Below are 72,089 nucleotides of genomic sequence, written 5' to 3' on the forward strand. Positions count from 1 at the left end.
TCAAAACAACCCCTCCCAAATAGATGCATCCACGAGCGCTTCGCCTACAGTTTCTGCAGATGCTGATGGAATTGAGCCCTGTTTGAAACATGCTAAAATGTCGCAAGATGAAGTGTCATTCCTGCTCGGGCCTTATTTTAACACAGAAGAGTGTGAGATCATTGTTCCCACGTCTAGTAGTGAGGAGTTGGCTTTTTACATGACCGTGAAGCCAATCAGCACAAACGAGAATCCGTTTGATTGGTGGAGACTGAATAAAACGGTGTATCCAACACTAGCTGTACTTGCGAGACGTGTTCTGTCTGTGCCCGCCACGTCCGTCCCCTCAGAACGTGTTTTCTCAGTTGCAGGCGGAACTGTTACAAAACTGCGTGCTTCTCTCGATTCAGATTCGGTCGACAAGCTTATATTTCTGAATAAGAGAATCCGCGATCAAAATGTCCAACAAGAAAAAGCTGTTCAAGAGTCTGCCGCCACCACCCTTGTGAAACAGGAGCCAGAGTCAAATGAAACTGTTGATGTCGCCGAGACTCGGCCTGCTCTACCCCAGTTTGTTTGACTTAACTGAAACGTTTCGCGTTGAAAACATTGTGTAATGAAAACAGTTTTTGATATTTAATATTGCTGAAACTATTAATGTCCAAGATTTGCGGCTTCTTGTTTCATTATTTTTTCATAGAAACCTTTTTTTTTTTTAAACTTGAAAACATTGAGTAAATTGAAAAAATAATTTTATGTTGTGCTGACTTGTGCTTTTGATATTTAATATGGCTGAAACTAGTTCTTAGCAAGGAAAAATATAATATTAACGTCGCAGATTCGCAACCTACTCTTGCACTGTTACATTATTTTAGTTGACACCTTTTTATTTGAAAAATTGAGAACATTGCATAATGGAAGAATTCTGTTGTTGTGTTATGCATATGTTGATATTATGGCTGAAAATAGTTATATTCTGTTCATTGCTTCATACTAATTCCAATAAATTATGGAAAATGGGTCCAATGCGTTGATTTCTCTAACAATAATGGATTGAATAAAACAACTCCTTGACTCCTGTAGATAATCGGAACTCGGAAGCGGGTCATAGCTCAGTGGTACAGCGCAAGCCTGATGCGCGATCGATCTAGGATCGATTCCCGTTGGTGTAACAAAGACCGCGGCATGTATCATTCTATGTACTATCCTGTCTGTGGCATGGTGCATATAAAATATCCCTTGCTGCTAATCGAAAAGGGTAGCCCATAAAGTGGCGAAAGCGGGTTTCCTCTCTCAGTATCTTCAAATTATTTGCTGGCAGAAAGCCTTACGCACTCTCGAAGGTAACCGAAATTGGCCGAAGTGATAAGCGATAACTGGTCTCCATTTCCAAGCGACGCCTTCACTTGTGTTACTGCATACAGTGGAGAACCAGTTGAAACTGGACACGCTACGAAGAGCGGTTAAACAGGACCGTTTCGTTTAAAGGGACACACCTTAGTTACGGCTAGTTGTTAACCATTACGGCGTTGTTTTTCGCTATTAAACCCATTTTTTTCACAAATAAAATTGCACTTTACTTACCATTTATTATTTAGAATATACATTTCCATTCACCTGAAGTGTTTTTTGGTAATCCTGGTTTTTGTAATACCACAAAATGCATTTTTCGTATTTCATAAATCGCACGCACGTCTGAGAAAAAACCGTTGAGCAGACAAGGTCTAATCTATTTTTAGAGGGGATATTTCCATTTCAATGTCACAGACGTTGGTATATCACGTGACCGTTATCATTTTGGTTCGGTTTGTTTTCTCGTGCACGGTTCGCGCAATCAACATCCGATTTGTTGTTGTTCATTTGTGAGATTTTTCTTCACAGTTCGTGAACATTTTCAGTAACAATAAAGTTCAGACAAGTAAGTATCGCAATAGAAAACGTTACAAACTCTTAAAACCAATAATTTTGCTACGTTCTACGATATCTGGAGAGGGGATACAACCAGGACAGAACAGTTGGAACATGTCCAGGAGAGGTGAAAAGAACGCACCCCAAGTCTGTGTAATTTGTCGTGACGTAGGCATTGTTGTGCTTCGAGCGACATCTACCGGTGACATCAGAATACAAACTTTCAAAATTATTTCAAGCAATTGGGACATGGGGATTCCCATGGTATTTATCGATATAAAACCTGCTTTTTCACTCCATTTGATAAAAACGTGATATAAGTGTGTTACAGGTTTGTAGATTAACCAAATTATAATTTATTTTGGCTGGATGGAACTAGGGTGTGCGGCTTTAATAGGTATCGTGTAAACGTTTACTAAATTTTTTAAACGTGACAGCCCTTCTTTTTAAAACTGTTTTGACACCTCAATATATCACGGTGTTGTTGTCTATGCATAGGTTGAGGGGGGGGGGGGGGGGGAGTTGTTTTAACGGCTGCATGGCGCCAGTCAGTCGAGGCAGTAGACGGGAACTAAAGGGGCAGCAGAGCGTCGCGGTAAGGACCTAAAGGGGCAGACATGATTAAACAAGGTGATTATTTCCTAACGCGCAAAATAGAACATATTCGCAATAGGTTTTGGAGAGAAACACTGTCCAGCTGGATAGATATACAACAAGTTCAAAACCCACAAATTGTGGATGATATATTAAGTATTAATATCTGGAATAACAGCAAAATATGTATAGGTAACAAACCATTTATATACAAACATTATATCAATAATGGTTATCACATTTATTAATGATTTATTAAACGAACAAGGTGATGTTTTAACATACGAACAGTTTATAACAAAATATCATATAAATACAAATTTCTTGGAATATGCGTCAATAACAAATGCTGTTAAATCATTTATAAACAAATTAGAAAACATAAACGATGACACTTTCACAAATCTTAAAAATCCTGTTTTCCCGTTTAAGATAAAACATTTATTAAAAGACAAAAGCGGTTGTAAACATATGTATGATATGTTAAATTCACAAACTGTCATTCCAAAAGCACAATTGAAATATGCAAATGAAGGATACATGTATGATACAAAGAAATGGGAAAAGTATTATGTTATTCCTTTTCGATGTGTAAAGACACAACATTATCATGGTTTCAGTATAGAATAGTACACAGAATCTTAACTACTAATACATTTTTGTATATGATACATTACGTGGATTCTAATGCTTGCGACTTCTGCAAAGCTTCATGTGAAACGTTACGACATCTTTTCTTTGACTGTAACAAGGTTAACCACATTTGGGAATCAATACGAGAATGGATATTGACTGAAACAGGAATTGACATTATTTTTAGTCAAGATATTGTTATGTTTGGTATGATCAATAACGAAAATAGTGACTTTGTAAATTGGTTGATTATCAACATTAAATATTATATCTACTGTATGAAAGTACAAAAACAAACATTAAATATCAATGGAGTTAAAAACATTTTGCGAAACAAGTTTGAAATAGAAAGATTTATTTTATATAAGAATTGCAATTACGAAATTTTTAATCAACAATGGACACCATGGCTTAATCTTTTTGACTGAAACGTATTTCCTAACAATAGCTTGTTTCGAATTCCAGGTCTTTTTCGTTTCGCGCTAGTATAGATTTACACCCCCTCCCCCCCATGTATTTATTTATTTATTTATTTTATTTTATTTGTTTATTTATTTATTTGTTTTGTTTTGTTTTGTTTGTTTGTTTGTTTGTTTGCTTATTTATTTATTTATCAATTTATTATTATGTGTTTTAACCATTTATATCTTCTTTCTTCTTCTATATTTCCCAGTCCTTTCCATTATATGCGTCATAGCAATTTGTTATGTTTTTTAACCAATCTTTAATTTATACAAAAACATTACAAATGCATTTATGTATCAAATTGTTATATATGACTATATAACATTATTATACAACAAATTATATATATGTACTTGTATATAAATTATATTACTTTGATGTAAGGCCATGAATTCAAGGCTCCCCAACTTTGACATGGTCAGAATGGACTGGGGAAAATAAATATTTAAAAAAAACCCAAAAACCCAAAAAACCCAAAAAAAACAACAACCCGCACCTACATATATCTAAACACAAATAAATAGGTAAAAAGAACCAACAAGAAAACTAACAATAATAAAATAATAATAATAATAAATAAATAAACAAAATACAATAAAAAAATAAATAAAAAATAAATTAATTAATAATAAAAACAAAAATGAAAATAATAAAAATTAATAACAAAAATAGATATAATCTATATAACACGTTATGTGGGTATACAAGTTTTTTAATTTTATTTTTATATAACACGTTATGAAAATATACAAAATAAATATACATATACATTTAAGAAACCGACAAGTGTTAGTTTATAATGTTATTGTAATAGTTGATCTCTGATTTTATTTTCTCTTAATAAAATTTGTCCACGATTATTGAGTTCTTTATTATTTTCTGTGGATAGAAGCTGAATAAGTTTAAAAACACTAGGATGTCTATAATGGTAAACTTTTATGAACTATTTCTTAAAACATTGTATATTGGCCTCTGAATAATAAAATGATATTCATCTTGTACCTCATTATTATTGCAAAATGTGCATACTCTTTCTTGTCTATCAATACCAAATTCTACATTTAATTTATGAGCAGATATTTTTTTTTTTTACTATTTCCTTTAAATGCTGATTGTCTATGGGTTTTCGGGTTTTCAACGGTACATTTGTCATTTAAAATCAATTAACAGATATTGGTAGAGATTCCCATTTGGTGTAGCTGTTATTCGGCTGTAACAAAGCTGTTTAAATGTGTTGCGCATCCTTTCCTTAATTATATTGTAATTAGTAGTATTAACATGTGTTAAATCCCATATATACTTTGAACCAAGTTCATTTAGTTCCTGTTTAATATTCATTAATCAATTATCTCCATACATATTCATTACCACATACAGAGTTCTTAAAATACAACTATTCGAATTTCACATCTTAATCCAATATTTGAAGATTTTTAATTTTCTTGTAATCTGCAAAGGGAACCGTCCTAATTCACTATATACAAACTCATTACAAGTTCCTTTATATACCCCAATGGCCAGAATGAAAACCCCAGATTTTAGCCCCATATCTAAGAAGACTATTAAAGGGACATTCCTGGGTTTGCTGCAATTTTAAAGATATTATCGACTAACAGGGACTTTTTAACGATTGTAATTACATATCAAATATATCTTTCTGCATAAAATATTAGTGGCTATATATTAAACGTGTTTCTAATCGTTCTAATATTTGTACTAGGTTAAAGTTCCTTTATTTCCTAAAATATAGTTTTTTCGTACGTACGAAATTATTTGAAGACAAAATCCAGTTTGGGCTTCTTACAAATATTAAGACGACCAGAAACACATTGAATATACAGACACTGATATTCTAAACAAGAAAATATATTTAATATGTAAGTTTGATCGTAGAAATATCTTATTAGTCGGAAACATCTTACAATGCAGCAAACTCAGGAATGTCCCTTTAACATTCGTGTCAAAAATTTATAACTTTGTTTCAATATTAAAGGGACATAGGTAAAAAAAAAAAAAAAGAAAACTAACAATAATAAAATAATAATAATAAATAAATAAACAAAATACAATAATAAAAAAAAAAAAAAAACCAAAAAAAAACCCAAAAAAAACCCCCATAAAATAAATTTAAAAAAAAAAAAAAAATTAATAATAAAAAAAAAAAATGAAAATAATAAAATTTTAATAACAAAAATAGATATAAACTATATAACACGTTATGTGGGTATACTAGTTTTTTAATTTTATTTTTATATAACACGTTATGAAAATATACAAAATAAATATACATATACATTTAAGATACATTTACATAAGCACCGATAGAGACAGACAAACCGACAAGTGTTAGTTTATAATGTTATTGTAATAGTTGATCTCTGATTTTATTTTCTCTTAATAAAATTTGTCCACGATTATTGAGTTCTTTGTTATTTTCTATGGATAGAAGCTGAATAAGTTTAAAAACACTAGGATGTCTATAATGGTAAACTTTTATGAACTATTTCTTAAAACATTGTATATTGGCCTCTGAATAATAAAATGATATTCATCTTGTACCTCATTATTATTGCAAAATGTCCCTTTAACATTCGTGTCAAAAATGTATAACTTTGTTTCAATATTAAGGGGACATTCCCCGAATTTGCTGCATTGTAAGATGTTTCCGACTAATAAAATATTTCTACGATTAAACTTACATATTAAATATATTTTCTTGTTTAGAATATCAGTGTCTGTATATTCAATGTGTTTCTGGTCGTCTTAATATTTATAAGAAGCCCAAACTGGATTTTGTCTTCAGATAATTTCGTACGTACGAAAAAATATATTTTAGGAAATAAAATTAAAATTAACCTTGTACAAATATTGGAACGATCAGAAGCACGTTTAATATACAGCCACTAATATTATATGCAAAAAAGATATATTTGATATGTAATTACAATCGTTAAAAAGTCTCTGTTAGTCGATGATATCTTAAAAATTGCAGCAAACTCAGGAATGTCCCTTTAAAACAATTCTTATTACGCACATTTTACATTGAAAACCGGGCTTTACGTCCTTGTTTAGCAGCTCGTTTCTGTTTACGAGTAAATTTACCATTATAGAAAAACAAGAATCCTAAATAAACAAATTCATTTACTACCTTTAATTCATAATCATTATAAAACCGCTTTTCATTATTTCGAATTCTTCCTCCATTTCTAAAAACAATTTTTTTAGTCTTATTGGTATTTACAATTTATTTATCCCATTTGTCAGTACACGTTGAGAGAGTATTAATACTTTTCTGTAATCCTTCTGCGCTTTCAGCTAATAGTAAAGTTTGTTTTTATTTCACTACTCCACTAGAGCACAGTGATTTTATATCTTATCATCGGCTATTGGACGTCAAACATATTGTCATTCTGACACTGTTTTTTTTTAAAGAGGAAACCCGCTTTCGCCACATATGCTACTCTTTTACGACAGGCAGCAAGGGATATTTTATTTGCGCTTTCCACATGCAGGATAGTACAAACCATGGTCTTTGTTGAACCAGTTATGGATCACTTCTCGGTGCAAGTGGTTTACACCTACCCATTGAGCCTTGCGGAGAACTCACTCAGGGTTTGGAGTCGGTATCTGGATTAAAAATCCCATGCCTCGATGGCGCAGGATAGCCATCGGACTACAGGCTGGTAGGTACAGGGTTCGCAGCCCGGTACAGGCTCCAACCTAGAGCGAGTTCTTATCGGTTCAGTGGGTAAGGTGCACCCTCTTCTCTCTCACTAACCACTAACAACTAACACACTGTCCTGGACAGACAGCCCAAATAGCTGAGGTGTGTGTCCAGGACAGCGTGCTTGAACCTTAATTGAATATAAACACGAAAATAAGTTGAAATGAAATAACGTTGATGCTGCTTTCATTCTGCAATTATTGATAAATAGGACATTGAAGAATAGAAAGCGCTTATATTGTTGTTTTGTAGATTTTATCAATAAACAGAACTTATTGTATGAAATGATCCCTTGCTGCCTGTCGTAAAATAGCCTATGTGGCGACAGTGTCAGAATGACCATATGTTTGACGTCCAATAGCCGATGATCAGATAAAAAAATCAACGTGCTCTAGTGGCGTTGTTAAATAAAACAAACATTTTTTCTCTAGTTATTTTCATCACTATGGTAGCAGAATACAGTTTAGAGTTCACTTTTTGGTTTTGCACAGATCCATGTTTGAAGGCTAATTATTTGGAATACGAAGTAAATTCGTAAGTTTAATGATAGCCAAGGAATTATTTAAAAACAAATGACAATTGGATTGTCACCAGCAGTGCAAACAGTTTAGCTGTAATGAGGCTGGTATTCATACACTGAGTTTTCCTTGTGACAAAACTGTGGCGCGATAATTTTGGGTCATTTTCAAACAAGCTGGTTTTGTGAAAAATTTAATAGCTAAACCTTTATTCAAATGAAGTTTTTTCTAAGGTTTGATAAGCAAAGTTTCTACAGATATATGTGTGATATCCGCCAACTCCCTCTTGTGTGTGGTTTGTATGTTTTTGAACATTGTCAAAAATGCACCCAAAATCATGCAGTTTGGACACATTATGATGAAAGTAACCGAAACATTTAACTAAAAGTATTTAAAATAAGTAATCTTTATAAATATGACCCTTTTTGTAATTACCTTGAGACTAAAAATACCTGTATCTTTCTTTATTTTTAAACCATAGGTGGGCATTTAGTATGTCATGGGCTGGTATGCATAAATCCCAGCAAAAGATTCACAAATAACTGTGGTCTGCTACCTATTATACTTGAGGTTGTACTTCCGACACTAGCACTGGAGACAACTCTGACAGCAGTAGAGTTATTCCATATGAGGGTTATTCCCCCTCTTTTTTTCCTCAGCAACAAAGTTAAAGTTTGTTACCCAATCTGATTAAAATAAGCTCTACTGGGTCTACCACATGCAATAGTGGAGCTAATTTGAATTAGATTGTTTGTTACCGGCCTTAGTGGCGTCGTGGTTAAGCCACCGGACATAAGGCTAGTAGGTACAAGGTTCGCAGCCCGGTACCAGCTCCCACCCAGAGCAAGTTTTAACGACTCAATTAGTAGGTGTAAGGCCACTACACCTCCTCTCTCTCTCTCTCTCTCTCTCTCTCTCTCTCTCTCTCTCTCTCTCTCTCTCTCTCTCTCTCTCTCTCTCTCTCTCTCTCTCTCTCTCAAACCACACACAATTAACAACTAACCCACTTTCCTGGACAGACAGTCCAGATAGCCGAGGTGTGTGCCCAGGACTGCGTGCTTAAACCTTAATTGAATATAATCACGAAAATAAGTTGAAATGAAATGAAATGACATGACAGTTTGTTTTGTTTAACGACATCAATATAGGACATTGCTTAATTAATCATCGGCTATTGGGTGTCAAACGTTTGGTAATTTTGACACGTAGTCATCAGAGGAGACACGCTACATTTTTCCTAAGGTCTGGTCAGGTCATAGGCTTTCACATGCACATTCAGAACAAGCTGTTGTAGCGCACGCCTGTCCTGGGCACAGGTGCCGGCCTCAACCGGCTCCTCCGTCCAGAACAGGATACGGGTTGGCGTGGGTGGGAAGGATCTTTTATATACACTTTCCCACAGACAGGAAAGTACATACCACGGCCTTTGACCAGTTGTGACACACTGGTTGGAACGAAAATCCAATCAGTTGAATGGATCCACCGAGGTGGTTCGATCCTGCAACGCAAGCACCTCAAGCGACCACTCATTTGACTGAGCTAAATCGGAATTCCGGAATTGATGACAAATATCCGGAATTTTTTTTAATGCACTCGAATTATTTTTTTAAGCAAATAATTCTTATTACATTCTACATTCTTAGAATTAAATATCTTTATCACTCATTTCAGCCTGAGCTCCGTTTTGTCTAGTTTTGTGCCATTATCAAGGCCGCGGGCGTGTCTGTTGTCAACAGCCGACCAATGAAAATGTCGAGTAAACTGAAGCCATATATGAACATTTTCTTTCTTATTTTTTACACTAGAATCGTTTATGTATTCATTTTAAAGATATTTTAAATACATAGATGTATGTTCCTGCGGGGCTGGCATCGGTTCTATGGCGATGTATGCAGTTTTGCCACCGTGGATGAAAACATGAATATACAACAGAAAAATGCTATGATCGTACAAAAAAAACAACCCCGAACCGACAATTGTCTTCTTTCCATTGACTTTCACATGCAACATTTGACTAAATATTATTTGGCCATCACTATATGACGCATCCATGACATTTATACACCTACCAATATTATTTTATTCAAGTAAGTTAAATAATAACGCGATTTTTTTTCTGTACACTGGCTCCCCAAAAGTGTTACTGTAATAGTAATGTAAGCGTAATGCAAAACGGCAGCCAGTCTTAATGTGGGTAGCAGACGTTTCGTCCCCGAACCAGTTATCTACAAATCAGACCGACCCCATTACATGTATATGATGAAATAGTGCAGATGTGGCAATGTACCTACATTAAAATAACGTTTGTTTGTCACTTTATTGCTAATCTGTAGTTAGGAGTTTTAAACTGTAATAGAATATTTGCTAATCAAGTGGGGTTTTTTTGGGTGATTTTTGGTGTAGGTGTGTGTGTGTGTGTGGGGGGGGGGGGGGGGCTGTGTCTTTTTATGAGGAAGTTCCAATTCACATATAAATAATGATATACTCATTCGTATTATCATTTGCAAATATTTTTCGGACTGTTTAAAATTACTTTTATGGAAATGACATTTTTGCGCACTTTAGATTATTGTTTTGAAAAGGGCGTTCGTGCGTATAAAAATTAAAATATCAGAAAATTCCGGAAAGATATTTCCATTAGGTTGGTCACCCCGACGTGCTAGTTCATGAGCGATGGCATTTTGGCTGCAAACGCGGTTTTACGTAATAGCAAGAAAAGCCCGGTAAAAATCGGCATCATACCGCAGGAAACCTCCCCAAAATGTTGATGCGCGAGGGTCAAAATCGACGCTCGCGCTGACCAGAGACCAGTAATTTATTTTGTTTAGCCTAATGTTTAAAATTTCAAGAAATACTGAATATATTCTGTATTCGCCACTGTCAAGGAAACCAATAAGAATGTTGCCACCCCTTCACCACGGTGAGGAACAGCACACGCTTTGGGTGGTGTGGATACGGCTTGTGGGTACCGGGTTCGCATTGCAGCAGCGACTCCATGCGGAGGTGTAAGTCCACAACACTAAAAACTAAACCATTAACCAAAGTCCTAGACAAACAACCCAGTTAGCTCATGTGTGTGTGTGTGTGTGTGTGTGTGTGTGTGTGTGTGTGTGTGAAAGAGAGAGAGAGAGAGAGAGTGTTTGTGTGTATGTGTGTGTGAGAGAGAGAGGGGAGAGAGAGAGAGAGAGAGAGAGAGAGAGTTTGTGTGTATGTGTGTTTGCGAGTGTTTGTGTGTGTGTTTGTGTGTGCATGTGCGTATGTGTGTTGTGTGTGTGTGCGTTCGTGTTGTGTCTGTGTGTGTGTGTATGTCTGTGTGTATGTATGTGTGTGTGTGTATGTGTATGTATGTGTGTGTTTGTGTGTATGTCTGTGTGTATGTATGTGTGTATGTGTATGTATGTGTGTGTGTGTGTGTGTGGGTGTGTATGTGTATGTATGTGTGTGTGTGTGGGTGTGTGTGTGTGTGTGTGTGTGGGTGTACCCAGGACAGCGTGCACTGCTTGAACCTTAATTGGATATAAGCACAACCCTGAAGATACAAATTGAATGAAAGTGAAGAATAGTTAGTGAGTGTCTATAAGATTTAGGCGAAGTGCGCCTAGTTCAGATGCTTTTTCCATTTGCTTATTCTTGGGGCGGGACGTAACACAGTGGTACAGCTCTCGCTCAATGCGCGGTCGGCTATTTCTCGTTCCAGTCAGTGCACCACGACTGGTATATCAAAGACCGTGGTATGTACTACCCTGTCTGTGGGATGGTGCATATAAAAGATCCATTGCTGCTAATCGAAGATGACCTTTGCCGCTCAGCAGCTTGAAGTCGCGCCCTGGACCCATATTCACAAAATATCGTAATCCTAGTTTTACACGTAAACGTAAATCTACGACTGAAGAGCTATTCACGAAACCACGAAAACGTAACTTAAGTTACGTGTAAATTTGGACGTAAATATAAGAGTGCCTCAGGTTGCAACTAACGCTGCACGTAAGTTGTGTACATAAAATAAATCAAGCACGATCGCCGTTATTTACTATTATTTACGGAAACTAGCAGCATTTCCAATAAATGAAGCAGTTTGCTATGGCGAACGCCCACGGATTGAACATATTTTTGTTCGTGATCGAACGGATGTTTTCGACTTGGCCAATTTCTCCTGAGTTATCTTTTTCTTTTTAAGAAATGTCCTCAAGTTCGTACCAAAACGCGGATCCCCACCAATACCAAAATGCCATGGTTCACTGTTCGCAATGTTATTGTTAGCAGACGACAAACAAAATTGCGTTTTGCACATTTGTTATTTACCCGGTAGCCATCGTTTCTAATGTGTTTTTATTAATTACTCCAGTGAGAATGTTAAATCGTAGATTTACGTCCAACTAAGTTACGTTTACATTTACGACCATCTTTGAGAATAAGGTGCTTCTTGCACGTAAAGGTAAATCGCTAGTCGTAGACGTAAATTTACACTTTTTTGTGAATATGGGTCCTGCTCTGTCGATCTGCCCCCACCGCTGGGGTCGATGATCCAGAGTTTGGGCGTGCTGACAGAATACAAACTGTCACAGAAGGGAGAGAGGGCCTACGTAACACTAGTTTACGTAGGCCACGCACAACAACCGACCCGGAGGAAGAAAAGACAGAGGAGGAGGAGGACAGGAACGACAGAAACGGCACGGGGGGGGGGGGGGATGCCGTCCCCACCCCAACGCAGACCAGCCATCCCGCATCGTATAGAAGTGGACCCGCCATCCAGCCCTGATACTCTCGAGACCGAGGTTCAAAACCCCCACCCGCCGGCCCTTTTAAGGGCCAATCTTACGGCGCCGTTGACTGGGTTTGAACCCGCGGTCACTCCGAAAAAGCCGGCCACACTCTCTCTCTCCCCCCCCCCCCCCCCCCCCCCCCCCGGAGGAGAGGAGACCAGCTAAAATCGCCAGGACCACAGCCCCGCTAGACATCAGCACCTCGACCGAGAAATACCTGATGTTCGCAAACCACGTCCAATACGACCAGTTACCAGGTACGGCCCTCACTGACCCGCCATTCGGGCTGCCATACGACGAGGAAAGGGGAACATGCGACATCCGCGGGTTCAAGAACGGAGAGCATGGTGACTATCGCCACATGATCACCTCTCTTCACAGCGGACAATTCAAACAAGTGCTCATCCACCGAAAAGCATCCAACCGGATTGTCCACAAGGCACTGCGCAGGGTCTTCGACAGTCACTACCCGAGCGTCCTCGAGCCATACGGCATCGTCTTCAAAGCGTTTCCAAACTTCGACGCCAAACCGCTACCCTGACAGCCCTTTTCAGGGCTACCTCAACAACCTAGGTTCGTTTAAGTCGGTACATTTAGGCTAAAATAACAAATCCGACACCCTTTAAGTTTTGGCCGAACCGTCTAAATTTGCGTTCAATCACCATAATTCTTTTGGCTATAACGCACATAAATTACCTCAACATTTTAGCTTCTTTGTCACGTTTTCAAACGGAATGTTCTAACAAATACAGGGAAGACAGATAGAAAGACAGACAGCTTCAAACAGCCAGGAAAGCAAACAGGAATAAACATAGAATGGCAGAAAAAGAGACAGCGGAAGGAACGAAGGAAATGTTTTATTTAACGACGAACTCAACACATTTTATGTAAGGTTATAATATGGCGTCGGGCATATTGTTAAGGACCACACAGATATTGAAAAAGGAAACCCGCTGTCGCCACTTCATGGGCTACTAAAAAGGAGACAGACAGAGAGACAGAATACAAACATACAAAGACAGACTGACATGCAGACAGGATGACCCCCCAAAAAACAACAACAAAAAACCCAAAACAACAACACCCCAAACAAACAAAAAACAACCAACAACAAAAAACCCCAACAAACAAACAAACAAAAAACAAACAAAACCCCCAGGTAGAACTGCAGATCCACAGATAGGCGGAAAGTCAGACGGATAGAGAGACAGACAGGCTGACGAACAGACAGACAGATACTTATTTTAGTTTTAATCCATAACAGGTATGTCCACTACTTGTATTATGAGTTGGTCGTAACAGTCTGTAAATAGAATTTTCTATAGAATCATCAGCTTCATAAGAAGCTGGTTATTGAACAGCGTATCATGTTATCTACGATCGTGCACGCTGAACACCCCGGTTGAAGGTAAGCTAAGTGCGAAATGTTTCTTAAAAAGGTGAGAAATGTCTACTGTTAACAGTTATCGAATGAAAAATGGCAAACAAGAAAGAAAGAAAAAAAACAAGAAAAGAAAAAACAAAACAATGTTGGAATATGGAAGGAAATGTTTTATTTAACGACGCACTCATCACATTTTATCAGCAAACAGATAAAAAAACAACCCATACAACATCTAAAACAACAACAACAATTAATAATAATAACATATGGTTAAGGATCACACAGATACTGAGAGAGGAAACCCGCTGTCGCCACTTCATGGGCTACTCTTTTCGATTAGCAGCAAGGGATCTTTTATATGCACTATCCCACAGACAAGATAGTACATACCACGGCCTTTGTTACACCAATTGTTAAGCATTGCTGGAACGCGAAATAGCCCAGTGGGTCCACCGACGGGATCGATCCCAGATCGACCGCGCATCAAGCGAGCGCTTTACCACTGGGCTACATCCCGCCCCTAGACACAAACGAGGTCATGCGGTTATAGTTACTCGAAACACTTGGGCTATGACATCGAAACAGTCAATCAATCACACACATCAGATGAATTTATCTACAATGGTGTGACGGTACATGCTCTTAATTTCTTTTCGCCTGTGGCGATATTAATTGTTTTAGAGGACCGTGTGCAGTTCCAAATGCACTTAGCCCAGATGGGCAACTTGTTACGTAATACCTTCGCGCGACCGTGCATTCCAATATGCACTTAGTCCAACTGTGGAGGCCAGGTGGCCAGTAGTTACGTAATACCTCCGCGAGTGCGGTTTTTACGTGAGGTGCCGCGATGTACCCCCAGGCGATATTCGCTGTCTCTGAGAGTTTTGAATAAATAGCTAGGATTTTAAATATATCAGGGAGAAACATAGGAAGGCTCCAGGGGATCGCTGTCCGTCCGGACTGGTAATATTATATTTTCTGCTCTGTGTATAACCTTGATGTGACTGATGTGACTTTAAATATTTTAATACTGTATTATACCAATATTATTTAGACGGTGCTGCCGGTCATCTGACGCAGTAATACTGTAGGCTCACTGTTCTATATATATTATTAAAGCTTAGCCAGTCATCCTAGAGGACCTAGGTAAACTGTAGGTTATTGTCTTTATTGTGATAGGTACCAGTATTAATTCTGTGTTACAAGGTTATTGAACGAGTAGTAAGGGATAATTAAAAATTAACCAGTTAGGAATAGAGTTGTAATTCCTTTATTAATTAAGTTCTCCTGGAAGCGTTTCTCAATTATCACACGTTACTGAACGAGTAGTAAGGGTTAATTAAAAATTAACCAGTTAGGAATAGAGTTGTAATTCCTTTATTAATTAAGTTCTCCTGGAAGCGTTTCTCAATTATCACACGTGTGGGTGTTGTGTCACGGTGAAGTGATTAGCATATTGTGTAAACTAGACACCTAGAGATTAACTAATTAAGTGATCAGTTCTGGGTTGTTATTATTTGTTGTTGTTAATTAACTACTGCGGCAGTACATTTGTCAGCGTAGGTTAATACAGATTCCAAAGTGTATTGTGTTTTTGTTGTGTTTTCTAGTGAACTAAACGTGCTATAATAATATATACTTTATATAAGATCGTATCTCTGATCATACCTAGACGAGCCACTCGGGTAAATACTGCTCGATACAGAGAGATCTAATAGATAGTTACGGGTATTATAGGATCCCCGTGACAAATGGGTTATGTCTTACACGGGTATGTCTTAAATATCACGACGGAGATGAACCCGGTCTGGGTCAATCTAACCTGTGCATACCTTATCTATGTCAGTATGACATATCTTACAACCCAGGAGCCTATTTCACTAAACATCGTAAATTTACGTTTACGTGTAAAACTTACACCTGTCGTGCGTCTACGTCTACATGTACGTTTACTCCATTTCACGAAGGCGGTCGTAGAAATACTACTAACTTACTTTGCACGTAAATTATTAATAAATCAATGTGCTCTAGTACTGTCGTTAAACAAAACAAAACTTATACATTTTAAAAGAAAGAACGAATAAACTTGATAAAGTTTGGAAACCACCGTTTCCGGTATACCAACACACGGTTGTACTGTAATTCGTGTTTTCCAACAAAGTAGTAGATATACTGCAAAAAGGGTCTGCATAAAAAAATGTCATGTCCACCCCTTGGATCTGCAATTAAAATTTTCACACGTCATAAACGTTTATTGTTTGTGTAGGCAAAATGCAAGATGACGTTTGGATGCAGTGGCATAGCGTGGGTTACCAGCGCCTGGTTTGTTGCTGCATACATTTGCATATATCAGCAAATATGCAGACTCGTCTTATTGGACGCTATCAGCCTATTTGAAAAATAAAAATACAACATCGAGTGGATCAAAACAAATATTTGTTTTTGTTTAACGACACCACTAGAACACATTGATTTATCGGCTATTGGATGTCAAACATTTGGTAATTTTGACAGAGGAAACCCGCTACATTGTTTTCCTAATGCAGCAAGGGATCTTTTATATGCACTTTCGCACAAACAGGAAAGCACAAACCATGGCCGTTAACCAGTTGTGATGCACGATTGGAACTAGAAAAAAGCCCAAGTAGTTGAATGGATCCACCGAGGTGGTTCGATCTTGCGACGCAGGCACCTCAAGGATCACTCAAATGACTGAGCTGAATCCCGCCTGAGTCGATCAAATGACACAGGTAACAAAACTGGGTATCACTGGATTAATAAAGGGAGTTAATTTGTTAAACACTTTACAAAAACCAAAAGTCTCACCATTTTATGAATTATCGAATTGGATATAACAATTTACGTCTAACTTTACTCGTAACTTACGTTTACACTTCTTGGTGAAATAGTCTTCAGTCGTAGATTTACGTTTACGTGCAAAACGTAACTTACGATGTTTAGTGAAATAGGCCCCTGTGGTCAGTATGACCTATGTATACATGTTTGCAATCAAGATACGTATGACGTGCATAGATTAGCATGACCTATGTATACATTTTACAAGCTAGGTCAGTATGTCGTATATTCATTTTACAATTTAGCGCAACATCCCTTTGTGTAACGTATGTCATGTGTTTCTATATTTTACAACCTATGCACCAAGACCTTCGTATGTATAGTATAATACTACAACCTAACTCGACCTGACTTATGCATATAGTTTATAGTATAGTTTAATCTAACTTATATTATATTTAGACTATTTAGGTCACAATGACCGAGCTATTTTCAGGCTGATATGTGGATTTTCAAACTACTTCAGTCTGATTTGTGAAAACACATTTACAGTCTAGGTCAGAATGACGTGTGAAATCATATTTACAGTCTAGGATAGGATGACTTGTAAAAACACATTTACAGTCTAGGTCTGGATGACTTGTAAAAAAAACCCATTTACAATCTAGGTCACTCTGACCTGTAAAACACCATTTACAGTCTAGGTCAGGATGATTTGTGAAAACACATTTACAGTGTAGGTCAGGATGACGTGGGAATACACATTTACAGTTTAGGTCAGAATGACTTGTAAAAACACATTTACAGTCTAGGTCAGGATGAATTGTGAAAACAACATTCACAGTCTAGGTCAGGATGACTTGTGAAAACACATTTACAGTCTAGGTTAGGATGACTTGTGAAAACACATTTACAGTTTAGGTCAGGATGACTTGTGAAAACACATTTACAGTCTAGGCCAAGATGACTTGTGAAAACACATTTACAGTCTAGGTTAGGATGACTTGTGAAAACACATTTACAGTTTAGGTCAGGATGACTTGTGAAAACACATTTACAGTCTAGGCCAGGATGACTTGTGAAAACACATTTACAGTCTAGATTAGAATGACATGTGAAAACACATTTACAGTCTAGGTCAGGATGACTTGTGAAAACACATTTACAGTCTAGATTAGAATGACTTGTGAAAACACATTTACAGTCTAGGCCAGGATGACTTGTGAAAACACATTTACAGTCTAGATTAGAATGACTTGTGAAAACACATTTACAGTCTAGGCCAGGATGACTTGTGAAAACACATTTACAGTCTTAGTTAGGAGGACTAGTCAAACAACATTTACAATCTAGGTCAGTCTGACCTGTTAAAACATAATTATAGTCTAGGTCAGCCTGACATATGAAAACACATTTTACAGTCTAGGTAAACTTTGAAAAAACCCACACACCTAAAAGTGAATGTCTCAACCTGTATTGAAAACACTAACTACACACAAAAACTCATGAGATGTGCGTCATGGTGTAATGTTCGAGTTTGGCATGAAACAATTGCTTGCATATTTCTATTAACATAAGCACGGTTGTTTTCCATTGTGACATCAAACACTGTAACAACGCATGCAGGCAAACTGCATAAGATACCTCACGCGTCCGGGGTATTTTTGATCTGAAAGGTATGACAATACCCACGCAATCGATGAACAAAGTTACCTGTTCTCTTTAAGAAATGTTAACACAATTGACATTTTACTGCTTTTACGTAGATAGTTTATGCCCAGTGAGAGACGGTGAATATAATTACATGTTTAATCTTGGATGTTAAAACTTGAATTTGATTCAACATATGCACATCTTGTGGAGGGTTCTTCTCCTAGATAATGCCTAAGGTAAGATGAATCATTTAAAAAAAAAAAAACCCAATAACTTAAAAATAGTGTGTAAAACGGAAAATATATAATTAATATGTAACGGTCATTATGAACCAGGGATCCACGAAGCGTTGGATTCTAAATAATATTAAATATAATGTATAGACATATATGTATATAATGTATAGCATTTATTTTATAGCAATAAAACTCCTGCTTGATTGTATTTTAGATCGTTGAGTATACCATCCTGATGGTCCTGTGTTTCTGTATCATGGTATTTAAAGGTAAGTTATATATATATATATATATATATATATATATATATATATATATATATATATAGCGACAATAATAAAATAGTTATTCAGTAGAGAAGAAACCATATTCCGCTACATAGGATACTCTTTCCGTGTACACATACCAGTGATTAATTTCATATCAACTTATTTTCGCGCTTATATCCAATTAAAGTTCAAGCACACTGTCCTGGACATGCACATCAGCTATCTCGGCTATGTGTCCAGGATAATTGGTTAGTTGTTAGAGGTTAGTGAGAGAGAAGAGGGTGTAGTGGTCTTACACCTACCCACTGAGTCGTTAAAACTCGCTCTGGGTGTGAGCCTGTACTGGGCTGCAAACCCAGTACCTACCAGCCGTATGTCCGATGACTTGACCTCGACACCGCCGAGGCCGGTCATACCAGTGATAAGGCAGTCGTGGAACAATAGTTGTAAAGGGAAATAACTCAAATGGTCCACCAATAAGTAGTAGTCATAGTTATATATGGGTGGGATATAGTCCAACGGTAAAGTATTTGACTGATGCGCGGTCGATCGAGGATCGATCCCCGTCGGTGTGCTCATTGACTGTTTTTCACCCCAGCCAGTGCTCCACAACTGATGTAGCAAAAGTCGTGGTATGTACTATCCTATCTGTAAGGTGGTGCATATAAAGAGATACTTTGCTGCTAATCGAAAAGAGTAGCCCATGGAGTGGCTGCAACGGGTGTCCTCTCCTTAATCATAAGTTTGTCCGACCGTAAATAAAAACAGAAATGTGTTGAGTACGTCTTTAAAAGTCATATGCTTTAAATATATGCATCTCGCTAAAACATAACTTACACTAATTTGTGATGCTATGGCATCATGGCTAATTTTACGTTTCACTTTAAGAATTGCAAGGTCTAGAAGGAAGGATATGTTTTATTTAACGACGCACCCAACACATTTTATTTACGGTTATATGGCGCCGAGCCAAGGTTTAGAATGCAGTGTTTGTCACAGTCTAATTGAAAAAGAGTAGCCCATGAAGTGGCGGCAGCGGGTGTCCTCTGTCAATATCTTGTGTGGTTCTTAACCATACGTCTGACGCCATATAACCGTAAGTAAAATGTGTTGAATGCGTCGTTAAATAAAACATTTCTTTCTTTCAGTCTTACTGAAGAGTTGCACAATTTAATAACATCTTTGCTGTGATACCGTTGACTGATTTCTCACGTCATTTAATGTTATCATAAGTAAGATAAAACAATACGAAACTGTCGGATCAAGATATGTAGAGGCTATCTGTAACTAAATGGCATCTGGTATTTTATGCTATGCGTCACAACACTGACAAACTATATCCTGTACCAGCAAACAATTTAAGTGATTTTTATCAATGATTTCAATTGAGGTTGATGTAAGAAAAAACCACCCTAATAAAAACTGTTTTTGGAATAACAACAATGTCCCATCTTTGTGTGCAATAATAATTTTAAAAACCCAATACTGGTCATAATACATTGTATACCCCTCCCATCACAACTCGCCCACAGTGAAGAATGTCGTCTGAATTATGTTTTCGTGATTCGTTTTGATACCACATAGACGGCAACTGAACGTTGTCCACCCATTTCAGCCAATCGCAGATTTTTAATTTGTCTGTTTTAATCATGATGGACGACCGAAAAGCCGTCTTAATTCGTAGTGCTGCATGCTCCGCCCATTTGAGAGAATGAACCAATGAAATGCCGTCTAAATAGATTAGAAGGCATTAAGACGTTTCCGTCCATTCTTATTTCTGAAGATACGTCTTAATGCCATCTGACCTATACATTCATAGAAAACGGATCTCCATCTAGTAAAAATAGATTAACATAATAATAATTAGTTTTAGTAGGATAAACTAATCCAGAAAATATAATTTCAAATTGTACTTAGCATTTATTACAACTCTTACAATATTTGTAACATTTACTAAAACATTTATGCAATTAAATAAGAATAATAATAACAATACTACTACTACTACTACTGCTGCTGCTGCTACTGCTACTGCTACTGCTACTACTACTACTACTACTACTACTACTACTACTACTACTACTACTACTACTACTACTACTACTACTAAACGTGATTCGAACTGAACAATTTTAAATTTTAAATTTTCGCGTTTCTTTTGTTGTTCAACATATTTTATAGAATAACTGTGTTTTCAGAAATTACGGGGAAACCTTCCGAACCGGTAGCCTTGTATCTCCATACTAAGGCAAGAACTTGGAACGAGGCTAACCACAAATGCAGGGAAGAGAACAGCCGATTGGTCACTTTGAAGGATAGTACTAAGGTCCAAGCTCTCCGAGTTGTAGTCAAAGAGTGGAAGGCGCGGTACCTCATGTAAGTTTTATTCCAGATATTGTTAAAAGGCAATACGCAAATATGTATATTCTGTTTTTTTGTATTTTTTTTTACCCCAAATCCGTAAAGATGTTTGCACGGAAATAAACATTATTATAACGTAGTACAACAACAAACACTTGCATAAAGGTTGTTATAGAATTGGTCACAGGGGTCCAGTGACGTCCCTTTTAATGACTTTAAGAAAGAAGTTCATCGTCCACAATATACAAACCTAAACTGCCTTACAAACGCGTCAGTGACTATCTTTTTTTTCTTTAAAATTTCCTGCTAGCATTCTCCCAATTCCCGCCTCTTTTGGAACTCGGCTCATTTGCCTTCTACAAACTCAAGTTGCCCCTTTTCAGAAATGTTCGACCCCTCTTTACAAAATCTAGGATCCGCCCATGAAGTTTAGCGGATAATTATACTCAATTACAAATAACGAATAGCCACAGCCCAGATATTACACGAACCTTTTTCAAATAAATAAATAAAAAACGTTTTCTTCTCTTCTTAAGAAATCTCATTCCAACCAGTGGACCACAACTGATCAAATGCCGTGGTATGCGGTTTCCTGTCTGTGGGAAAGTGCATACAAAAGATCCTTTGCTGCTAATGGAAAAATTATAGCGGGTTTCCTCTGATGACTACGCGTCAGAATTACCAAATGTTTAACATCCAATAACCCATGTTTAATTAATAAATGTGCTCTAATGGTGGCGGTAAACAAAATAAACTTTAATGTTATCTTTTTCTTCAGAAACGACGATTTATGGATGGGGATGTTTTACACAGACACTGGCAGGTACAACTGGACGGACTGTAGTTCCGTGGGAACCTGGACGTTGTGGTACTACGACGAGCCAAACTCCCAGACAAAACACAGGTGCATCCGTGTGGACCACAGCAACCTGAGTTGGAAAACCATCAACTGTGATCGTAGCTACCAGTTCATCTGCGAGAAACAGCTAGGTTCGTAGTACAGTTCATCTGTGAAAAACAGCTAGGTTCGTAGTGATGGTTTGATTATTGATACACTTCATCTGTGAGAAACAGCTAGGTCCGTAGTGGTGGTTTGAATATTGGTACAGTTCATCAGCGAGAAACAACTAGGTTCGTAGTGGTGGTTTGGATATTGGTACAGTTCATCTGCGAGAAACAGCTAACAGGGATGAAAGTTCGCCGCCTTTCGGCGGAATTCCGCCTTTTTGTTGCGCCAAATGTTTTTTTTTTAAATCCGCCCCTTTTCAACTTTCATTCGTTCCGCCTAAAATTTCCGGAGTTTAGATCCAACTTTAGGTCTCACTACACAGATCACTTCCGGGTGACAGTTCATTCATCACGGTCCACTATAGTTCCTAACTGGGACACATGTTATGGGTCACATATTCACTTCTAGCAAATGGTGAAGAATTAAAACAATATGTATGTTTAATGGTAAGCCTTCTGGCTGTATTTTGCCCATGTTATTTTGTAATATTGTGCATCGACCTTTTGGGACATGGGTATATAGCGCAAGTGACAGCCGGAGTGAATCGGTTAATGAACCACCTATTCGGACCGGTACTACAGCCAGATGCGGTCATATAGCAAAAAACTGAGACGGAAATGTTCTCAATTTTGGAGTGAAAATAAATGCTTATATAATGTATGTTTGCAATGGTGTATGTTGTTAGTGCCAACGAGAACCCGTTCTATGGGCAATCTTCACTTGAAGTTGGGCAGTTTAACATGGGTTTCAATGGCAGATGACATCTGTGTAGTGAGACCTTAGATCTAACATGGCTGCGCCCATTGTGGCCGCCATATTTGTTTATTCGCCATTGGCCAGATTTGTCTCGCGAAGTATCATCTGCGCGAGACCAATGCGCAGATCGTATACATTGGTCGCGTCATGTTGGACAAAATGGTGGTATTGTTTTCGAATGCGAGTAGGTTCGCAAAATCGGTCAACCTGGTGTTGCCGTTTATGCTTGGTGCAATGACAGGGTGAAATACGGCGGAAAAGGCAAATCACACTTGAAAAAGCATGCGAGTAAAAACCAGCATGTCTACGCCAGCGCGTCCTCGGCCAAAGACATATCCATAATTTGATAAAATTATTTCAGCCCTTTTTGGGAAAAGTCACTTTCATCCCTGAGCTAATTTCGTAGTGGTGGTTTGAATATTGGTAGAGTTCATCTGCGAGAAACAGCTAGATTCGTAGTGGTGGTTTGAATATTGGTACAATTCATCAGCAAGAAACAGCTAGGTTCGTAGGGATGGTTTTTTTTTTTAACTGTATTAAATTTGACAAAATCATACATACATACATACATATATACATAGTGTGGGTTGCGCCCCCCCCCCCCCCCCCCACACACACACTAGTGAGTTGGCACCCCTCAGTATACAATACTGGCTTCGTCGTTACAAGGACCAAATGATTGACATCCAATAGCCTATGTCACCGTGGTGCAGGGGTGTAACATTCTCTTTGAGAATGGCCAATACAGCACAAAATTGAAGTTTTGAGTAAAATTCAGTATCCGTAAAATTCTGTGATATTTGTGTTTTTGCACAGTACTTTACACTGTTTTTGTTTAATTCTTGAATTTTTATATTGATGTTGATCATCACTTTATTTATTTGCATTACCATAGTTTGACACCCAATAGCCGATGTATTTTTCGTGCTGGGGTGTCGTTAAACATTCATTCATTCATTCATTCATTCATTCATTCATTCCAATAGCCTATGATTAATAAATGTACTCTAGTGGTGTTATTAAAAGAGTATTATTACAAAAATAAGCGTTCTTTATGGAAAAAATACCTATCCAAAGTTCCTAAATCAATATAAGCATTAAAAAAGTCCATTACCAGATTCGACGAAAATCATGATTATTTATACTTTAAGCAAAACACACTTTAATCTATCTAGATCAAGTGGTGAAATTATCTATACGGATACCTAATTAAAACACCTATTTGTTTCCTTTCTTTTCAGAGAAATGCTGGTTCGATACCTTTACTCATAAAAGGATAACCGGAAGTTTGGTTAGCGCGGGGTTGATGGATCTTGCTGGGTGTGAGAACCACTGCCTGACTAAAGACGCGCTGCACGTGGAGTGTGCGGCCTTCACCTTCACGGAAAATAACGAGTGTCTCGTGTTGATACGGGACAAGCCGTATCTAGAAAGCGAATCCCTCCCCGCGATGAAGTTCAATCTGTCCAGCGTCTCAGCCATCAAACGATGCTTTTTCTGTGAGTTCAAACTTCTACATTCGAGTGTGACTTACAACATATCACCGGCCTCGGTGGCGTCGTGGTTAAGCCATCGGACAGCAGGCTGGTAGGTACAGGGTTCACAGCCCGGTACCAGCTCCAACCCACAGTGAGTTCTTAAGGGCTCAATGGGTAGGTGTATGGCCACTACACCCTTTTCTCTCTCACTAACCACTAACGAACTAACAACTGTATATAAGATATATTGGACATAAGCACGAAAATAAGTTGAAATGAAATGAAATGACAGCTTATCTATTCATTGATTTTTGATCCATTGTAATAACGTCAAACACACACACGTTTTTGATGCCGTGTTCTTGTTTTTTTTGCAGCTATTGTGATTGGTTCCAGCTAGCGCACCACGACTGGTATATCAAAGGCTGTGTTATGTGCTATCCTGTCTATGGGATGGTTCATATAAAAGAGCCCTTGCTGCTACTAAAACAAAATGTTGGGGGTCCTCTCTAAGACTATATGTCAAAATTACCAAATGTTTAACATCCAATAGCCGATGATTAATAAATCAATGTGATCTAGTGGTGTTGTTAAACAAAACACATCTTTTTCTTTCGTGATTGTTTCTTGGTCTTGTTGTGCTTCTTATTGTACCATTTGTGGCTGCTATCCTTCTGTCTATCATTTAGTGACATTCTTTTTATTATTGTGACTATTATTTCCTAATCTCTAAGATCAAACAACTGTTGCTCTGTTTATTATTTCAATTAACGTAGTTTTTAGCACAACTCAATACACTGTATTGTGATCCCAATTTGGGTTTTTTTTTGACACCCAATAAAGCATTTTCTTTGGTATTAGGTGTCGTTAAATATTGATAGATATATAGATTGATTGATTGATTGATTGATTCTTTCATTCATTCATTCATTCATTCATTCATTCATTCATTCATTTAATTCATTAATTCGCTCATTCATTAATTCATATCAGCCAATCCATCCATCCATCCATCCATTCATTCATTCATTCATTCATTCAATCATTGATTGATTGATTGATTGATTGATTTATTCCTACATTCATTCATTCATTCATGCATTCATGTATTCATTCATTCATTCATACTAAATTCGACGAAATTTGACGAGCCATCGTTTTTCTTTTTGTAGACGACTACTCTACATACAGTGATATGACGTACCGGGATACGAACCCGTTCCCTGGGTACACGTGCTCAGCACCGCCCAGCCAGGACCGAGTGTCGTCGTCCTCCACGCTGATAACCCAGTCATCCACACCGTCTCAGGCGTCTACTCCGGGTTGCAGTTGCGACTGTTATCCATCAACTTTCACACCGGATCCATTGCCAGTACCCTCGACAGATGTTCCATCAGGGTTATCTATTCCGATCAGCATTTCTCCACCAATCGGCATTTCCGTACCAGTCACGGTTTCTGAACCAATCAATGTTTCCCCAATAACGAGCATTTCCACACACGTGAGCATTTCCCCAACATTGAGTAATTCCCAAACTGTGAGCATTTATTCAACTGTGAGCAGTTCTCCAAAAGTGAGCAATTCCCCAACAGTGAACATTACCCAAACAGTCAACATCTCCCCAACAGTGAACAATTCTCCAACGGTGAACACTTCACCGACGGTGAACTCTTCTCCAACAGTGAACATTTCTCCAATAGTGAACATATTCCCATCATCCAGTGTGCCAGATAGCCTGATGAACAGTGATAGCCCGGTGGACAGAGATAGCTCGACGATGTCGTGTGCATCCTGGGTGGAGTTAGAAACATCGATGACAGAACAGACCGAGTTGGCGACATCTTCGCTGTATAGTCCAGGTAGTCATTTTTGTTTCTTGGTGAAACAGTATATTATACTGTCCCACTGGGACAGTATAATCATTACTTTATTCTGTTGCAATGTCAGAGTAGTGTTGAACATCTTTTAACATGATATGTGTATGTGTGTATGTATGTGTGTGTGTGTGTGTGTGTGTGTGTGTGTGTGTGTGTGTGTGTGTGTGTGTGCATGTGTGTGTGTGTGTGTGTGTAACGGGGATCCTATAATACCCGTAACAGAATGAAACGCGATTGTCCAAATATCTCTCCTAACTGTATACCTATTAGATCTCTCCGTAACAGGCAGTTATACCCGCGTGGCTCGTCTCTAGGTATGATCAGAGATACGATCTTATATAAAGTATGTATAATATAGCACGTTTAGTTCACTAGAAAACACAACAAAAACACAATACACTTTGGAATCTGTATTAACCTACGCTGACAAATGTACTGCCGCAGTAGTTAATTAACAACAACAAATAATAACAACCCAGAACTGATCACTTAATTAGTTAATCTCTAGGTGTCTAGTTTACACAATATTCTAATCACTTCACCGTGACACAACACCCACTCGTGTGATAATTGAGAAACGCTTCCAGGGGAACTGAATTAATAAAGGAATTACAACTCTATTCCTAACTGGTTAATTTTTAATTAACCCCTAACTACTCATTCAGTAACCTTGTAACACAGAATTAATACTGGTACCTATCACAATAAAGACAATAACCTACAGTTTACCTAGGTCCTCTAGGATGACTGGTTAAGCTTTATATATATAAAACAGTGAGCCTACAGTTTACTGCGTCAGATGACCGGCAGCACCGTCTAAATAATATTGGTATAATACAGTATTAAAATATTTAAAGTCACATCAATCACATCGAGGTTATACACAGAGCAGAAATAAAATATGTACCAGTCCGGACGGGCAGCGATCCCTGGAAGCCTTCCAATATGTTTCTCCCCGATATCTCTAAAACCCTAGCTATTTATCATAAAACCAAATATCGCCTGGGGGCACATCGCGGTACCGAATACCTACAAGTGATATTTCCACAGTGACCGAGACGTGTATTTTCCTTAGATGGTCAGACTTGCTGATGCCTAGTCGCCAAATCACGGTCATAAAAAGCCGTACTCGCGGAGGTATTACGTAACTACTGGCCACATGGCCTCCGCACCTGGGCTGGGTGTGTATTATGCACAGCTCGACCACGGTCGCGCGGAGGTATTACGTAACAAAGTGCTCACCTGGGCTAAGTGCATATTGGAACTGCACACGTCCTTTTAAAACAATTAATATCGCCACAGGCGAAAACAAAATTAAGAGCATGTTCCGTCACAGTGTGCGTGGAGTAAATGAGTGATTGTGCGTACGCCATTGACTTATATTACATCACATTCATCTAACATTGGGTGCAAAAGCCAGTATAGCTACTTATATTAATTTTAATGATAGAAAGAAAAAAGTAAAGTTTGTTTTATTTAACGACGCCACTAGAGCACATTGATTTTTAATCTTATCATCGGCTATTGGACGTCAAACATATGGTCATTCTGACACTGTTTTTAGAGGAAACCCGCTGTCGCCACATAGGCTACTCTTTTTTACGACAGGCAGCAAGGGATATTTTATTTGCGCTTCCCACAGGCAGGATAGCACAAACCATGGCCTTTGTTGAACCAGTTATGGATCACTGGTCGGTGCAAGTGGTTTACACCTACCCATTGAGCCTTGCGGAGCACTCACTCAGGGTTTGGAGTCGGTATCTGAATTAAAAATCGCATGCCTCGACTGGGATCCGAACCCAGTACCTACCAGCCTGTAGACCGATGGCCTGCCACGAGGCCGGTTTTAATGATAGACGCAACATTGTTGTCAATAAGAACTGATTTGGTATAAACTACCTAAAAGACTGAGTATCTGGACAACATCCAAAAACGCCTGGGATGGTGTTCGACTGACACTTTCTTCGGACAGGGCGGAACGTAGCCCAGTAGTAAAGCGCTCACTTGATGCGCGGTCGGGTTAGGATCGATCCCCGTCAGTGGACCCACTGGGCTATTTCTTTTTCCAGTCAGTGCTCCACAACTGGTGTAACAAAGGTCGTGGTATGTACTATCCTGTATGTGGGATGGCGCATATAAAAGATCCCTTGCTGCTAATCGAAAAGAGTAGCCCGTGAAGTGGCGACAGCGGGTTTCCTCTCTCAATATCTGTGTGGTCCTTCACCATATGTCTGACGCCATATGACCGTAAATAAAATGTCTTGAGTGCGTCGTTAAATAAAACATTTCCTTCCTTCTTTCCTTTCTTCGGAGAGGCGTATCTGGTAGTGAGTTTCGTTGACTTAGTGTAGTAATTAGCTCAGTCGGTAGAGTACTCGTCAGAGGTGTTTAGATCGTAGGATCGAACCCTCTCGGCATACCCACTAGGTTTTTCCGTCTCAGTCAGTTAAAGTTTGTTTTGTTTAACGGCACCACCAGAGCACATTGGTTAATTAACCATCGGTTATTGGATGTCAAAGATTCGGTCTCAGTCAGTGCACAGAACTGGTATAATAAAGACCGAGGTATGTGCTGTCCCGACTGTGGGGAAATGCATAGAGAGTATTGGGGCGGGATTTAGCTCAGTCGCTTGAGTGCTCGCTTGAGGTGCTTGCGTCGCAGGATCGAACAACCTCGGTGGATCCATTCAGCTAACTGTTGTTTCTCTCATTCCAACCAGTGCACCGCAACTGGACAAAGACCGTAGTATGTGCTTTCCTGTCTGTGGGAAAGTGCATATAAAAGATCCCTTTCTGCATTAGGAAAAATGTAGCGGGTTTCTTCTGATGACTAAGAGTGTTTGGCACCCAATAGCCGATGATTAATTAATCAATGTGTTCCAGTGGTGTAGTTAAACACAAACACAAACTAACAGTTGATGATTAATTAATCAAGGTGCTCTAATGGTGTCGTTAAACAAAACAAACGTTAAACGTTTATTCTCTCCGGACACACACATATACTGGGCGTGGCCAGGCAGTAGGAGACCTACAACTGGTTCCTACAAGGCGCCGTGAACGTAGATGTCAAGTAAAACTATATTCCCAAGGATGTCTTTCATATTGGTATATATAGGCTGGGACGTAACCAAATGGTACGCGGTCGGTCTACGGTCGATCCCCGTCGATGGGCCCGTTGGGCTATTTCTCGTTCCAGCCAGTGCCGTGGTGTGTTCTGTCCTGTGTGTAGTATGGTGCATATAAAATATTCCTTGCCACTGATGGAAAAATGTAGCGGGTTTCCTTTCTAAGACTACATATCAAAATTACCAAATGTTTGACATCCAATAGCCGATGATTAATAAATAAATGTGCTGTACATGTATATGTCAAACACTATACTCAATATTGCACATGTGACTCAGTTTTTCTACACGTCCCCGCTCTATAAGATGCAGATTCTATTGTCCGTGGTCCGCATGCGTCTATATATCTGTAATTCGCGTCAATCATTTTCTATGTCCCGAGTCAAGCCCCCGATCATATCGGAGGTCGGACTCGGGATAGGCGTGTTCGAAACCCCCGTGGTTATTAACACATAAAATCTACCTTTCTATGCAAATGGTTTGAAAAGATTCCATTTATCCGTCCTACGCAGGCACGGTGGAAGCAAGTAGACATTTCGGGAGCTGACTGAGAGTTGGTGGGGTCGGGGTGGGGGCTGACAGACCGAGGGCTCAAAGCAGTTTCCAGAGTGATTCGGGGGTATGCTCCACCGTAAAATTTAAAAAACAAGATGTCCTGAAATTAAATTTCCTGCATTCTACAAGTAAAATTCATCTCTACCTTAAGATTTACTACTACTAATTTTTTTTCGGATTATTGGGGAGCTAGAGTCCCCCTAGCCACCGTGCCTGCTACCTACGTGTGTGCATATCCGACCACTCTATGCATTGTAACTTTACGTATACGTACAAGTAGACGGAATACGGACAAATGTAATTATTCACTAAGAACTGGAACTACAAAAATGTGACACACTCCGATTCTCTCTGATCATCTAAGAGAGCTTGTTAAAGCTACAATCTTGCATCACCGTCTTTTCACAAGAGGTGCTATACTGTCTGTGGGGTGGTGCATATAAAAGATCCCTTGCTACTAATAGAAAAAATATAGCGGGTTTCCTCTCTGACTATATGACAAAATTACCAAATGTTTGACATCCAATAGCTGTGGCTGTGAAGTTTGGGGTTTTAGCAAAGCAAATAGTCACGAGATCCTACATTTACAATTCTGTAAACGTATTTTAGGCGTGAAAAGGAGCACTACTAATATGATGGTCTATTTTGAATTAGGTAGATCACCTTTGTACATAAGTAGTAACATCTGTATGGTTAAATATTGGATACATTTGTTGAATACAGATAACTGTATTTTGAAAGAGTGTTATAATACCCTATATGACGAGTGCATAAGAAAACCACGTTCTGTTAACTGGGTTACTCAAATAAGAGACCTGCTTCTCACTAATGGTTTTGGTCACATATGGTAAAATAAAAATGTAGAAAATCGCAATACATTTATATCACTATTCAAACAGAGAATGACTGATAAATTTATGTATGTATGCTGTATTCAACAATTCTCCAAAATGTCTTTTATACAAATTCGTTGTTAATAATTATTGCTTACAACCTTATCTTCAGAAACCTATTGCCTTGAAATACAAACATATTTTGAGTAAATACAGATTATTTTCCCATAATCTCTTTATAGAAACGGGCAGATACCACAATATTGACAGGAATAATAGAATTTGTCATCTGTGCAATATGAATATAGTAGAAGACGAATATCACTTTGTTCTAGTGTGTCCTTTCTTCAGTAACATAAGAGATAAATATATTAAATCTTTTTATTACAATAAACCATCGACATTTAAATTAACGCAACTACTGTCCAGCGACAATTCAAAACAGCTAATTAAATTGTGTAAATATTTGAAAACTGCTACCACGCATAGAACAGACAACATCGATACATGACGTATGCTATTATACTGTATATTATTGCTATGCATGCATTACCCATTTACTATAGAATTTTATTGATTGTAACCCTATGCTACATACCATTCCCCGCAGTGTGCACATTATATTATTTTATATATAAATATGTATGTATGCCTACAAAATGTATATTTTTTGGCAAAAATAAAATGTGTTTATTAGCTGATGACTAATTAATCAATGTGCTCTAGTTATGTCGTTAAACAAAACAAACTTTTAACTTTTTTTCACAATTCAATTCAATTCATTATTTTATAAACGTCTTTATTTATATATATATATATATATATATATATATATATATATGTAATACATAATATTTTAATATTTTAAAAGCCACTCAACATAGAGTTATGAGAGACGAGATACAACCAAGATATCACATGAGAACCAAAAAGATAACAGCATTGATTCCTTTTATAACTTTGATAGCTGAGGTGTGTGCCCAGGACAGCCGACTTGAACCGTAATTGGTCACTTTTTTTTTTTAAAACTAAAAAAACCCATTTTTATTTGCAGAATGTACTTTCATGGAAGAAGCGTCTTCAGCTAAAGGCGGTACGACATCGTACACCAATGGTCTAATACTGAACAGAATCTCCCTTTCGTCATACCGTCGGAAGATGACGTCAGCAGTAGATTCTCGCACGAGCGCCGTTGTGATTGGTTCGATTGGATGTTTAAACATCGCTCTGTTTTTCGTGATCCTGTTGATCCTCGATGCAACGAACTTGATCCAGCTTGCCCATTACGTCGTAAACAATTGGTTCAAATGATATGACAATGTTTTTTGTTTTTACGTCCTGTCGACTCTTTATCTAAAGTTAAAGGACCAAACATAACCTAAAAACTAGGGTGAGGGAATAATAATAATAATAATAATAATAATAATAATAATAAAATCAGGACCAATAATATACGACGTTCTTTAATTGGACTAAAAGTGCTTATTTAAATAAATCTAGGAGACTTTTATGCAATTTAAAAAAAAAAAATGGTAGTGCAATCGACCATTGCCCCTACCTCCGCTAAATGCATGCAGCATTCAGTACATCATTTGGACCTCCTCTAGTCCTAACACTGATAAACTGTTGAATGAATTTCAGTATCGTCATTTGTCAATGTCAACGTGGAGACGCAATTCAGCTTGAAACTGACGTCACCCATTAATCAGTAGGTCACCTAGGTATTATTTGCAATAAATTTATAAATATCAGTAAATGAAAATATTTGGTTAAACTTTTTTTATCGGCATTTAATTCAAAGTATGATGTTTACATTTCACAATAAAAATTAATAAATATATTTTTGTCAGTAAACAACTTTAGTGGCGGGACGTAGCCCAGTGGTACAGCGCTTGCCTGATTCGCGGTCGGTCTAGCTAGGATCAGTCCCCATCAGTGAGCCCATTCAGCTATTTCTCGTTCCAGCCAGGGCACCGCGAATGGTATATCAAAGGCCGTGGTATAAGCTATTCTGTCTATGGGATGGTGCATATAAAAGATCCCTTGCTACTAATGGAAACACGTAGCCTGTCAAAATTACCATTATTTTTTTCTCTGTTACATATATTTGGTAACCAATTGTTGCCAGATAAATCGTCTCCAATGAATAGTCGTATATTATTACTTATATCTCCCACCCACCCCAACACTTTCCTATCCGGCCGGCACCTGTGCCCATGACAGGCGTGCGCTAAAATAGCTTGCTCTGAATATGCACGTTAAGCCCTATGACCTGACCTGACCTAATGGAAAAATGTAGCGGGTTTCCTCTCAAAGACTGTCAAAATTGCCAAATGTTATACACCCAAATAGCCGATGATTAATAAATCAATGTGCTCTAGTGGTATCGTTAAACAGACTTTAACTTTAAACAACTTTAAGACTGCCACATTAAATCGATTTAATGTGATATGGCATTCCTTGCAGTTAGATTAAATAACCTGCTACCTGGATATCTTGATATGTTGATGTGCTGTTATCAGTTTTAACAGTAATGTGAATTGATTTTGTTCAACAAAGGCTGGGAAATGCTTGATTTATATCGCGGTACCAACTCTAAAACAGTTTTACGTCTCAGTGTCTTGTCTCTCACTACAGACTACCAACGAATACGAATACAAATATGGTTATTTGAATTGCCGATAATTTCACAGCATATTTCACAACATATTTCACACATACATACATTACAATATACATACATATATAATAGTAATTATAATAATAATAACTAACCATCGATGTTTGTCCTGGACAAATTATCGAATTATGTGTTAAAGGACTTCTTTCTGTATGTCTGTCTTTGCCTCGGTCTCTGTGACTGTCTGTGACTGTCTGTCTGTCTGTCTCTCTCTCTCTCTCTCTCTCTCTCTCTCTCTCTCTCTCTCTCTCTCTCTCTCTCTCCCCTCTCTCTCTCTCTCTCTCTCTCTCTCTCTCTCTCTCTCTCTCACACACACTCTCTCTCGTCTCTCTCTCTCTCTCTCCCCCTCTCTCTCCTCCCTCCTCTCTCTCTCTCTCTCTCTCTCTCTCTCTCTCTCTCTCTCTCTCTCTCTCTCTCTCTCTCTCTCTCTTCTCTACCTACCTGTACCTGTGTGCCTGTGCATTATATTAGTTTCTTCGTATATATATATATATATATATATATATATATATTTATTTATTTATTTATTTATTTATATAAATTGTTTGTGTATTACGTTAGTGTGTAATAAGTATGCGTATACATGAGCGCGTGTGTGTATTGTATATATGTCGGTGTGTATGTATGTATGTATGTATGTATACATTATGCATGTATGTATTATGTATGTATGTATGTATGTATATATGTGTGTATATATATATATATATATACAATTATATGTAGTGGGTTTCCTTTGATGACTACGAGTTAGAAATTAACAAATGTTTGACATCCAATAGCCGATGATTAATAGTCAATGTGTTCCAGTGCTATCGTTAAAAACACCAACAAAAAAACTTTAATTGCCAAATGTTTGACATCCAATAGCCGATGATTAATAGTCAATGTGTTCCAGTGCTATCGTTAAAAACACCAACAAAAAAACTTTAATTGCCAAATGTTTGACATCCAATAGTAGATGATTAATAAATCAATGTTCTACAGTGGCGGCGTTAACTAAAACAAACTTTAACTTTTATATTTTTAAAGATATTCCCATGACTGTTATAATATTGAAACATAATGTGAATACAATACAGTTTTGAGCTTCTACAAGCACCAGACTACCCTTAATATTGATTAGACAGAAGTACACTACAATAGCTCTGAAAACATAACATGCTCCTTTAATGGAACAGTTATCGACTACAATGCTTGCACTCAGAGTTAATGATACCATATCAATCAACAACTTTCTCGTGATAGACACTGATTGTTATCATAAAACAAGAATGAAATATTAATAAATCGAGGTTCTTTGTATTATAATTAACAAGAACAGAATCCCAGTGCTCCCGTAGTCTCATCCAGAATATCGTCAAGAATATCAATATACGGATCTTAGATTTTATAACGAGAGGAGGGGCGGACCCAGGTATTGTTGGGGGGTGGGGGAGAGAAACTAACGGAAAAAGTGCTACCCAATGAATGTTTCTTTCGAAAAAACAAAACAAAAAACAACAACAATTCAGCCAGAAAAAAAGGCACTTGAATATATTCAGGGGTGACGGGTTTCCTGCCCCTCCCCCCCTCTAGATTCACCTCTGAGAAGGGGGACAGATTGCTTTAAGTGAATAAAGGTCGGGTCTCTGGCTATCTAGAAACGGGACCCGGGACAGACATGCTTGAAACCATAGTGTTATATGAACATGTTAAAATATATTGCACTTGAACTTAAAGCAAAATAAGTTACTTGTCCTGAAATAGGGGGGCCCGGGCAACCTAAATACGCCCCCACCTAAATACGAGCCTGAAAAATAAAGATTAATTTTCAAGCATATAAAGAAATGACTATTGAATAATCGTCCCTTTGTCATACAGCTCACACGAAACTTTGTCACCATGGCATCAAAACATAATTCCGACAATCGATAGTTCACGACAGTGGAGCTGGGTGAGTGGAATCGGCATTGCCCGTGACTAAGTGATTGTATTCAGCTACTGTCATGTTAAAAAGGTCATTCTTTATATTGTCACGTGGAAGTTCGTAAACAGAATCAATCACAGCATCTCATTTCAACACGAACAATATGGAAAGATTTGGCAAAAATAATAGTTGTCCCCTGAGGATTTCACCGACGGAAGAGGGAACACAATAGTCTGTTTTTAACATATGTTTTGTTTCGAAAGGAAATCTAGCCTATATACCAGTAACTACGTGTTGTTTAGCGTAGGAACCATAGCATTTTGGGTGTGGTGTATGACTGTGCCCCCACTTATATATATATATATATATAGATAGATAGATAGATAGATAGATAGATAGATAGATAGATACACACACGTAGTTATATTTTTTAATTTGTAATAATTCTCCATGTTACAATGTTTATTTGTTTATGTCTCTATAGTCCTATAGCTACACATATCTACATGGATGTATAAATACTGTAATAAACCTGAACTATATACCAGCTCCGGTGGTACACACACACACATACATACACACGCGCGCACACACACATACACACACACACACACACACACGTATACACACACATATACACACACACACACATACATACACGCACAAACACACACACATACATACATACATACATACATACACACACATACACACACAGACAGACACAGACACACACACACACACACACACACACACATACACACACACACACACACACAGGCACACACACACACACAAACAGACACTAACACACACACACACACACATACACACACACACACACACACACACAGTCCCTACAAGCCTGGTTTTAAAATAACATAAAATTCGTTACAGGATTACGCACCCCACTTATTAGTACATTTTAGATCCGCACCTGACAAGTACATCTTATTTCAAACTGAAAAACCTGCATGCAGAGGAAATTTAAAACTGAAACCGAAAACCGGATTGAATAGAATGTATACCCAACTCCAGTGAAAACGCATCAGTCAGTTGGTAATTGTAAACATGGTATGAGAAAAAACAAATAATACATTTAAGTGATTTCGTATAGCTGGATATATTGCGGTGGGCAATAAATAATTTTGAAAACATTATATACAATGGTTACGGTAATTGTGCATTTTATAGCGATAGCGACAACTAAACATTGGGAGATGCTTTTTCAATGGAGCGCAGTATATTTACCTGTATTACTTAGCTGTATCCTCCTGGGTTTGTAATACGATGTAGGCCAGGCTGCGCCATTACATTCTTCAATTCAATTGTTTATTAACATTGAGCTATACAGTTCATCTGTATAAACATTACAAATACATGTACAGAAGAAACCCGGTATATATATATATTATATATATATATATATATATATATATATATATATATATATATATAGTATATATATGTTATTTTCTTTAATTTATCTGCCTTGTAGAGAACTTTTCCAAAGTTACATAATTGTTTTGTATTTTCTATATTGTACAACTGCACCAATTTAAAAGATGAAGGCTTCTTCCAGTAATAGGGTTTTATATATTGTTTTCTTTAATATATAAAGGGCATTTTAAAATATAATTAAATTCATCTTCTACAGCATTAAACAATATAAGCATAATCTATTCTGCCTTTCAATGTGATAGTATCTGCCAGTTTCAATTGCTAACATGTGAGAAGATAGTCTAAATTTTGATAAATACTTTCTATACACTATTGGAATTGACTTACGTAAATAAAACTGGAGGTTACAAGTATCTGTGAAATATTTGTATAAAGTACACTTTGGTGAAATATTAATTTCACTCCTGATATGTTGCGAGGCCTGATCTAAGATTCTTTGCTTGATTACAGGTAAATACAATGAATGTAATTCTTGTTTAAGCCAAAATTCACCAAAACCTAAATCAATCATTTCCCTTTTAACATGATAAGCCCAATTTTTCTCATTATAATTTTCTACCCTGTTCTATAAAAACTCATAACAATTTTTTAATATACAATTTGGGGTGACTAATAATTGACACCAATATTTAATCATGTTATATATTCTAATACACCTCAATGGACGTCGGTCAAGCTCTGTTTAACAATCATTGTTCACATTCTATACTTCAATGAAATAACACTAAAGCAATTGAAGTGAACTTTTTTGCACGTATGTTTGCTGTTCAGGGCCCCGTTCCACGAAGCGATCTTAGCCCTAAGATTACCGTAAGCGCATAGCTACCCTATGCACTTAAGTTGATCTTAGGGCTAAGATCGCTTCGTGAACGGGGCCCTGGGGCCTAATTCACAAAGGTCTCTTAGGTTCTGCTAGACAACAAAGCATCCTCTTTGCAAGTCGTTTTGTATTGGAAAAGAAAGAAAGCAATGTTTTATTGAACGACGCACTGAACACATTTTATTTACGCTTATATGGCGTCAGACATATGGTTAAGGACCACATAGATATTGAGACAGGAAACCCACTGTCGCCACTTCATGGGATACTCTTTCGATTAGCAGCAAGGGTTCTTTTATATGCACCATCCCATAGACAGGCTAGTACATACCACGGTCCACGGCCTTTGATATACCAGTCGTGGTGCACTAGCTGGAAAGAGAAATAGCCCAATGGGCCCACCGACGGGATTTTGCAATGGACTGCGACATCGCAAAGTTGCGAGAGTTTAGTGAATTAGGTCCCAGGGCACACATGTTTAGCTTATCGTTAGAAAAAGTTTATTTGGTTTGTTTTGTTTAACGACACCACCAGAGCACATTGATTTATTAATCATCGGCTGTTGGATGTCAAACATTTGGTAATTTTGACTTATAGTCTTAGAGAGGAAACCCGCTACATTTTTGTTTTCATTAATACTAGCAAGGGATCTTTTATATACCCCATCTAACAGACAGGATAGCACATACCACGGTCTTTAACATGCCATTCGCAGTGCACTGTTTGGAACGAGAAATATCCCAATGGGCCCACCGACGGGGATCGATCCCAAACCGACCGCGCATCAAGGTTGCGCTTTACCTCTGGGCTACGTCCCGCCCCTCATTAGCTGTTAAAGTCACAGACCCTGTTTTAACATTTTGTCTTCACCCCGTATTATTTACCGGCCTCGGTGGCGTCGTGGTTAGGCCATCGGTCTACAGGCTGGTAGGTACTGGGTTCGGATCCCAGTCGAGGCATGGGATTTTTAATCCAGATACCGACACCAAACCCTGAGTGAGTGCTCCGCAAGGCTCAATGGGTAGGTGTAAATCACTTACACCGACCAGTAATCCATAACTGGTTCAACAAAGGCCATGGTTTGTGCTATCCTGCCTGTGGGAAGCGCAAATAAAAGATCCCTTGCTGCTAATCGGAAAGAGTAGCCCATGAAATGGCGACAGCTGGTTTCCTCTGTCAATATCTGTGTGGTCATTCACCATATGTCCGACGCCATATAACCGTAAATAAAATGTGTTGAGTGCGTCGTTAAATAAAACATTTCTTTCTTTCTTTCACCCTGTATTAAAAATGCGATTTCCTATGTATAACTTGATTAACTTTTTATTTACATAAGGGGCGGGACGTAGCACAGTGTTAAAGCGCTCGCTTGATGCGCGGTCGGTCTAGGATAGATCCCCGTCGTCGGGCCCATTGAGCTATTTCTCGTTCCATCCAGTGGTATGTGCTATCCTGTTTGTGGGATGGTGCATATAAAAGATCCCTTGCTGCTAATCGAAAAGTGTAGGCCATGTTATGGCGACAGCGGGTTTCCTCTGTCAATATCTGTGTGGTCATTCACCATATGTCTGACGCCATATAACAGTAAATAAAATGTGTTGAGTGCGTCGTTAAATAAAACATTTCCTTTCCTTTCCTTTATTGACATAAATGGTTTTGTTAAACAATGTTAAGAGAGTTGGTATGGGTTTAAATCTGACTATGTTTTATTATGAGTTTTAGCATAATTTAGTATATAGTTACCTGCCAATCCATGGATTCCCTTTTAATGCAAACGGACTATACACATCGATACATTTTAAACTACGACAGTTAAGTATCTTGCATTTATAGCCTGCATTATTTTGAGACGTGGTCTGGATAATCGCGGATGAATTCCTTTGCCGTCATATTTTCTACTCGTCTTGAAAAGTAGCACGAGGACTTTTAATATGCACTTTCTAATAGACAAAATAGCTCATCCAAAGAAAGAAAGAAATGGTTTATTTAACGACGCACTCAACACATTTTATTTACGGTTATATGGCGTCAGACATATGGTTAAGGACCACACAGATTTTGAGAGGAAACCCGCTGTCAACACTACATGGAATACTCTTTCCGATTACCAGCAAGGGATCATTTATTTACGCTTCCCACAGGCAGGATAGCACAAATCATGGCCTTTGTTGAACCAGTTATGGATCACTGGTCGGTGCAAGTGGTTTACACCTACCCATTGAGCCTTGCGGTGCACTCACTCAGGGTTTGGAGTCGGTATCTGGATTAAAAATCCCATGCCTTCACTTGGATCCGAACCCAGTACCTACCAGCCTGTATACCGATGGCCTAACCACAACGCCACCGAGGCCGGTCAGCTCATCCAACGACACTTGTTAGTCGGTAAAGCTGTCTAGACCGGTTTTTACGCTGAACAATGAACCGAATGACCATTTCAGAAACCAGTCACAATAGTTTGCAAACGTTTGTCAATAAACGGCTTCTTGGACGAAGGCCAGATGTACCAATTGTATACACTGGTTAGGATGAGGGTAGGGTTAGGGTTGAGGGGGTGGTGGTGGGGGTGGGGGTGGTGGTGGGTGTGGGTTAACGGAACTCCACGGAAGGCGATCGATCCTATGGCATCAGCGTCGGTGGCGTCGTGGTTAAACCATCGAACATAAGGCCAGTAGGTACAGGGTTCGCAGCCCGGTACCGGCTTCCACCCAGAGCGAGTTTTAACGACTCAATGGGAAGGTGTAAGACCACTGCACCCTGTTCTCTATCACTAACCACTAACAACTAACAACTAACCCCCTATCCTGGACACACGGCCCAGATAGCTGAGGCGTGTGCCCAGGACAGCGTATTTGAACCTTAATTGGATATAAGCACGAAAATAAGTTGAAATTAATTATCCTATGGTCCATTGTATCTGAGGTGAACACTCTGCCACTTACATCTTGGTCCCTTACTAGCCTGAGATTCACAGTGGCTGCTTTTTATATTTATATATACTTAACAACAACAAAAAAGCGCGAACATTTTAATAATAATATTATTATCCCTCACTAGGACTTGCTCGTTTGTCAGGGCCGTTCCAAGCTAACAGTAACTAGGGTGCAGTACAGGCGTGAGTGCAGGTGGTGTTTGGGTTGAAACCCCTCTTCTTCAATATATATTTTTTTCAATGTATTTTCCGAGAGAACATGACCTGGCCCCCTTAAAATCTTTGCTCTCCACAGTCTAGACCCTCCCTGCACAATTTCCCACACACACGCCTGCAGTAAAAGAAAATAACATCAAGTGACACGGTAATAATATAATAGATTTTGATTTTTTCTTTAGCCTGAAAATAGGACACTTTTCATATTTTCAGGTGTGGGGGTGGGAGTGGGGAAGGTGATGATAACTGCCCCATCCCGCTAGGCATGGCCCTGTTTAATTTAATTTATTCAGTAACCGCCCGTGGCGATAGTGTTTTCGTTATCAAAGCCACCTGCCACGGTTTCGACTTGTCTGAACTATTGATTCATCAAACCGTTATGCCATGAAGTATTATTCATTGATTTATTACGACAGACTAGTTCAGACTCACCGGCGTGTTTCATTTAAGGCAGCTAACTCTAGTTTCTGGGATAAGTAGGCCTCCCATTATGCTTAGCATAAAAAGACACTACAAAGGCATGACCCCGTGACCTCAGTAATAGCACAATAAGGCGGTGAAGGTGGATAACTCAAATATATTATGTGGTCAACCGATATTGAGGTTTTGTAAGGTAGTTACCAATGGACTGTACTTCCTAAAAATAACTCATGTAGCCTTCTCGATATTGACATAGAAATTGTATTGAAATGCACACAAACGTGGATATAACATCAACAACAACAATTAAAAATAATAATATGTACAGGCCAGACGGAGACACAAATTTTGTATTCTGTTTGTAGGAATAAACTGACTATATAATAATAAAGTATACTATAAACATAAAATGGTGAAATTAGATTGCTGTTAGTTTATTTATCCAAAAGGGGGCGGAACGTAACCACGTGGTAGAGCGCTCGCCGATGGACCCATTGGGCCATTTCTCGTTACAGCCAGTGCACCACGATTGGTATATCAAAGGCCGTGGTATGTACTGCCCTGTCTGTGTGATAATGCATATAAAAAAAACCTTGCAGCTAATCGGAAAGAGTAGCCCATGAAGTGGCGACAGCGGGTTTTCTCTCTAAATATCTGTGTGGTCCTTAACCATGTCTGACGCCATATAACAGTAAATAAAATGTGTTGAGTGCGTCGTTAAATAAAACATTTCTTTCTTTCTTTTATATCCAAAAGAGGTTCAGACAAAATTAAATTAAATTACTGCACCATTGATAGCCGGAACAAGAACTTTACATTTAAACAGCTGTCATTAATAAAGACCGGCCTCGGTGGCGTCGTGGTTTGGCCATCGGTCTACAGGCTGGTAGGTACTGGGTTCGGATCCCAGTTGAGGCATGGGATTTTTAATCCAGATACCGACTCTAAACCCTGAGTGAGTGCTCCGCAAGGCCCAATGGGTAGGTGTAAACCACTTGCACCGACCAGTGATCCATAACTGGTTCAACAAAGGCCATGGTTTGTGCTATCCTGCCTGTGGGAAGCGCAAATCAAAGATCCCTTGCTGCTAATCGGAAAGAGTAGCCCATGTAGTGGCGACAGCGGGTTACCTCTCAAAATATGTGTGGTCCTTAACCCTATGTCTGACGCCATATAACCGTAAATAAAATGTGTTGAGTGCGTCGTTAAAATAAAACATTCCTTTCTTTAATTGGTTAAGAATTTTAATGTCACCATCATTGTATGACGTAATAAATATAAATAGTAAATTGTTATTTAGAGTAGAAAAGTCGGAAAAGGAGATTTTAACTTATCAAACAGTTGTTGCCTTTCAACATAATAAATAGGGCAGTCTAAACTAAAATGTGTTTTATCGGTCACAGCTTGGAAATAGCAAACAAAACAAGTCCTCTGTTCACTTTTTTTTTTTTTTTTTTTAGATTTATAGAATCTCCCAAGTTCAATATGAAGATTATGCGTACTAATTCTCACTTTAGTAAATTATCTGCGTTGTTCGAAATTTGGTGTGCAGAGCAGGTAGTTTTCTAATTTAAACTCCGATTTAAATAGACTGTATGTTATGAGTTTAGAATCATTGTTTTAAATAGTATCTGACCAGAATTTTATATATTTTGACTGGACTTCCTGTTTCAAGTTGCATGTATCTCTGTGAGGGTATAACGAGCCTTTACTGTCCCAAATTTGACTAAAGTCGAAATTGATCCACATCATGTTTATATAAAATGTCCAGTTTCAATTAGATCAATTATTACAATAATATTATTCCATGTACGCCTTATGCCCCTTTGACAAACAATCGTGTGTTCCCAGTCTAAACCAGTATTTTTCTGCAAACGGTAAACGTGTAATACGAAGTGGGTGCTGTCCAAATTCACCGGGTATAGCATCATTGGTGCTCCTTTTGTTAGGTTAGGTCAGGTCATAGGGTTTAACGTACACATTCAGAGCGAGCTGTTGTAGCGCACGCCTGCCATGGGCGCAGGTGCTGACTGTCCCCGGTTTCTCCGTCCAGGACAGGAAAGGGTTTGGGGTATGGGAGAGATTGTCGCCCGCGCTGACATGTACAAGGGAGCACACGCTGCCCGGTCAGGGTCGATCGTGGGCGAGGGTTGGTTTTGGTGCTGTTGGATTTACAAATGTCCCGTAGGATTAAAGGGACACACCCTAGTTACGGCTAGTTGTTAACCATTACGGCGTTGTTTTTCGCTATTAAACCCATTTTTTTCACAAATAAAATTGCACTTTACTTACCGTTTATTATTTAGAATATACATTTCCATTCACCTGAAGTGTTTTTTGGTAATCCTGGTAATCCTGGTGTTTGTAATACCACAAAATGTATTTTTCGTATTTCTGAAAAACGGACGCATGTTTGAGTAAAAACCGTTGAGCAGACGAGGTCTAATCTATTTTTAGACGGGATATTTCCATTTAAATGTCACAGACGTTGGTATACCACGTGACCGTTATCATTTTGGTTCGGTTTGTTTTCTCGTGCACGGTTCGCGCAATCAACATCCGATTTGTTGTTGTTCATTTGTGAGATTTTTCTTCACAGTTCGTGAAAAGAACGCACCCCAAGTCTGTGAAATTTGTCGTGACGTAGGCATTGTTGTGCTTCGAGCGACATCTACCGGTGACATCAGAATACAAACTTTCAAAATTATTTCAAGCAATTGGGACATGGGGATTCCCATGGTATTTATCGAAATAAAACCTGCTTTTTCCACTCCATTTGATAAAAACGTGATCTAAGTGTGTTACAGGTTTGTAGATTAACCAAATTATAATTTATTTTCGCTGGATGGAACTAGGGTGAGCGGCTTTAAGTCCAAAAAGGAAAAGGTTGCGTAATGTTGTGAAGATACATTTGACGCATAATTTGGAGCAGTTCATCGAAATTGAAAATGAAGTTAATTGGTTGATTTGACTTAGTTGATCGAAAGTTAGCCCCTTTCATTTCATTCATTCATTCATTCATTCGTTCATTCGTTCATCCATCCATCCATCCATCCATCCATCCATCCATTCATTCATTCATTCATTCATTCAATCATTCATTTCAACTTATTTTCTGCTTATATCCAATTAAGGTACAACCACGCTATCCTGGGCACACACATCAGCTATCTGGGCTGTTTGTCCAGATTAGAGGGTTAGTTTTTTTTATATAGTTTTTTAATTTTTAAAAATATTTTTATTGTCCCAGATCACAAACATAGCAGTGTCAGGGATGGGAGCCCCAAATCACTGCTGTACATATTATAAATATACAACACATATATCCATACACAAACAGATACGTACACACGTACCCGGATGTCCGGATGTTAACACCAAGCAAGTATGTATGGTATGTTGTTTTTAGCTGTAAAGCTGTAGGTAAACGGGAACGGGCAACTCTTTTTACGTGCCCCTATCCACGAAGGTTCAGGCACGCCCACCACGGATTTAGCCTCTGACTTCGCCAGTGACTAACTCCGGAGCAGGGGGGGGGGGGGGGGGGGGGGGGGGGTAAGTTTGAGGTGGGCGGAATTTGGAATAAAGCCATTTAGTAAGGTCGACGCGAGCGCGGACCAAATAGCAGACACTTCGTAAACTTGAAGTACACCGAGTGGGAGCCGTGCTCTGATTGGCTGAATTTCGATTCTTCGGTGAAGCCTGTATTTTACCTAAGTCTACAAAGAGTAACTGCATCCAAAACATGTCCGGACTCTAAAATTTAACCAAAAATAGTTAAGACTGCTCAACCAAAAGGTTTTTAAGGTGATTTTGAGCAATTGAACGGGCGCCAAAATAAAATGCGTTAGACTACTTATAAAAAAATAAACATAAGAATTTTGAACTGCTTCCAAAACGTTTAAAGTCTAACTAGCCCAAAAAAGAGGTTGGTACTCACGGAGGTAAAGGTTGTTATCTAGGGGGTTCCGATGTAGTCTTGGATGTCAAGGTGCGGGAGGAACTGCCGGTAATCGGAGTCTGCTAGCGACCTGGTGATTGGACGGTAGTGTGGACCCGCGACGGTTTTCAGGACACGATGTAATGTCGGGTTGTCCATCTCCTGTAGTAGCAGACCTTGATTGAATTTCCCGTTCCGGCGGATGGTTACGCACACTGCGTTCTGTCCCTCCCGCATCTTGAGCCGGTGCACCGCGAATTCCCCCTCGTTGAGTCCGTCGGGTAGTGGTTGATATGCCTGCTCCTTGGGGCGTCTAATCAGATGGCGTACATCGGAGAGGTTCGTCTTCACCAGCTGCTGGTAACGCTGTTGGAGACGGCCGGCCTGCAGTGACCACCATCCCTCTGGTTCTGTCCTCGGCTGCGGCGGTTTGGAGGGGCGAGTTGGCTTGGATGGTGTTGAACTCGGGGGAGTGTTCGCCTTCCTCCTCTTCACAACTGGCTCCTTCCGGGCCTGCGCCTCAACGGGTGTCGTCGGTAGGGTCGGCGATACGTCCGGAGGCGCTTGAGTAGGAGTAGGTGTCGGAGGCCGATTGGACGGGGTGACACAGATGGCTGTGTCAGGCTCGTCCAATTCGTCGTCTTCCAGTGGGACGGTAGCCGAGACAGCCGGGGCCGGAACCTCTTCCATCTGGGTCGTCTTCTTCTGGTGAGCGGTGTTCGGCGGTCTAACAGAAGGAGTCGCCGCCGGCGGTTTAGCCACCGGTTTTTACCCCCCCTGCGCCGCCGCTGGCACACGTCTCCTCTTCCTCCACCTTCCTTTCTTCTGAATCCGGTCTCCGTACACCAAGGTCACGGTTGCCCGTGACCCGGTGTACGAGACCCGGTATTCAATCAGCATTCCATAGGTATTCATCAGTCCCCCCAGGTGGGGGGGGGGGGGGGGGGGGGGGCAGATCGAGAGAGTAAGGGCTAACGTCCGTCGTCATCGAGATATTAGATTGGAATCGAAGTGGCTGTAGGTAAATAAAGAATTGAAATGAATTGAAGTATTTATAGTCCCTGCCGTGCCTTTAATACTCGTGTTAGCTCGGCCATTGACGATGTTCATCTATCCGCTCAGTTTACATTCATTAGACCCGTACGTTCGTAAAGGTATTTTTAGTATATTACAACAAAGGTGAAATATCAAGTGACGTTATTATCATGTCCCAAATGAGCGACAGGCCTATAGTAGTTAATGGATATAATTATTAAGTTACACGATTAGGTAGCAGTGTACAAGAGAGAATGCTAGATTTTTTTCTTCTTCTTTCTTCTTCTTCTTCTTCTTCTTCTTCCGACGCCATATAACCGTACATAAAATGTGTTGAGTGTGTCGTTAAATAAATAGAATAGTTTTTTTGTCAAATATGATTTATATCTGATCGAGTTAAGTTTGCAATCATATCTCACGAGTCGCGCTTGCGCAACGAGTGTGATATGATTGCAAAATAACTAAAATTTAAAAAAATGAAATTTTCTATTTATTATAGAACTTTTGGCAATTTACCTTTATTTTTAAAATGCCAGCAGCAAAATAGAGTAAAATGGTGAAAATTTCACTCTAAAATGTGTTATCGTCACTGAGTGACTGATAACACTTTTATATCACTGATAATTTCACTAAATGTTATATCATAAAACATTTCCTTCCTTTCTTCTTCTTCTTTTTGGGCAGGACGTAGCCTAGTGGTAAAGCGATCGCTTGATACGCGGTCGCTTTGGGATCGATTCCCGTCGGCGGGTCCATTGGACTATTTCTCGTTCCAGCCAGTGCACCACGACTGGTATATCAAATACCATGGCATATGCTATTCTGTCTGTGGGATGGTGCATATAAAAGAGTCTAATCTGCATTAGGAAAAGTGTAACGGGTTTCCTCTGATAACTACGTGTCAGAATGACCAAATGTTTGACATCCAATAGCCGATGATTAATTAATCAATGTGTTCGTTAAACAAATCAAATAAAATCTTCTTCTTCTTCCTTTTTAAAAAACCCCTGAAAATGGCGTCTCCAATTTTATCAATAGGTATTAACTTTATTAATTTTTAATACATTCCTTTCCAGGCTCTTAGGTAGCCCACATCAGGGGAATGTGTGTGTGTGTGTGTTTATGGGGGGGGGGGGGGGGGGGGGGGGGGGAGGTGTGTCTCGGGGGGGGGGGGGGTGTGTGTCTTCTCATCCACAACCCAACAAAACACACACACACACAGGCACGCACGCAGGCACACACGCACGCACGCACGCACGCACGCACGATAAACTGAATTATTAAGCATATAAATTATACTACCAACCACTCTACCCCACCCTACCCCACCAACAGAAAGAAGCTAAATTCAAGCATGCTTTTAGTAACCATTATTATTACCGTTTTATCAAGAAAAACATTGATATAAGATAATAAATTAATTATATAAATATAATATATAACATATTTCTTCAAATACATATTCTGTGTTAGTTTTTAAAGGTAATACTTATTAATTAATTAATTAATTGTTCCAGGTTAATACGAGATCTGTAAAAGTAACTAAAGAACAAGATATTGTTCTAGCTACACAACTACACAACTATTGGACAAACGGAGAAAAACAACAAAGAAATTACTTGAGAAATCAATAAAGTTTATTTTTAAATGCTGATTGGTTAAAAATAACATTTATAGACTGTGATGCACGGACATTTGTCATCCGCACGCTCAGGTCAACTGCGATCGGTTTCCGAATGATTTTTTTTGGATCGCCGACTGATGCTTAACGGCGTCGGACATATGATTAAGGACCACACAGATACTGAGAGAGGAAACTCGCTGTCGCCACTTCATGGGCTACTCTTTTCGATTAGCAGCAAGGGATCTTTTATATGCACCATCCTATAGACAGGATAGCACATACCACGACCTTTGTTGTACCAGTCGTGGTGCACTGGCTGGAGCGAGAAATAGCCCAATGGGCCCACCGAGGATCGGCGACTGATGCCGATCGTCGTAACACCATCGCAAGAGCACCGAGGTCACACTGGATCGCCGACTGAAGCCGATCGTCGTAACACCATCGCAAAAGCATTCAGGTCACACTGAATCGGAGACGAATCTGTTACACGTGATCGTGACACAGTCGCAATCTAATGTAGAAATGTCAGTATGCGACTGATCTGTGTAATTGCCAGGTCGACCTGAGCCAATCTGATTAAAATGAGCTTTACTGGTCTACCAGTAGATCTAACAGCATTGCGTGAACTCCCATGTCCAGGTGACATTCCATCTATAAATAACAGTTTAAATATCGACCAATTACACTTCGCCTTTTATAGCGTTATTCAGGAGCATACAAATTCTAAAAATATCTTGTGAGACTATTTATGCAATAGGCGAACTGGTTGGTCTATTTTAACATTAAAAAACAGGGAGAAAGTGCAGTAATAAACTCTGGATTGTATACTATTATCCTGTTCAATTATTTAGACCCAAAGTATTTTGCAAATGTTACGTTTATTTCCTATTCGATATTTGTTTTCTTTGCATTTACATGAAAACAAACCCAAACCCCGACAGGTTTTATATACAAATCATCATATAAAATGCACGAAGTTGATTTAATTCCACTTTTTAAAAATCTCTGTGTCTTTTGAATGCACGTTATTTCTCCTATAAATAACTAAGGTCATTTGCATATCAAAACATTGGGATCTGAGGCTACGTGAAGGCCATTATAGCTTGTTTCACTAAATCAAGGTTATTATTGTTTTGCAGTGTGTAACAGCATTGTCTAATCTTTCCGTTAAACATAGATGTAAACAAACAGAACATGTAACCATTTCTTGTAGGTGCATTATATTTAATAAATTTAGCTAATGTATTATGTATTTTTATTTTATTATATCAATTATATATTAGCATACCATACCTAACCTAACACAACTGAGGTGTAGCACAGTAATAAACACAAATCACCTCACACACCGCAGGAATATGCTTTCCAAATTTATAAATTAATTTAATGCAGGGTCTGACCCAGAAGACCAGGGGGGGGGGGGGGGGGGGATAAAATGTCAAAGGCCACCAACATCAAATAATAATAAAAATGTTATTTAATTTGCCTCTAAATTGGGAACTCATACGTATATATATATATATATATATATATATATATATATATATATATATATATATATATATATATATATATATATGTAGTATTTAGGGTGGTGCTAGGGGCTGGGGTTTGGGGGTTGGGTGTTACATTTGTAATGCGAAAAACCAAAGGGCTATTGTTCGGACTCGTATGGGTTCAACCACTTTTTCATACCGCAGACACAGCCCTGAATGTTCAAAATACGATAGCATTGCTTGGTCAATAACATCATTATTTCGATGTATGACTGCACGTGCTATTGTAGCAATGTGTAAACCACGTAAAATACAAGTTAGGTAGGGTATATAAATTCATTGAAAATGTATTAGTCGACATTCTTGTTATTGTTATTTGAGGAAAAATATGGGTAAATCGAAAAACACTTCAGTTAATGTAAAATCGTGAATTAAGAACGTTTTCGATTATTTTGAAGATGAATATCAGCGCGGTAGACCTAGGTATGCTTCTTATCGAATTGTCGATCGAGTTGCCGCTGCACTTAAAGTTTCGGTTTTAACAGTAAAAAGAACTGAAAAATCTAAGCTCTACGAATCCAAGCACAGAAATCACTGTTAAAAAACGCGACCGAAAACTCATCGATTTATTTGATAAAGATATTATTAGACGACGAGTATACAGATTTTATAGAGAGGGCGAATTACCTACATTACATAAGATTAACGTGGCTTTACGGGAGGAATGTGGAATCAACATATCCATATCAACTTTACGAAGAACACTCCATGAGCTCGATTTTAAATACCAACGTATGTCTACAACCGGAAAAGTGATTTTTGAGGACGCCAGTATATCAGACAGGAGACTGTCCTATCTCCATGAAATATCCAGTTTACGAGAACAGGGGTATTTAAAAGTGTATCAAGATGAGACCTGGGTGAATGTCAACCACACAACATCCCACCACTGGACAGATATCCACCCGGGCACAAGTACCGCCAATCACCTGCCGAAATCAGACGCTGCTGATCGAGTTCCTAAACTCTGTTCGGTGACTGGGAAGGGAAAAAGACTTATTTGTCATGCTGGCTGTGATAAATATGGATTGATAGATGGCTGTGAATTGATCTTTGAAGCTAAAAAAAAAAAGACGGAGACTATCATGATGAGATGAATCATGAAAATTTCATCAAATGGTTTGAAGAACAACTTATGCCTTCTCTACCAGAACCTTCTGTTATCGTCATGGATAACGCAAGCTACCACAACAAATTAACTGAGATTACACGATGGCCTGCACTAAACGCTAAAAGGCAAGAAATTCAGTCGTGGCTACGAAACAAAAATATACCTTTTGAGAGTAACATGACAAAGCCAGTTCTTTATGAACTTGTGAAAAGTAACAAATGTGCAAAGTAATTTGTTACTGATGATATTGCTGAACGCCATGGGCACTTGTGTCTAAGACTGCCGCCAAGACATTCTGAACTCAATCCGATAGAACTGATCTGGAGTCAAGTCAAAGGGCACATAGCTCGTCATAATGATGGTAAAATGACCACGGTGCGGAGAGAACTTGCACATGCATTGAACTCTGTCACACCTACACACTTCTCTGACGCAGTTAAACATGTAATAAAGATCGAAGAAGATTTTAGAAAACAAAATAGTTTTATAAGAAATAAAATACCCCCTGTGATAACGAAGATAGTGATGAAGAAATGAGTTCGTTGACTGATTAAGTTATTTCTCCATACCCATCAGGAGTATTACTTTAATGTATGCATGAACTCGTTAACACCAAAAACAATTTATTTCCATATCATTCACTATCAAACAACCTAACAACCTATAAACTAATCGACTAGAAATGCATATAGACTACACATACATACGAGAGAAATGTTTATTTAACGACACACTCAACGCATTTGATATACGTTTATGTGGCGTAGGACAAAACGGTTAAGGAGCATTATGACAGTGAGAAAGAAACTCGCTACCGCCACATGGGCCACTGTTTCCGATAAGAAATTTTGATAAGCAATAAGGGACGTTTTATATGCACCATCCCATAGACAGGATAGCACATACCATAGCCTTTATACATCAGGTGTGGTGCACAGGCTGGGACTAGACACAACGCAATGGGTCCACCATGTGGGATCGATCAGTCGACCTACCATGAGCGAACGCTTTACCTCTGAGCTACGTCCCGCACCAATCGCATGCATACCATATTCTTCTCTCTCTCTCCCTATAACCATATAACCATAGATTAAAATATGTTGAGTGCGTTGTTACATAAATGACGTATCTCTCTCTCTCTCTCCCTTCAGCGCGCGCGCTTGTGTATTCCACAATATAATTATAATATTTGATACATATTTTCAAACTGAGGTTTTGTCACTTGAACTCCCCACCTGAATCCGCGCCTGCTTCATGTTTACAGATATTTTCTTAAATATAGGTCATACTACGATTTGTGCGGATAGGACGATAGAACCGAACATTAGTTTGAAACGCACTATAGAATGATGCTTTTGATATGCAAATGTCCTTAGTTATTTATAGGAGAAATAACGTGCATTCAAAAGACACAGAGATTTTTAAAAAGTGGAATTAAGTCAACTTCGTGCATTTTATATGATGATTTGTATATAAAACCTGTCGGGGTTTGGGTTTGTTTTCATGTAAATGCAAAGAAAACAAATATCGAATAGGAAATAGACATTTGCAAAAAACTTTGGGTCTAAATAATTGAACAGGATAATAGTATAAACAGATTTTATGACTATATCATCACGGGTTTTTATTTCGTCTTGAAATTAATTTTATATAAAATTTTATATTGAAATTAGTTTCCTGCATACTTCGTAATTCACTCGAATCATTTCGTATACCCTCGGCATAATCCCGATTTTTTTCAAATTCTTTTCAAATCACTGGCATGATTTTGCAAGTAGAATTTTGATTGGTCGAATAAAAGGTCAACTGGACATGAACTCCAACGGGATGCTGTTAGATCCACATGTAATAGTAATTAACCAGTGTAGCTAATTTTAATTAGATTGGACCTGAGCTAGCCTTTACTCCTCACCACTAAATCAGTAAAAATCATCTTCGGTGGAGACCAGTACTATGATGAGAACCCAGAACCGTTCACTCTTAAGACCGATGCTAATTATGCACGCTGTCAGCCATTTTACCCGCCGTGTTGTGTATACTTAACCTGTTCTGCAGTAACACGTCCCAGTCTATCGATTGTTTGCATGCTGAGTATCAGTTGTTCTGCCTCACTTTATGTGTAGCTGGAATGTTCATAAAAACACGAGTCCCGCCAATATATTGACGAATTACTGCTTCATTTCCTGACTACACGAGGCCATAAAATACAGGTGACACGCTAGATCAATGTCCTCAGGGGCGGATTATGCTTTAGGTGAGGAGGGTTTCCGAAACAATATGTACATTTTATAATTTGAAATTATAAATTTTACGTGAACATCAATTTAGATCTATGTGGGGTTTTTTTTTTTTTTTTTAGCCGGAGGTGTGTATGTGTGTGTGTGCGTGTGTGTGTGCGTGTGTGTGCGTGTGTGTGTGTGTGTGTGTGTGTGTGTGTGTGTCCGTGTAAGTGGGAAACCCCCCATAATCCGCCCCTGGTCCCAGTATGCGTTGTCGCAGGTGGATGTATGACACGTTTCCGTTTTACCACAAGACCGTAGCTAATTAATATTAATAATAATAAAAATAATAATAACAACAACAACGACAACGACAACAACAACAATAATAAAATTTGTTTTCTTTAACGACATCACTAGAACACATTGATTTATTAATCATCGGCTATTGCTGGGCTTGTTTTGTTTAACGACACCACTAGAGCAGATTGCTTTATTAATCATCGGCTATTGGATGTCAGACATTTGGTAATTTTGACACATAGTCTAAGAGACGAAACCCGCTACAGTGTTTCATTAGTAGCATATGATATTTTATATACACCATCCCACAGGCCGGAGAGTACACATACCACGGCCTTTGATATACCAATCGTGGTGCACTGGCTGAAACGAAAAATAGCCCAATTGGCCCACCGACGGGGATCGATCCCAAATCGACCGCGCATCAGGCGAACGCTCTACCACTGAGCTACGTCCCGTCCCGTTAAAGGCATACTGTCACAAACCACTGACCTATTACATGGCCTAACAAAGTATTACTTAAAAATATATATAATTGATTTGTCCCTAAATGTACTTTATTCAACCATCTATGTAACCACCATACTCCACTTATTAATGATATTTTGTAAAAATAATTGAATTATGGCAATGGTCCATAATTCAAAAACTAACATTGCTGATAGGGTTGACATGGATTTCACTCAATAATAGTGTAGTTAAAGTGATGCAATAGCTAAATTTGGTCTGTAAAAAATTAATGTAATTTTGATTTATTATTAATTTTTAGAGAAATAAGGTCTTTAAATCTGTGACAGTATGCCTTTAAATGGGTATAATTTTCGTGCTTATTTCCAGTTATGTTTTGAATAACAAAGTAAGTATTCAGAACAGCGTGCTTGAGGGTAGGTTATGTATAGGTTCGGGTATTGGCCACAGATCACCATTAGGCCTTTTTACACTGCGTGTTTCCATTTAGCGCTAATGGCTATAGCACTTTTATTAATATCATTAGGCCCATTAAATTTTGTATGCACCTTTGTTCGCGTTGGCGCAAGATATCCTGAAATGGACAATCTCTGTTGTCCAGCTCTTTCTATCAGGATATTGCTTTATGCATACACAGCCACTAATCTTGGCATGAGTACACCCATTTCACACAAAACGTACAACATTTGCATGGGCCGGAATTACGAGTATCACGAAAGAGCCTTCAGTGTTAAAGGGACATTCCTGAGTTTGCTACATTGTAAGATGATTGCGACTAATAAAATATTTCTACGATTAAACTTACATATTAAATATATTTTCTTGTTTAGAATATCAGTGTCCGTATATTCAATGTGTTTCTAGTCGTTTTAATATTTGTAAGAAGCCCAAACTGGATTTTGTCTTCAATAATTTCGTACGAACGAAAAAAAAATATTTTAGGAAATAAAATGAAATTTAACCTAGTACAAATATTAGAACGTATAATATACAGCGGCTAATATTTTATGCAGAAAAATATATTTAATATGTAATTACAATCGTTAAAAAGTCTCTGTTAGTCGATAACATCTTAAAAATTGCAGCAAACTCAGAAATGTTAGCCCAATATGTTAAGACATTGCAAAATAAGGCATTGATAATATTTGTCCGACACTAGAGAAAATCTTTGAATTCAGGCAAAAACGATGGAAACATTAGAACAACATGAACTGGCCTGAAACCTTCCCTCCATGTATTTCCATCATTCTACTCACAATATTAGTTGTAATTCATTTTAAAATTCGTATGTTTCGTTTGACACCATATATAGTTATTTAGTAGTAAATATGAATAAATTTAGTTATGCAGATTTGAGCATTTAGTTTAATTCGGCCTGCTCCACCCTACAAACATGGGAGTCCTTTATCCACCAATCACATGACATGTTCATGACATGGGTTGCTTGTTCATGACATGGGTTAATGAATAGTTCTTTGTGAGAGAGATATTTATTTAGAGGTATTGCAGCTCCCCACTGAATCGTTAAAACTCTGGGTGGTAGCCGGTACTGGGAATGAAGGAAGGAAATGTTTTATTTAACGACGCACTCAACACATGTTATTTACGGTTATATGGCGTCGGACATATGATTAAGGACCACACATATATTGAGAGGAAACCCGCTGTCGCCAATTCATGGGCTACTCTTTTCGATTAGCAGCAACGAATATTTTATATGCACCATCCCACAGACAGGATAACACATACCACGGCATTTGATATACCAGTCGTGGTGCACTGGCTGGAGCGAGAAATAGCCCCGGTACTGGGATGCGAACCCAATACTTACCAGCCTTAAGGCCGATGATTTAACCACTACGCTATAGAATTCGGTTAATTAATGTAAATTGCTGCCAATGATTTATCGGTGGACTATTTGGACCCCTGGTCGATTGTTTGTTCACAGCTTTCAACTGACTGAATACACACGTCCATGAAACTAAGGTGGAACGCATGATAATAGGCCTTAGACCACTGTTATCTTCCCATTTGGAAATATAGCTGCGCAAGTAGTCTGCTGTTTGACTGTGATTATTTAATGACAGTTTTGAAGTGGCAAATATTTGACTGAAATTGACAGGGGAGTGCATGCAGTTTGCATAACTTGTTGACACTGAAGAGGTTTTTTTGGCAATTCCAGCCCATGCAATAGTAGTGCTTTTTGTGTAAAATGGGTGTACTCAGGCCAGGTTTAGTGGGTGTGTTTGTTTAAACCAATATCCTGAGAGAAAGACCTGGACAACAGTGGGTTGTCCTTTTCAGGGTATGTTACCCTCGGGTAGGCAAAGGTGCACACTAGGATGACCAAAAACACTGGAATGTACGGAAATGGATAACCTAATCAATAAAATCTAAGTAAAGTATGATTAAGTTATCAAAAACGCAGTCAAGGAAGACCTACACAAATAATTTACAATATGAATATTTTTATTGAACAGCTCGTCGAAAACTGCGCACATGGAATATAGTCCTCATGCATTACGGTATCATTTTAATTGATTTTTATGCTGATATCAATTTAAGGTTCAAACACGCTGTTCTAGGCATACGGATGAACGCTATCTGGACTGTCTGTCCAGGTAAATGGGATATTGGTTAGAGAGAGAGAGAGAGAGAGAGAGAGAGAGAGAGAGAGAGAGAGAGAGAGAGAGAGAGAGAGAGAGGGAGAGGGAGAGAGTGAGAGAGAGAGAGAGAGAGAGAGAGAGAGAGAGAGAGAGAGAGAGAGAGAGAGAGAGAGAGAGAGAGTATCACACACACACACACACATACACACACACACACACTCTCACTCTTTCTCTCTCTCTCTCTCTCTCTCTCTCTCTCTCTCTCTCTGTCTCTTTCTCTCTCTCTCTCTGTCTCTTTCTCTCTCTCTCTCTCCACACACTTTTTATATTTGTCTTTCGTCCCATATCACGTTAAAAAAAACCTAAAGACAGCGTGGGCGCTCCATATATAAAATCGTGGCTCTGCTACGATAGACGATATCGTCGTCTACGAAGGCCATGCATACATCTGGAGCGTGACGCCCTAACCGGTTAACTGCGTAATGACTTCTTCATTGCTTTCCGCGATTAATTTTTAATTAATTAATTTACTTGAAGGCGATAATTTAACGTGCTTAATAATTCAAATCAACATTCAAACACACTTAGTAGAGGTCATACCAGAATATAGGCACACATAAAATAAAGGAGGTAGATATATAAAGAGGCAACATAAATTTGTAAAGCGGTATTATGAATGGGTCAGGAAATGTATATAGTCAACAATAGGCCATTTTCTTTTCACATACTGCCGGACCACATTTACATGTAAGCCTTGTCATTGATCAATAGCATGCACTAAAACACCCCAAATAAGGTAAATTGCAGCTGTATATAGTACAGGCTATTATGCTTAGGGGCGGGAAAGAAAGAAAAAACCCCAACACCTTCATGTTATGTTTATTAAAGGGGCAGTCTCAAATTTGCATAATGGCGGTTTGCCGCTAAAATTATTTATGATCTTTTTCTTTAAATTGCAATTTATATACATGCACCTTCAACTATATATCAATAAAATCACAACCAAGAATTTAATTTATCAGTATAAAAGAAAATAGAATCTTCAGAGTACGTCATTTTGGAAAAAACCCAGGAGTGCTAAAAATCGCACTCCTCAAAATGCTTACGAGGGAAGTAGAAATGACACTCCTCAAAATGCAGAGGAGAGAAAAATCGCACTCCTCAAAATAATCAGAATTAGAGGCAAGAGACCGAGAGGAATTTCACCCATAAACATGATTAAGTTTGAGGAGTAATGATTTCTAAATTAAATATCTTAAGAGTTAATGTTTTGTGTTTTCAAAATAAATATCCTAATTTAACTAATATGATCGTTGTTCTCAAAGATGAAGGAATGGGCCATTGCAGTCTTTCACAAGAAAAAGAAACACCATGAACACAACATTTATCGATTTCTTATGTATTATATGCATATTATGTTGCATTAAATTCTGAATCATGATAATCTGTTGGCTATTTATGAATAAAGAATTGAAACTGATTTGTTTGTGTTTATTCTGTTTTATTTAAAACAAGGACAATAATTTTAATCTTCATCGCAGAATGATATGATTTCTCCATGGACACAAACCTGTGAACTGAATGTGAATTGGCATTGTAACAACTATGGTATTGTTATTAAGAATTCTAACTGTAAAATATCTAATAAAACAATCACAAAAAATAATGTCAGTAGGTCTATTTGTAAATCATTTAAACTAAAAAGAAATGAAAAGTGTAACAACCACATGGCACAGGGTTATCACATTTATCATTATATCGTAATATACATGTAATATACCATCAAATTCTCTATTTAAAAATGATAATAATAATGTCATAACAGAGATAATGTCAACATCTATTATTTTCTACCCAAATATATCTTACTACAATTTTTATAAATATATATTTTTACAAACAGGATTAACTTTAATTATCGGTGTACTGTAGTTAACACGTCATTTATTATACTACTAACTTGAATCATAACAACCCATAAAAAATAAAAAAATAAAAAAAAAAAAAACCCCAAACAAAACCCCCCCAACATAACCACCCTGATGTAAATTTAATTTTAAAATATACATGCTTTACACTCGGTAAATTCGAATTACTGACTTGAAATTAAATCGGTGTATGCTTGTTTCAGGGTCCCGTCAACCGATCACATGTACTAGAAATCTGACTCTACCAAGGGCAATATCCTTTGCTTTAAATCACGGGGCAGTATCGTGAAACAGACAGTAGAAATGTCTACGAGGACATCGCTATGTTATTAACGAAAACAAAACCTGCTTTACTAAATTACGTTTTTGTTTGTGTTCGCGTTTACTGTGATATCAACATGTATAAACATTATACATTATACAGTAAACATTATATATATTGGACAACGCGCCTATTATTTTTCCTGTACGTGATCAAAACGACGACAGTATAAATACATTTCGCGATCATTACCTGTATTGTACGAAATTAAACAAACAAAACCGACGAGATCTTAATAATAAGTGAACTCCTAGCTGAATGGCTCAGTGTAAAGATAACCAACCAGTCGTGTTTCAATATATAAAAAGTATTCTAGGAAGTTCATTGTGAACAGAATGGAAAGATTTGTGGCGTTGTGAATTGGATTCAATAAACAATTAAAATGGCGGAGTTAAAAAAACAACAACACAAGCGTGATTTGTTCAGTTTAGGGGCGCGTTATTTCGCGCCCGTCAGATTGAGTTGATAGGGGTTCATGGGCGTGATAGCGCTCGCGTCCGTCAAAAATGTAGGTCTGGTTAGTAACGTTTCGCCAGGTGGATTGCGCCGACAAGTGTTTTGTCTTTTTGCAACTCATCTAACTATAATAAACGACAGTCAACATGCGAGGTTTCATGGATTCGCCAATTTCATAAGATTTGCTATGACGTGTTTTGTTATGACGTGATAAGACAAAAATCTACTCTTGCTGAAGTATATAGAAGTAAATGTGACTTATGCATGTTTAATGAGTACAATGATTGCTATAAAATCAAATATCGAACGTGTTGATCGTCAACATCAACAATAAAATAATATTCTTACGACATGTTTGCACGCAGGCAAACATACACACACACACACACACACACACACACACACACACACACACACACACACACACACGCGCACATATATATATATATATATATATATATATATATATATATATATATATACACACACACATATAATTCCTTACATTTTTCAGTGCAATCAAAGTATGTGATACTGTTCAGCTCACGTATTTTAAGAATTTGATAACTTTGCAAATTAGATGTAAATTAATCTAGGTCACGGCACTAGCTTTATTGACATTTAAGCAAACGTACTAGGGTGATACTCCATAATTGATGTATGCATTCATACCTTTTCAATAGCAATTTTACACTGAAAGCTATCCAGCGTTCAGAAAACAAAAAACGTTATGCACTAGTTTATTTTGATGTAAGGACATCCAAAATGACGTCATTCGAGCTTGACGTCATTTCCATTAAAAAGACACCGTGCCACATATTCTTACGTCATTTGAATATCTGGTAATGGCGGACTGGAATTGAAGTTGCGTGTACAGTTTACTAAAACGCGTTGTATTAAACTTGTGATTATATGATATCGTTAATATCATATATGTATTATGCACACACACACACACACACACACACACACACACACACACACACACACACACACACACTAATTCAATGGGAATGGAAGCCGCCATCTTTGTCACTTATCATAGAAGTGACTATGGGCTTGTTATCTACATGACAGTCATATAACTGAGTATTTATAATCAAGAACATTTATTCTCATTACAAACTAAACTGCCCTGATTTGCGTTTCTTGTGTTGTTCAGTATAGTTTCCGATACCAGGCTAGGGATTTTCGAAGTTATCTTATCGCTACGAAATCGAAAAACCATCGTAGATTATGACGTCACTACAGCACATGCCATAATGACGTCATAGCTTATGATGGTTTTACGATTTCGTAGCGCTAAGATTACATCGAAATTATGGGCCCAGGAAAGTAAACTGACCCACGGCCCATATTTTCGAAGTAATCTTAGCCTACGAGATCGTAAACCAACGTAAGCTATGACGTCACAATTGCGTGCGCTGTAGTGACGTCACAACCTACGATAGTTTTACGATTTCATAGCGCTATGATGGCTTCGAAAATATCGGCCCTGGGTAATGGAAATATTTATCGAAGTGCACCTTTAAGCGATAGAGAAACAATACCTTGGGAAGATAAAAAAGAAAAAAGAAGAAGAAAAAAAAAAAAACGAGAGGAAGAAATGGTTTATTTAATGACGCACTCAACACATTTTATCTACATGTTAATATTATATGGCGTCCGACATATTATGGTCATGGAACCTCACTTCATGGGCTACTGTTTTCGATTACCAGCAATGGATATCTTATATGCATTATTCTATTGACATACCATGACCTTTATTACACCAGCTGTGAAGCAATGGCTGAACGAGAAATAGCCCAAATGGGGCCACCGACAGGGATCGATCCTAGACCGATCGCGCATCAAGCGTCCGACCGCTTTACCACTGGGCTACGTCCCGCCCCTGAAAAAACTTAGAAAATTATACAATTATGACATATATACATATACTAAAGATGAAACAAAATGAATATCCATAGTTTCTCAAAATACCTTTTATTCAAGTCTCAAGCGATATATGACATCACGCACATACAAATCAAATGACGATAGGCAAAAGAATATCAATATGTTATCACAGAATCATTATCGCGTCATGTGACGATGATACGCAAATGACATAATTAATGCAAATGAAATGTTGCGTCATTATTGAGCTCATATACAATGCACTAGAAAAACAACTGGGCTCCGTTTTGCGAAGCGATCTTAGCGTTGAGTTCAAATGAAGTTTTTAGCTACCATATGTACTTAACGCGATCGTAGCGCTAAGATCAACAGAAGTTTTTTTAAGATACCATATGTACTTAAGGCGATCGTAGCCATAGGATCGCTTCGTAAAACAGAGCCCAGGGCCCGTATTTTCGAAGCTATCTTAACGCTACAAAATTGTAAAACCATGGTAAACTATGACGTCACTATGGCGTGCGCTGTAGTGACGCCATAGCCTACAATGGTTTTACGATTTCGTAGGGTTAAGATAAACTTCGAAAGTCTCTAGCCTGGTAGAAGTCGTCTAGTGATCAAGCGTAATGCATGGCTATAAGAGTAATAAAAGAATTATGTTACTAAGTTAATGACAAATTAATGGGCAATGAAAGATTTTTTTTTTATCGACGCCTCAGCACATTTTAAACTACAACTATTTGGAGTCTATCATGTGGTTATTTTAAAAGATGGGAAACCTTGTTTGCTACCAGTAGAAAAATGTGATGTGATGGGGAGGGGGCGGGGCATGCTTCCCCGGGGAAAATTTAAAAACTGGATGAGTTTAAAATCCTTTTCTTGGCATCTGAATCGCAAATTTAGCCATTTTTAAACAATAATTTAAAAATTATTTTAAGCATTATTTTGCATAGTATTATAACCCAAGAATGTGTTGTTTCACTTCCTCGTTTGGAGTTTTATAACAAAAAAAGTATTATTTAGAATAGTTCAAACCCGTTACTCTTAGATCTCAATCACTAAATCGTGAATTTTAGCGTTGACCGGGGACGGGAGAACGGGGAGGGGGACCCGGGAAAAGCCATAGAATCAACTTTGCTTCGTATATAAGTATGACTATCACATATTTCAATGTAATTTGACTTTACTAACTTTTTTTAAAGGGCACTATTCTAGGGACGGATCTGTCTAGATAGTGCAGATATAGCCTACACAAAAAAAAAAACAAAACAAAACAAACAAAACAAAAAAAACAAACAAAACAAAAAGAACTAATAAAACGAACAAAAACAACAACAACAAAACAATACAATGGGACACTTGTAAGCACTTTTAAATTCAAACTTTGAAAGGTACTATTGTAGGGACGGCTCGGTCTAGGTAGGGCAGTTATACATTAAAAAAATGATACAAAGGAGCACTTGGAAAATTATAACTTTAAAGGGCACTATTCTAGGGACGGCTCTGTCTAGGTTGGGGGCGGTTATACATAAAACACGATACAAAGGGGCATTTGTAAATTATAGCTGTAAAGGGTACTATTCTAGAGACAGCTGTCTAGGTAGGGCAGATATACATAAAAATTACAGAGCCTATTGTTCATTAGTAATTTTAAAAATGTATACAATTTTAAAGCAAAACCTATTAGGCTATCATTAAGCAACTTTGATCACTCAACTTTAAGGCGCTCATTACTCGCGTTAAACAATGTGGTGAACCGCATTGAGACTTAGTAACACAGACACACATCTGCAAGCTTGCGCATACACGCACAACTTAACTTTATGCAGCTAGAAATGCTTATGTGTAAAACAATTTTTATAGAAACAAAAATGACACTTAAACATTTTGAGGGCACTTGAAAAAAAATGGGAACGGGGACACGTCCTCCTGGTCCCCCCTCTGGATCCGCCTCTGCAACGTTCCTTTCCTTTGATAAGGATGAATAATAAAGATGCGTGTTACTTCTGCAGATGTTCTCAATGATTAATCTTTCTCTTTTTTTATCATACAATCAATCATTAAGGAAACCACTTAATTATTCATTAATATTGTCCTGAAACGATTAATCATGCTCGAGACTAGCAATAAATATTGACTACCCACCACTTTCGTCCATTTTTATATTTTAAATACACAATGTATACAAAATCATATTAATGTAAATACAAGATATCTTGTAAAAAAAAGAGCACCTACTGGGAATGAGATCTACTAGATCGATTTTCACAGTTGTAAAATTATATTTACCAAGAAAATACAGAATTGGTCAGACATATTTTACCATTAAAAAAATCGACACCACTATTTATGTTATATGGAGAGCTGGGGAGAATGCCTATCGAGCTAACTATATACAGACGAATGGTCTGTTATTGGGCACGAATTGTATCGGGGAAACAATCTAAACTATCTTTCTTATTATATAGAGCAATGTTATTAGACCATCTTAGCAATAATACCAATTATAACTGGATCACTACAGTAAAAAATATCCTGAATAATTTAGGAATGAGCGATGTCTGGCTTTCCCAATCTTTTGTATCAGTTAAGGTCCTCTCTCAACAAATAAAAAACAGACAATATGACCAATATTTACAAACATGGAGTAACGAAATAGAACTCTCATCGAAAGGCACTACATACAGATATTACAAAGAACACCTCAGTCTAGAAAAAATAGTTTACTAGTATCCCTGAAAAGATGTGGACAATTATTTTTAAATTCAGATTATCTAATCACTATTTGCCTATTGAAACTGGACGCTGGAATAACATACCTAAGAAAGACAGGCTATGTAACCTATGTGATGAAATAGACATTGGTGACGAATACCATTATATTTTCGTCTGTAAATATTTTCATGATTCCAAGGTCCAGTTTCTACATCCATATTATTATACACGACCAAATACTACTTTCAAATTCAAACAACTCATGAACAGTAAACGAATCAGTGTATTAAAGAATTTATCAAAATTAATAAATGTTATTACTAATATCTTTAAACGCTCAAAATGCACCCAAACTAACAGTATTTAAGGATTGTACTGTTTATACTGGAAAATAACTTATTTACTGCATATATTGTCAACCACCATCTTGTCATGTGTATATTGTGAAGTGAATGTGTGTACATATATACATTTATATTGTAAATCCCAAATTCTTCATGTGTATATATATATATATATATATATATATATATATATATATATATATATATATATATATATATATATATATATATATATATATATGTTCCTTTATATTATGTAGCCCTCCTATGCCGTTGCTGAACGGCCAGAGTGTAAATAAATTCTGTTCTGTTCTGTCAACATGTTTAGCCATGCGCACTGAAGGTCGGTCAACCTTGACATCATTTAATAGCAATGTGTGTACTGACTTAAACTTTGCCTGCCGGCCGTTTAAAGGTCCACGATCATGGCAAATTATTAATAGACAGTATATAAAACAAATACATAAAAATTACAGTATGAAAAAAAAAAAAAAAAATACCATCCCAGTTATTAATAAAGTGACTTTTTTTTGGTTTGTTTTGTTGTTGTTGTTTTTATGTGGGGTTTTTTTTTTTTTTTTGGGGGGGGGGGGACCCACTGCTCAGCATCAGGCGTTCTATTAGTAGGTCAACATGCCGACAGCAGAGAATGATTGTTCGAAAAACAGCTGATTCTTAGCAGACGCTAGTTCGGACATTTTGGTCTTGACACATTTGTACATCTACTCTAATGGTACCTCGCTTGGTGAGGAAGTGGTATATAAGCACGCTAACCTCGTTACCTACCTACCTGTGAGAAGCAGGACACAGGTTCAGTCCCGACTTTTGAAAGTGGGATATTAACATTTGACTGTAATAAAAATATGTGTTCAGATCAGAACGCATTTAATAACATTATTTTATTGATTAATATCACATAAAATAGGGATCTGGATTTATTGTCTTAGACAGATCGGTATGATGCAATGCAGGTATGAACACATACAAATAATACTACTATTTATCTTGCTACCTACACCCGTTACAACAGGTGTTGTTCATTGTTTGTTAAGCATTCAAAGTGGCGCGATTATTTCATAACATTTTCTGTGGTGTCCTAATTACCGGGGAACATGAAAATTGGCTGCTCCTGAAAATGTTTACCTAGGAAGTCGACTCAAAACGATGCAACAGGTATTAATGCATTTTACAAATGACAGTACCAAACCTGCTGATTTACTGTGTGAAGGTAAAGTCTATGTAATCCCACCAACATATACATGTACTACCACAAATGTTGACTTACCTAGTATAAGCAGGACAAACATAAACTATACTTCTAATACTATTACTAATAATACTACAGATGCTGACTTACCATGTGTTAATAGAGCATATGCTGACTTTGATTGTGTTAATAGTGCAAATGTTGACCTACCATGTGTAAATAGTGAATATGTTGACTTAGATTGTGTTAATAGTGCACATGTTGACTTACTATGTCTAAATAGTGAAAATGTTGACTTACCATATGTAAATAGTGAAATTGTTAACTTAGTGCAAATATTGATTTACCATGTGTAAATAATGAAAATGTTGACTTAGTGCAAATGTTGACTTACCATATGTAAATAGTGAAATTGTCAACTTAGATTGTGTTAATAGTGCAAATGTTGATTTACCATGTGCAAACAGTGAAAATGTTGACTTAGATTGTGTTAATAGTGCTCATGTTGACTTGCCTGAGAGTCCCACATATCTCCACATACAATTTGTAAACAATGCATATGTTGATTCAACTTATAGTAGTAACTAAATTGGTTGTATCCCATCAGTAAATACTACAAATATCAACTCACCTGGAGATAGTACTGATATTACAAGCCTATATTTACCCCCTATTAATACTTCATGTATAAATGTTCTCCCACCCTGTGATAATATTCCAAATGTATACTCAATAACAGATAATAATTTACCGGCATATATTGACCCACCATGTTATAGTAGTACAAATGTATTTTTACCTTGAAATGTATATCCACAAACGGGTAATAATTTACCAGCATATATTGACCCACCATGTTATAGTAGTACAAATGTTTCTTTAACTATGGTTAATATGTTGCCTATATATGTTAATTCATCTTGTGGTAGCACAACAAATATATACATACCTTCAGATAGTACCACATAAGTTGATACTCATTGCGATAGTCCATATATCAAATCATGTAATGTTAATACCTCAAATGTACATACAGCTCCTATCTCCTATACAACTGTTGACTCACCTCCTATTAGCACTGTCCAAATTGATCAGCCTTGTGTAGCTAAGAAAAAAGACCACAACATCCCCAAACCATTAGCCTCTTGTGACAGTTTCTGAAAATACTAAATTAACCGTTCTCAGTATTAATGTGTGTGGACTCAGAAGTAAACTTAAAATTCCTGAGTTTGTAGAATTTGTATTCAAGTATGACATTCTCTGTCTTACTGAAACAAAAAACAGATCAAACCGACTGCATGTCAACATTACTACCAGGCTACACATTCGTTTTGAATAACCGGAGAAAAAGATTATGTCCATCTGGCGGAATAGCCATTGGTATAAAAAATGAACTGTCATCTACTATAGATTTTAATGTTACAAGTAATTCTGAATAGGTGTCTTGGTTTAGCATTCCTCCAGAAACGACAGGCCTTTGTGAAAAACTTACTATTGGTGTTGTATACATCCCCCCTATTGGATCCCCTTATTATAAAGAAGATACATTTGACCAAATTGATAATGAAATTACTAAAAATACAGAACAACACAGCCCACTTTTATTCTTAGATGATTTTAATGCTAGAACTAAATGTTTTCCAGATTACACTATAATTGACACAGACATAGACATATTTTACGACATAGATAATGATATGTTAGATTTCTTTAACAATAAATGGAAACTTAAAGTTAAGGTAAATAAAACTAAAATAATACGTTTTAATGGTACTGTTAATGACTACAAGAAGGTATTTACATTAGGAAACCAAACACTCAAAAACGTAAAAGAGTACAAATATTTAGGGTTAACTTTTACCAAACTAAATAAGTTTAAAATAACAATAAAACTGCTAACACAAAAGGCGACAAAAGCAATGCACTTTATCCTATCAAAATCTAAAGACAATAACTTATCAGTTGAATGTAAATTAAAATTATTTGATTCCATGGTTGTCCCGATTCTTTTATATGGATGTGAAATATGGGGTTATGAAAATATTGATATTATTGAAGCTATTAATATTAAATTTTAAAACACATCCTACCAGTAAGGAAAGGAACCCCACTATTCATGATATACGGTGAACTTGAAATTTACAGTGGCCGCTTAACACGGGCACTTAGGAGACTTAGGGATCCAGTTTAAGTGGCCGCTTGGTGTGTAGGACAGGTCGACTCTTATTATGAATGCATATACATTAAACATCCGCTAGGACAGGTTTGCCTTTACTATTTTATAATTTCGACATCTGTTTTGTATGTTGAATTTATTCATTATGACAAAGTGTATATATGATTTTATAAAATTTAATAGTTTTAAAAAAAGGTTTGATCGGGGTGGGTGTTTGACGCCATATAACCGTGAATAAAATGTGTTGAGTGCGTCGTTAAATAAAACATTTCCTCTCCATACAATTCAATTCAATATAATAAAATTTTCGCGTTTTAAAAATGTCTGAAAGGCTGCTAATCATACTTTCAAGTTATGCCGGTTTGCGCGTCATGGGGTCACGTGACTTGGCTCTTCGAGTCGACAGGCGTTTTGGCAAGCGATGGGAAAAAGGCGACTTTTTATTGCGAATATATTAAAAACGGGTAAATTTTTTAAAATGTATTTTATTGATACTTCATATATACTGTAAAAGGTATACGCAGATACCAAACAATAGTGAATTACGTTTTTGATAAATGTTGACCTTAGACAATAATCTCTGGTCAAGCGTTCAAGGCTAATTATCAATGGACTCGTTTATGCTTTCAGAAAATCATTGAGTTTAGCACCAATGCCAGTATGCAAGATCATAACAATAGCATATCACAATCGGATTGATACTGGTAGGAGTAAATCATGGTCGAATTCAAGGACTTATGTGCTGTTCTTGAACATAGGACTAAGGTAGGCCATCTTCTTTTACCGATAGTTACTGATAGTTATTGAATTACTTAGTTACTTTAGTTAAATCGTTCTCCATATTTTATGCATTTTATTTCAGAATAAACTATATCTTCTTTACTGTACATCTTATTTGCGATTAACTTAGTACCTAGTAATCTTATTTCTATCCATAGCATCCCTAGAACTAGTTCTCACTCATAACCAACCAAACCAAATATGGAAGCCATAACCGGATCCTCTGACAGTCAGGGTAATGGACCTAACTCAGACTCTCTTGAGAATTGTAACATCCATGTAGAACTCCAAACTACAACCGACAACGCTAGGACGGACCCTAAAATCCCTACCCCTCCCCCCCCATCAACCCCCATATCTAGGACCACAACCACGAACACTGATCCACGCAGCCCCGTCTTGGAGGGGCATGTTGTAGGGTCAGCCAACAGCCCAGCCATTGACCCTAAGGTAGAATTTGCTAACACCCAAGCTAATGCCTTATCCGCCCTCCTATTAGCGTCCAAATCAGTCACTAAAACAGGCGTCTCCACCCCACGGAGCTCTTCCAAACCAAAGAGTTCCCTCAACCTTAGCCAAGAAATTACCGTAGACGAAAACGATGCCCTGAGGTGATACCAAAAATAGATTCCAGCCACTAGCCTTAGATAAAAAGGCAGGACCCATACGCCTCAATAAAACAGCAAAAAGTTACACGAGGTCTGAACTACGAGCTACTCTCGGCCTACTAAAATCCAAATCTATACGTAGCTCTCTACCATTCACATTAGAACGACAATCAAAATTGCGCCAAATTTCCTTCATTAAAATGCGCACCATTTCTCTTTGGCTTAATCCTATGGGACATTCCAAATTACATAGCACCATACCACCTCCCGCCTGTTACCAACTACGGTTGGATTGCTGTGCCTTCACCTCCCCAACCTTTCCTGTCCTGGACGGAGGAACCGGTTCTTGTGCCCAAGACAGGCATGCGCTACAACAGCTCGCTCTGAATGTGCACGTTAACCCCTTTGGCAGTTGGCTTGCGCTGGTACACGCGGCCTCGGGGACAAAAAACATGTTTACTAGTGCAAACCCGAAACAGCTGACAAAGGCCTTAAGCACCACCGACTACAGACAAAGTAAGAGAGCCAGCAAAAACATACATTCAGTTATCAAAAAGGAAATTAGTCAAAACCCAGCCAGGAAATCGCTAAACTTTGCGAAGGCCAAAGGAAATAAGATACAATAGACAAAGCCACTCAGGCGGACCCAACTGACGGCGCAGCGCCCGTCACCATGATGCTAATTGACAAAGAAAATAACATCAACAGTGCGGAACCGTGCGAAGGCACAACGTCCGCCGCAGAGACACCGTTCACCTTCAGTAAACAACAAGCCAGCGCGGACATTAGTGACAGCACGACGTCCACCGCAAAGCACCTTAGCAAAACAGATAAGACGAACCAACAAACCGGTTTTAGCTTTGAAAAATCGGCCAGCTCCTCTTTCAAAACGATAACGAATAAGAAACTTAGCAAAAGAAAAGTTAGGAGCTCCATCAAAGCTGCCAAATCAATCACAGCAAAGTACTTCTTCAAATCTAAACCAGCCAAAACCATTCAATCAGAAAAAAAAAGAGTCAAGATAACCAGTAAAACCACCAAAGTGCTCAATAAGGTAGTGAACCCAGCCACTAACAACAACACCTCACTGTCCCCTGGACCATTTTATAAAGAAGTGACCATCAAGACCACTGGTAGCTTGAAGCACCAGCCACAACAGCATAGCCAACCACCAAGCCAGCACACCCCTACCCCACCAACTAACATCCATTCCAACCCAACCGCTCCACCGAACCTTACCAACAAGTGGCTAGCCAAACTTCACCCACTTCCACCTCAGGCCACAGCTCTAGCCACTCTCAAAACTGATAACCCCCACCTTGAAATTAACGATGCCACCACATGGTCAAATGGATATGTTCTTATATCAACCAACACCACCGGCGACATGCACATCATCATCAATGGTCGCCAACATCAGCTTCTTCCAATTAGTCAAACTAAGCAAAGCAGACCTACTTTTTCTAAATCAGAAACAGTAACTCAATCAATTACATATGCCGACAAACTTAAAACTACTGACCAAACTCAGGTTAGAGAACTCAAAACTATCATCGAACTAGTTCAGGAAATATATAATATTAAATCCAGCCTAGTAACCTCTAAAAACTAAAGCTAAAACTAAACAATATATATCATCAACCATAATTTCGGGTCTGCGTAATTGGAGATACGTCTCCACACGCTCCCACTAATAATATTAACACAGTAAATAAGGGCCTTAACGTTCTCCAATGGAACGCTAAAGGCCTCCATTCAATGGGACATGATGCTGAACTCAGTCAACTAATTAGCACTAGCAACATCAAGCCAGATATAATTTGCCTATAAGAAACTTGGCTAGGAATCGGCACCAAAGATAAAAATAAAAAATAAATTATTTAAAATTCCAGGATATACTAAATACTATAAAAATAGAGATAATACCACTAAAGGTGGAATAGCCACATTAATTAAAAATACCATACCTCATACCGAAATCAAATATGAATCTATAAATACCAACTTAGAAGTTCTACGACTTACTATACAAAATGATAAAATGCCTATTGACGTCATTAATGTTTATAGCCCGCCAGGAACAGCCCATAACCAACTAACACTAAGAGATTACAATAAACTCATAAATCCGCAGGGGTTTTAGAATATTTCGAAAATTCTCTTGCCATAGGGCCAGTGGATTTGAAAATCACTGGCCGTGGTGAAACATTCACTTGCCCAATTTTAACTGTTGATAAAACAAAAAAACCCAGTAAATTAAAATAATTAACTTTTTAATGTTCATTTTTCATACTGAGATCATGTTTAATCAATTTGTCAATTTACACAACAGATAGGCTCATTGGGCATGCTTTATGGTTTGTTGAGAAAAATAGTCAGTTTAGAATAAAGTTACCGTACCGTAAATTTTAAAATAAGTATTTCTACTAAAACCACCTAAGTTATAAAAAATAATCCATGTTACCGAGATATTACAATTAACAGCATTATTTACTTATGAATGGGAACTCCACCCCCCACCCACCCACTCAAAAAACAAAAACGAGAAAAGAAACAATTAAGAACCTTTATTAGCATAAAGTGTACATGTATTGCAGTTTAAGGCTTACCCCCCCCCCCCCCCCCCCCCCCCTCCAACATACACACACCATATTAGTAATCTTTTAATTTAGGTACTTTGTTAAATTTATCTATTTCATGATACTGTGTTCCTAAGCTTTTTGAAAAACCTTTTTGCAATTTATGTCATATTTTATAAATTAAATTAATAGTTTACACATTTAAAGTATTTGTAAATAGTGACATGCAACCTTCCAGTGTAAAAAACAAAATGGCGGAAAAACAATGAACTTTTGTTTTTCCAACGTTTACACTTTATAACTTTAATAAAGTTATATCAGTAGGTATATTGATGTCATGGATGGGTCAGAGATTACTGGTGGCCAACTATTTGTTAGTGAAATATTGCATGTGATAGCAAATCGAAAAAAGTGACTTGTAGCTGGTTTTTTTTTTTTTTTTTTTTTTTTTTTTTTTTTTTTTTTTTAACCACTTGCCATCAGGATTGCACAAAGTAACCTTTACTGGCCCGAATCCAAAAAACACTAGCCTCGGGCATCGGGCCACCGTATTCTAGTAGAAGGCCTGTAAATCCAAACAATAATCTAATTCTTGTTGGAGATTTTAATTGTCATAGCACACTGTGGGGAGGTCTGCACTCCGACACACAGGGAGACATACTAGAAGAATCCATCAATGTGCACAACCTGGCTCCCTTTCCATATGTCTAAAGCTTCTTTGTTCTCTATCCGTTATCAGGTGAAAGAATGGCAGCGTTTACAAGTGACCTAGACAGAGACCGAATAAACCGGCCTTGATGGCGTCGTGGTAGGAGAGGCCGGTATTCTTTTGTCCAGCTCCTTATTAAGAGTACGTGCTGGGCCAT

General features: G+C 37.9%; 1 protein-coding gene across 1 annotated transcript; it reads left to right on the forward strand.

Moving 5' to 3' along the window:
• The first annotated feature begins 17,824 nt into the window (after window positions 1-17,824).
• Window positions 17,825-32,855, forward strand: LOC121384336. Its single transcript, XM_041514684.1, has 7 exons — window positions 17,825-18,653; window positions 18,868-18,922; window positions 21,121-21,298; window positions 22,062-22,273; window positions 24,290-24,547; window positions 25,699-26,385; window positions 31,970-32,855. The coding sequence occupies exons 1-7, from the start codon at window positions 18,645-18,647 to the stop codon at window positions 32,224-32,226; spliced, it is 1,656 nt and encodes a 551-aa protein (XP_041370618.1). The 5' UTR covers window positions 17,825-18,644; the 3' UTR covers window positions 32,227-32,855.
• Window positions 32,856-72,089: the final 39,234 nt, after the last annotated feature.

This window comes from Gigantopelta aegis, chromosome 10, assembly GCF_016097555.1.
Source record: "Gigantopelta aegis isolate Gae_Host chromosome 10, Gae_host_genome, whole genome shotgun sequence".
Lineage (NCBI taxonomy): Eukaryota > Metazoa > Mollusca > Gastropoda > Neomphalida > Peltospiridae > Gigantopelta > Gigantopelta aegis.

Bases quoted from the DNA above. Each gene is read 5' to 3' on its own strand.
- LOC121384336 (XM_041514684.1), top strand. The intron at 18,923-21,120 runs GTAAGTTATATA...CTGTGTTTTCAG, and splicing joins CTGTATCATGGTATTTAAAG to AAATTACGGGGAAACCTTCC. The intron at 26,386-31,969 runs GTAGTCATTTTT...TTTTATTTGCAG, and splicing joins ATCTTCGCTGTATAGTCCAG to AATGTACTTTCATGGAAGAA.